Source organism: Gossypium arboreum, chromosome 12 (assembly GCF_025698485.1).
Source record: "Gossypium arboreum isolate Shixiya-1 chromosome 12, ASM2569848v2, whole genome shotgun sequence".
In the NCBI taxonomy this organism is placed as follows: domain Eukaryota; kingdom Viridiplantae; phylum Streptophyta; class Magnoliopsida; order Malvales; family Malvaceae; genus Gossypium; species Gossypium arboreum.
The window spans coordinates 93,413,286-93,485,374 of record NC_069081.1 but is presented as its reverse complement, the minus strand read 5'-3'; the positions used below and the strand labels follow the sequence as shown (position 1 = coordinate 93,485,374).

Below are 72,089 nucleotides of genomic sequence, written 5' to 3'. Positions count from 1 at the left end.
AACTAAGAAATAAAAGTATCGCTCTCGTGAAAGTATTATGGCAAAAGCACGGAGTAGAAGAGGCTACATGGGAGCCCGAGGAAATTATGAGAAATCAATACCCACACCTGTTTACCGGTAAGATTTTTGGTGACGAAAACCCCTAAAGGGGGGAGAGTTGTGATATCCCGAATTAGGGCCTAAACGGAATAGTGGTTTCGAAACCACAATTTTGAAGTAGAAAAATTTATTCCAATTAATTTTTATAATTTATTGAGTGATTAGATGCCTGTGTTAGAATATCGATAGAAAATTTCATGAATTGCATGTCTAATTTGCCTATTAGGACTTAATTGCAAAATTTGATAAATATGAGTTTTAGATGTAAAAGAATTTAATTGAAGAGCATAATTGAAGTAGAGGTCCTTAAATGGTAATTATACCATTAGGTTTTCACGGACAAAAATGGACATACATAGGTAGAAATAACCAAAGTTTTTAATGAAGGGTATTTTAGTCATTTGGTAATTAAAAGATTAAAAAAAGGAAAAAGATGGAAAAATATGTCCATCTTCTTCATTAGGACGAAATTTCAAGGGTTCTCCAAAGCTAGGGTTTGTTTCAAGCTTCCGAGCTCCATAACCAAGAAAGACGTGGAATCGACCTTGATCGGGGAAAGGAAAAGATTGTGGACTAAATTGCAAATTTTTTTTATTTTGTATCGAGTTTTGTCAAGCCAGCTCAGATATTGGGAACGGTCGGAAGATCGCTCACACTATCCGTGGACCATTTTGGTATAGTGGCTTGTATACCTTGAGTATGGCATGTACAGTATGATAATCATTTTGTGTATGTAATCTTATGATATGGCTATTGAGTGATAAGGAAATGCTTAGTTATGATTAGCCATTGGAATGGCTAATCAAAATTCATGTATGGTGTTATGCATGCTTAATGTGCTATCTAAATCATGGAATTTCATAAAAATGTGAAATTTGCTATAAAATAGTATCATACAGCAGCAATGACGTGAGTTTCAAAAATCACTAAAAATAGTAGAAATAGAATTAGATGGTGAATAAAATATGAAGTTGAATCTTATTAAGTCTATTTTCATATGGAAGAAATAAAACAGGTAAATGAGTTGTATTTTATGAGATATTTGGTTTTTGGTGGAACAGGGTCAGAGCGATTTTTGAATCCCCTGTTCTGAGTTTAGAAATTCACTAAAAATTGTACAAAAATAATTAGGAGTCATAATTTATATGTATAGATTCCTTATTGTGTCTACTTTTAATAGAAATAAACGACATAGTTATTTGAATTTTGTACAAAGAGAAAAGTGATTCGTAGTAAACAGAGGTCAGAGCAGTCGAACACTGAAATAGGGGAAACTTTAACTAATAAACTGTACTAATTTGCCAGACCAAAAATTCTGTAAAAAAATTAGTAAATAGATATATGAGTCTAGTTTCAGGGAAAATCTACGGATTCAAGATTGTTTGAAAGCTGCTTTAGATAGACAGAAATCCTATGCGGATTTGAAAAGAAAAGAAATCAAGTTTCAAGTCGGTGATAAGGTGTTTTTAAAAGTGTCTCCATGGAAAACAATTCTTAGATTTGGTCGGAAAGGCAAATTGAGTCCGCGTTTTATCGGACCATATGAGATAATTGAAAGAGTTGGATTGGTAGCATATCAGTTAGCATTACTACCTGAATTAGAGAAGATTCATGATGTGTTCCACGTATCTATGTTACGTCGGTATCGTTCGGATCCTTCACATGTAATTTCACCGACGAAAATTGAGCTACAACCGGATATGACTTACAATGAAGAGCCGATTAATATTTTAGCTCGGGAAGTCAAGCAACTAAGAAATAAAAGTATCGCTCTCGTGAAAGTATTATGGCAAAAGCACGGAGTAGAAGAGGCTACATGGGAGCCCAAGGAAATTATGAGAAATTAATACCCACACCTGTTTACCGGTAAGATTTTTGGTGACGAAAATCCCTAAAGGGGAGAGAGTTGTGATATCCCGAATTAGGGCCTAAACGGAATAGTGGTTTTGAAACCACAATTTTAAAGTAGAAAAATTTATTCCAATTAATTTTTATAATTTATTGAGTGATTAGATGCATGTGTTAGAATATCGATAGAAAATTTCATGAATTGCATGTCTAATTTGCCTATTAGGACTTAATTGCAAAAATTGATAAATATGAGTTTTAGATGTAAAAGAATTTAATTGAAGAGCATAATTGAAGTAGAGGTCCTTAAATGGTAATTATACCATTACGTTTTCATGGACAAAAATGGACATACATAGGTAGAAATAACCAAAGTTTTTAATGAAGGGTATTTTAGTCATTTGGTAATTAAAAGATTAAAAAAAGGAAAAAGATGGCAAAATATGTCCATCTTCTTCATTAGGACGAAATTTCAAGGGTTCTCCATAGCTAGGGTTTGTTTCAAGCTTCCAAGCTCCATAACCAAGAAAGACGTGGAATCGACCTTGATCGGGGAAAGAAAAAGATTGTGGACTAAATTGCAAAATTTCTTTATTTTGGATCGAGTTTTGTCAAGCCAGCTCAGAAATCGGGAACGGTTGGAGGATCGCTCACACTATCCGTGGACCATTTTGGTATAGTGACTTGTATACCTTGAGTATGGCATGTACAGCATGATAATCATTTTGTGTATGTAATCTTATGATATGGCTATTGAGTGATAAGGAAATGTTTAGTTATGATTAGCCATTGGAATGGCTAATAAAAATTCATGTATGGTGTTATGCATGCTTAATGTGCTATCTAAATCATGGAATTTCATAAAAATGTGAAATTTGCTATATAATAGTATCATACAGCAGCAATGACGTGAGTTTGAAAAATCACTAAAAATAATAGAGACCAAATTAGATGGTGAATAAAATATGAACTTGAATCTTATTAAGTCTATTTTCATATGGAAGAAATAAAACAGGTAAATGAGTTGTATTTTATGAGATATTTGGCTTTTGGTGTAACAGGGTCAGAGTGATTTCTGAATCCCCTATTTTGAGTTTAGAAATTCACTAAAAATTGTACAAAAATAATTAGGAGTCATAATTTATATGTATAGATTCCTTATTGTGTCTGCTTTTAATAGAAATAAACGGAATAGTCATATGAATTCTGTAAAAAGAGAAAAGTGATTCAAAGTAAATAGAGGTCAGAGTAGTCGAACACTGAAACAGGGGAAACTTTAACTAAAAAACTATACTAATTGGTCAGACTAAAAATTCTGTTAAAAAATTAGTAAATATATATGTGAGTCTAGTTTTAGGGAAAATTTACAGATTTGAATTTTGAGTTTTGTAACTCGAGATATGAAATTTTTTGCGACTGTGATGCAGATGGACAGTTTATTACGAAAGGTAAAATAAATTGTTTAAAATTGTTTAAGTGATAATTTAAGTCCGTTAACGCCTCGTGCTCGACTCCGACGACGGTCTCGGGTAAGGGGGTATTACATGACGCCTATTGGGCTAGTCCAAGCATGACTATTGGATTCGACTTCTTGCTCTTCCCAAGCTCGATCCACATAGCTTGCTAATGCATCTTGAAATTTCTTAGCTCGTGACCGAGTTATAGGCCCTCATGGCAGCTCAATGGATTCGGTAGTGACTTCCCGAGCTAAGGTCGCATCAGGCTACTTGCTCCCCAAGAGTTTTGAATAGTGATGACTGTCTAAATAAACCCTAATCAAGATTTTTTATATCTATCGTTGTAATAAGGGTTTTTAGTGTGATTTGTTGCGACTTTTTTTGTTGTTGTCAAGGAATTTGTACCGAGCTCTTGTTTTTTATTCCTCTTTGAAAGTGTTTTGATTAAAAAAAAATTTAGTGTAACATCATCACACTTTCACGAAATTTAAATTTAAAGATAAAATTAAAAAAAATATCAAACACCATACTAATATCAACCAAAAAAATTTTACAGACCAAGATAAAGTTACCAAATTTAGATATAAGTCTTGCTTTTATCCCTAAATGTTATTTGATTGATGATTTCAAATGTTTCATGTGATAATCAACTTTTTTTGTGATTGTTTTCTCTAATGTTATAAATAATAAACTCCAAGGCAAACCCATCAAATCAATCCAATTAAATAGCGGGAAACAGAATAAAATAAAATAAAACTTCTAGAAGAAAATATTAAAATTGAAAAAGAAACATGACATATAAATATAATAATTTAAAGAATAGATTTGTTCCAAATGCAGACAAAACTGGCGGTGTCTATTGTCAATATCCCAAGTTGTGATTTTCCGGTATTTCAGTATAAGCCGTAATAAATGTGAACACGGTTTCATACATTATAAGAAGCTAGAAATGTGTATATATATATATATCTCCATCGTCAAATGCATCATGCATCATTTACACAATATTATAACATATCATTGAATGGAGAAAACTAGAAAAAGAAATTGACTTTTGCAGGGTTGCAGGAAGGTTTATGATAATTCCTTAAAATTCTTAAAATTTTAAAATTTAATCTCTATACTTTTTATTTTAAGGAATTTAAGTTTAGTTTAATATTGTTGTTCTAATTGAAAAGTACTTTTAAAAAACTTGATTGGAGAAAGTATTTTTGAAAAATGTTGTGAAAAATATAGTTTTTAATTTAAGGTAAAGTTAAAATATTTATTTTATACATGATATTAGAAATTAAAAATAAATTAAATTAGGTAATATTTGATTTAATAAAATAATACCTAAAATATAAATTAATGCAAAATATAAATTAATGTAAAATTTTAAATATCTTTTAAATAGTTAATATATATAAGGGTATTTTATAATTTATACTTTAAAATGTAAAAATTAAAAGTATCTAAACTCCGGTAGAGTAATACTTTTTACCACACTTTCAACCTTAAAAGCCAAGTGTTTGGCATTACTTTTGAGGTGAAAAGGCATTTCTTCACCCTCAAACTCTTTATTTTTAAAATTTTAAAATTTAGATCTAATTGCTAATACTATTAAATTTATTAGTGTGACATATTAAAATAAAAAAATACTCAGATAATTATGTACCTAAAATAAATAATATTGTAAATCACTTGAATTTAACAAAATAATTTATACATTGGTTGGATCTAAGTTTTGAAATCTGAAAAGTGAAGAGACTAAATAACTAGAAATAAAAGTATAGAAACCAAATTTTCAATTTTCAAAGAGTAGAAGGACTTATGACAAATTTAACCAATTGAAAATTATTGAAGACCTTTTTGCAAGACAGAATGTACTTGTTGTTCAAGCAAAGCGCCATGAAATAAGCAATATAAGTAAGCAATACATGTTTCTAAACAACCCAAATTCACTCTTTGAGAGTTTCATTTCAAGTTTTCAACTACCCTTTATTGAATCTTCGGTATGTGAAATGCTTCTCATTGACTCAATTTTTTTCATTTTTGGTGATTTTGTTGGGATTTGGGTAATGCTTAAATCATAGCTTTATCAATGGCGTGTTCTTCGATCTTCACTACTTACTGTTCAAATAATGGTGAAGCTTTGTTTTAAAAAATTTTGATTCATTTTTTTTTAAAAAACGAGGTTGTTGTGTTACATCAAACATTCTCGATTTGTCTTTTTTTTTTTTTTTTGCAGCTTCGATATAAATTTTCAAGTTGTTTTGCTTGAGGAGCTTCAATAATGGCTACTGAGAATGGCTCAAATGGTGACACCAACTTACATGAAGCCAGCACATCAAAAAAGCAAGAACAGCTTAATGGAGAAAATAAAGACACAGAAACCAACAAAAAGAATGAAAAAACCAACTCTATTCCATTTTACAAGCTGTTTGCATTCGCCGATCGGACAGATATCGTGTTAATGATCATCGGCACGATCGGCGCGATTGGGAACGGTTTATGTATGCCACTTATGACTACCATACTTGGAGATCTTATTGATGCTTTTGGACAAAACCAGAGTAACGACCGAGTAGTTCATGTTGTCTCAAGGGTTGCTTTAAGATTTGTCTACCTCGCTGCCGGGGCCGGAACGGCGGCTTGTCTTCGTAAATAATCTCTCCTTTATATGTCCCAGTTATGTCTCAATTTATCCGTAGACTAATAAAGCTGGGATTTGTTGTTGTTTTTTTTGCAGAGGTGAGTTGCTGGATGGTTACAGGTGAAAGACAAGCTGCAAGAATAAGAGGTTTGTACTTAAAAACCATATTGAGACAAGATATAGCTTTCTTTGATGTGGAAACAACTACGGGAGAGGTCGTTGGACGTATGTCCGGTGACACGGTTCTCATACAGGACGCGATGGGCGAAAAGGTATATATCGAAATCGACTAAAATTTTGGTTGAAATCATTGAAATAATATTAACTAATTTGGTTTTTGCAGGTTGGGAAGTTTTTACAGTTGGTGTCTACATTCTTAGGAGGTTTTGTTATAGCATTTGTTAGAGGTTGGCTCCTTGCTCTTGTCATGATGTCAGCTATACCTCTACTTGTAACAGCTGGTGGAGCAATGGCTCTTATTATATCAAAGATGGTGTCTCGAGGACAAGCAGCGTATGCTAAAGCCGGCACCGTCGTTGAAGAGACAATTGGTTCTATCAGAACTGTATGTTCTAACACAACATAGTTGTTGTTCTTGTTGGAAATATGTGACTGATTATTTGATATGGTTCCAGGTTGCATCGTTTACTGGTGAGCAGCAGGCTATAAGTAAATACAGCAAGCTTCTTGTTACTGCGTATAAATCAGGTGTTCATGAAGGGACTGCTGCTGGACTTGGTCTCGGTGTAGCTATGATGATCTTATTCTGCAGTTATGGTATGGCTGTATGGTTTGGTGGGAGGTTGATTTTGAACAATGGATACACCGGAGGTCAAGTCATTAATGTGATTGTCGCGGTATTGATTGGTTCCTTGTAAGTTAAATTCCGAATCTCAACATAATTATGACGCATGCTTCATAGTTCATTGGCTGAAACTGAACTCTTTGTGGTTATGGATATGTTTAAGGTCCCTGGGGCAATCATCACCATGCATGAGTGCATTTGCTGCTGGTCAAGCTGCGGCGTTTAAGATGTTCGAGACTATCAATAGGAAACCGGAGATTGACCCGTACAATATGAGTGGGAAAGTTTTGGAGGACATTAATGGCGATGTAGAACTGAGGGATGTTTATTTCAGTTATCCTGCTAGAACAGAAGAGCAAATTTTCAGTGGATTCTCTCTTTCTATTCCATGTGGTACAACAGTTGCTTTGGTTGGACAAAGTGGAAGTGGGAAATCAACTGTAATTAGTCTTATAGAAAGGTTTTACGATCCACAAGCCGGTGAAGTACTTATCGATGGTATTAATCTTAAAGAGTTTCAACTTAGATGGATTAGGGGAAAGATTGGCCTTGTTAGCCAAGAACCTGTGTTGTTTACAGCAAGTATAAAGGATAATATTGCATATGGAAAAGAAGGTGCAACCGTAGAAGAGATACGAGCTGCTGCTGAACTTGCAAATGCTGCTAACTTCATTGATAAACTACCTCAGGTTCTAATCCTTTGTCTGAAAAACTTGTTTTATATCACATATGTTATAAAAGATATGAAAGGTTTGAACTTTGAACTTAATATGTAGGGGCTAGACACCATGGTTGGAGAGCATGGAACCCAACTTTCTGGTGGACAAAAGCAAAGAGTAGCAATAGCAAGAGCAATTCTAAAGGACCCTCGGATATTGCTTTTAGACGAAGCAACAAGTGCATTAGATGCTGAATCCGAAAGAGTGGTGCAAGAAGCATTGGACCGCATAATGGGCAATAGGACTACAATCATCGTTGCTCATCGTTTGAGTACCGTGAGAAATGCAGATACAATTGCCGTAATTCATCGAGGAAAGATGGTTGAAAAAGGGTCACATTCAGAACTACTCAAGGATCCGGAGGGAGCGTACTCACAGCTTATTCGATTACAAGAAGTAAATAAAGAGTCGGAACAAGTAACAGATGTATCAGAAGTTAACCCGGAATCATTTAGACAATCAAGCTTGAGAAGATCAATGAAGCGATCAATCAGTAGGGGATCATCTATCGGAAGTAGCAGCCGCCATTCTTTATCTATAGCCTTTGGTGTGCCTACTGGAATAGAAGTCAATGAACCTGCAGTAGTAAAAACCGAAGACTCTACTGAACAGTCATCAAAGTATCCAGAAGTTCCCATCCGTCGGCTAGCTTACCTCAACAAGCCAGAGATTCCCGTGCTCCTACTTGGAACTATAGCTGCGACTATCAATGGTTGCATACTTCCGATTTATGGTTTACTGATTTCCCGTGTGATTGAAACATTCTATAAACCACCTCATGAGTTAAGACAGGATACAAGATTCTGGGCACTGATATACGTGGCCCTTGGCTCGGCAGCATTATTGGCATGCCCATCACGAACGTACTTCTTTTCGGTTGCTGGATGTAAACTAATCCAACGAATCCGATTAATGTGTTTTTCAAAAGTGGTTCACATGGAAGTTGGTTGGTTTGATGAACCAGATAATTCAAGTGGTTCAATTGGTGCAAGGCTCTCGGCGGATGCAGCCACAATACGTGCCTTGGTTGGTGATGCACTAGCTCAAATGGTCTCAAACCTTGCATCAGCCATTGCCGGTTTAGTCATTGCTTTTGTTGCTAGTTGGCAATTAGCATTTATAATCATAGGACTAATCCCTTTGTTAGGGGTCAATGGATATGTTCAAATAAGAGCCATGAAGGGATTTAGCGCCGACGCAAAGGTATGCTCGAAACTATCTAAAAACCCGATACGTTTTTTAAGCATATACTTCATTTAGATGTAAATATATTTGCAGATGATGTATGAGGAGGCAAGCCAAGTTGCTAGTGATGCAGTCGGGAGTATACGAACGGTTGCTTCATTTTCTGCCGAGGAAAAAGTAATGGAACTCTATAGAAAGAAATGTGAAGGTCCATTGAAAGCAGGGATAAGGCAAGGGTTGATTAGTGGAGGCGGATTTGGACTTTCGTTCTTCTTGCTCTTTAATGTTTACGCCACCAGTTTCTACTCTGGATCTCGACTTGTTGAGAGTGGCGATGCCACATTCTCAGATGTTTTTCAAGTGAGTCATTTTAAGACCTCATATATTCACAATGTATGTCCCTTTGATACTGAGACCACTACCGAATTTCGCAGGTTTTCTTTGCTTTGACAATGGCAACTGTTGGCATTTCTCAATCAAGCACCCTTGCTCCTGACTCCAGCAAAGCCAGGTCCGCTGCTGCTTCAATATTCGCAATTATCGACCGTAAGTCTAAGATAGACCCGAGTGACGAGTCCGGGACAACATTAGAAAACGTGAAGGGTGATATCGAACTTTCTCATGTCAGTTTCAAGTATCCATTAAGACCAGACATTCAAATTTTCCAAGACTTGAGTTTATCTATCCCAGCTGGCAAGGTAACAAAACAATCCTTTTGCAACTTTATAGACACTAAACTATATATGTCTGTGTGTGTGCATGTTAATGTCAACTTTTATTTTTCAGACTGTTGCATTGGTAGGAGAAAGCGGGAGTGGGAAATCCACTGTGATATCATTATTACAGAGATTTTACGATCCCAATTCGGGATGTATCACTATCGATGGAGTCGAAATCCAAACACTCCAATTGAAATGGTTGAGGCAACAAATGGGGCTTGTTAGCCAAGAACCCATTTTGTTTAACGAAACAATCCGTGCTAACATCGCATACGGAAAGGGAGGAAATGCAACCGAGGCTGAAATCTTAGCTGCATCAGAGTTAGCCAATGCTCACAAGTTCATAAGTTCATTACAACAGGTTAGAACTTGATAATAAAATCCGGGTTCAATTCGCTCATACAATCACTTTATAATCAATTATCATACAGGGTTACGATACGTTAGTAGGCGAACGAGGTGTCCAATTATCAGGTGGACAAAAGCAAAGGGTAGCCATTGCACGAGCCATAGTTAAAAGTCCGAAGATACTTCTCCTAGACGAAGCAACAAGCGCGTTGGATGCCGAATCGGAGAGGGTGGTCCAGGATGCATTAGATAAAATCATGGTGGACCGCACGACGGTGGTAGTTGCTCATCGGTTGTCGACTATTAAAAACGCAGATATGATTGCAGTGGTTAAAAATGGTGTCATTGTAGAGAAAGGAAAACATGATACTTTGATAAATATGAAAGATGGTTTCTATGCTTCTTTGGTTGCACTTCATATGAGTGCTTCTACTTCATAAACTGCTGCTTAAATTGTTTGTTTTTGATGTAATCATAAAATTATTGTAAAGTAATCAGCATTTTTCTTGTTCTAATGTATTTTATAATTTTACAATAAGTTTATGGTTAAAAGTTGCTTGATAAATCCCTGTATTATAGGTAGGTTCCAGTAATTGAACCCGAGTTAATCTTACTTCTAGTGTTTCAAAGTGGCATTACAAGTCAATTTTTTCAAAAGCAAAATTACAGCCTATAAAAAAGTGAGCATGAAGCAGCAGACAACACGATTTCATTGCTGTCGTGAAAGCAGGCAATGGAGTAAAGGTGTAGTGGAAAAAGCGTCATGGCTGATGGCAGAAATGAAATCCATTGATCCCACGTTCTAGAGGAAAACGATGGCATTTAATTATTTAAATGGATATAACTTGGATTGAATTGCGGCATGAGACAGCTAAATTAATTTATTTGTAAAAGCTGTCACACTGTGCACGACCCATTTGCCTTTTTCAACGTCAACCTTTCAATAAGTTTGAGAATCCACGCCTTTTTTTTTTATTATTAAAAATATATGTATATATTTCATAAAATAAAGTGGCATCTTCTAGTAAGGGAATTTTGACTTTAACGCCATTAAATACTTCAAATCTTCAAATTGTTTGGATTAATTTTGTTATTTTCCTTCAAGAGTTTAGACACATGTTGTAAGCCCCCTTTTGAAAGGATGGCCTCAACCATTCGTTCAAACTACCTCGTTTTTTAGTTACACTTTTTTTTTTTTTTTTACGTGTGAACGCACCTCAAATCTAATTTTATTAGAAAATAATAATAACCTCCTACTATTTAATACCATTACATTCGAAACTTACTTACATTATGTTAGTATGTCCTTTATTCATTGTAACGGTCTATCACGTCATACTATAGGATAGGAGGATTCTTCCGTAAATACTTTATTTAAAATTAAAGAATAATATTTAATGACAAAATAATTAAATTATCGATATCTTTTGTCATATTTAAGACATAAAGGTAAAATAATCATTTACCCTTTTTCATCAATTGTTTATTTGACACATGGTATACTTATGTGTCCTAAATAATTATTACTTTTATTTATTTGTGGTATCACAATTAAGCCTTTTTCTTATAAAATAGTAAAATTATACTTTAACCCGTATACTTTTAACCACTTTTCAATATAATCTATATCTCAAATTTTCAAATTCAACTATCAATCATATTTATGTCACATTCATAAAAAAGTTCTTAAATATTTGTCCCTTTTTCTAAAATGATAACTTTGCATTTTTAGTCTGCTTTTCACGAATTTTTAATTTAACCTTTACTAAAATTTTACTATTCTACCTTTTTCCCAATATCAAATTTTGACTTTACTATAATTGTTTAATTGATAAATTTTAATTTTTGAAAAAATTTACTATTTATCTTTCAAAATACTTTTACTAATGACATTCAAATTTTTGAAGTGTTACAATTATATATATAACTAGAATTATCATCAAATCAATTTTCTCTATTTTATTTCAATTTTTCGTTATTTTAATTATACTTTTTCGTTCTTCACTTTTTTAGTATTATTTTCATTACTGCTTAACCCCTTTTTATATAGTATAACTCATAAGATGACTCAGCAAGCAGGAATACAAGCCCAAACCCCGAAAAAAGTGGTTTATTTCGTTTAATTTTGACTCGAGTTTTTTTTTTAATTTGAGTTGAATGGATTCAAATTGTCCATCTTTTATACTTAGATCAAATTTGAACTATTTAATTTAAAATTTAAATTTTTTATTAAAATTTTTTTATCTCTCAGCCCTAATTATTGTATAAAATACTGGCCCATATATCTATCTTTAAAATTTAAAATATTAACACTTCTTGAAACAATGGTTGAGACTCTGTTTTTTTTTTTTCTCTATCGGTACTTTTAAGGTCCAAATTGATACACTTATGGGCCGAAAAAAGAACAAGAAAATAAATGCGTTGCTATCGTCAAACGGCAGCGTTTTATGCCTTTGAGCAGAAAACAAAATATGTAAACTAGCCGTTAGATTATGAGAGAGTCCATTTTGTGAATACGAAATCTAGGGGCCAATAAATTGACACGTAGGAAACGGAAACGACGTCGTTCAAATTAAGAACACGTCATGTCAACCAATCAAAAGAAGCGATCGACCCAGCAGGGGAAGAAGGCAAATTATTATTTTAGTTCTTAATATGTTAATTTAGTCCTATATGCTTTTATAATGTAAAAAATTCATTATCTGCATTCTAGAATAGTTAATCATATTATTATTTGGATTTTGGACTGAATGATAGTTGTTTAAATCGGATAGGTAGGAATATTAATATGGAGAGTGATTTTACACCTATTATAATTTTAATAAATTTTTAATTAGATTAATTTTATTGACTAGATCGATGAATCGATGACATAATTAATTCGACTACTAATTTAATTTAAAATTAATATTTTTATAAAATTAAAAAAATTAAGTAAATAATAAATACTCAAATATGTAATTCTGTATCATAGAAAATAAAATAATTATAAATTAAATATTTATTTAAAAGTAATTATATCAAATTTGATTATAGACATTAAATCTCAAAAGGAGGTATAGGGTTAAAACCCCAACACATAGAGGAACAAAGATGAGTGATTAAAAAGAATAAAAGATTATTATGATTTCCAAGTCTATGATGATTCAAACAAAAAGATTCTCCTTTCTTTCTCATTTTCCTCTCATATCAGGTATGAAATCTCCTTAATTTTTTTTTTATTTTCCTAAAAACCCTAGATTTAATTCCAGTGTTGTTCTTTTTTTTTTTTTTTTTAATTTTAGATTTTCGATTTTGGAAGAAAGGTATTGTATTGAAGTTTGAATTGAGGTGTAAGATAGAGAGCTGAGTGATCAAAGCTCCATCATTTGGAAGGTGAATTTTATGGGTGGGGGATTCTTGAATCTTGATTGAATTCTTGCAAATTACTTTTTTTTTTTTTGGTTCCCTTCGAAATCCAATCTTGGCTGTTGTTTGTTTATGGGGGTTTTATGGTTTTCTTTTGGTGAACACCGCATCGAAGCTTTTCGCAAAAGCTTGAATTTGGCAGGGCGTTACTTGTTTTTAGTCCCTTTGTTTCACTGTTCTTGATATTCAATTAAGAGAAAGCTTTTCAATTGCAATGGCTACTCCGCCACAAGCATCTCCCGGAGAACCTAATACTGATAAAAAGAGTCCAATGACTCCTGCTCCTCCCATAATTTCACCTGGTGCACCTAGATTCACTCCTCCAAATTTACAACAAGATCAGATCGCTTCCCCTTCGATAAAGAATCCGATTATGCTATCACCGGAAAATGGGGTTAAAACCGGAAGCCCTGTTCCCCATCTGAGTACTCCTCCTGGCCCTCCTGTATTTACATCGCCTGTCCAGCCTGCTGCCGTGCCTTTCCGAACCTCTCCTGCGACCCCCCAGCCGGTGGCTTTCTCATCAGGTTCGTCTTTGCCTACATCTTCACCTCCCCATTTTCCAAATGGGTCAGCTGAGCTTCAACAGCAACCTCCCGGTGCTACGGAGGAATCAATGCCTGCAGGAGAGTCACCATGCGTTTTATTCTCAGCTCATAAGGTATCTTATTGTTCTCAGTTTCCTGTGCTTTTGGTACCTAAGTCTCAATGTTCTTTTTTCAGATTTTGTGATTCGTACATATTATTAAAATTTACAGTCTGTTTTTCTTGCAATTATGTGCATTATTTGTATTTATAATTTACTTGTCCTCTACTATCTATTTTGTATATTAGTTGTTGAAACACAAGAAGCTAGCAAATGTACCTAGTTTAGGCTTCGGAGTATTGGTTTCTCCTGGGAGGGAAACTTCAACGGGTCCTCAAGTGATACACCGTGATCCTCATCGATGCCATAATTGTGGAGCTTATTCAAATCTTTATTCCAACATACTAATTGGCTCAGGCCAATGGCAATGTGTAATATGCCGGAATCTAAATGGAAGTGAAGGTGAATATATAGCTTCAAGCAAGGAAGAGCTCCGTAATTTTCCTGAGCTGTCATCACCTTTGGTTGATTTTATTCAAACAGGGAATAAGAGGCCAAGTTTTGTACCTGTTACTGATTCCAGAACTTCCGCACCGGTTGTTCTTGTTATTGATGAATGTTTAGATGACGCACACCTTCAGCATTTACAGAGCTCCTTGCATGCTTTTGTTGATTCAGTACCACCGACAACCAGAATAGGAATCATTTTGTATGGTAGCACAGTATCAGTGTATGACTTTACGGAGGAATCCATAGCGTCTGCTGATGTGATTTCAGGTGGCACTTCACCAACACAGGAGACCTTGAAAGGATTGATTTATGGAACTGGCATATACTTGTCGCCAATGCATGCTTCAAAACAGGTTGCACACCTAATATTCTCTTCATTGAGGCCATACAAGTTGAATGTTCCAGAAGTGTCACGAGATAGATGCTTGGGTACTGCTGTTGAGGTCGCTATGGCAATTATTCAAGGACCATCTGTAGATATGTCTCGAGGTGTAGTTAAAAGGCCAGGTGGCAATAGCAGGATCATTGTTTGTGCTGGCGGACCAAATACTTATGGTCCTGGGTTTGTCCCTCATTCTTATACTCACCCTAATTATCCTCATAGAGAAAAGACAGCAATCAAATGGATGGAGCAACTTGGTCGTGAGGCTCATCAACATAACATAGTGGTTGACATTCTCTGTGCTGGGACTTGCCCTGTAAGGGTTCCTGTGCTGCAGCCACTTGCAAATGCTTCAGGAGGTGTGTTGGTTCTTCATGATGACTTTGGTGAAGCCTTTGGTGTAAACTTACAAAGGGCATCTGCCAGAGCTGCCGGTTCCCATGGTTTGTTGGAGATACGTTGTTCTGATGATATTCTTGTTACTCAGGTTGTGGGTCCTGGTGAAGAGGCAAATATAGACATCCATGAAACCTTTAAAAATGATATGGCTGTCTCTATTCAAATGCTGAGTGTTGAAGAAACACAGTGCTTCTCAATATCGATGCAGAATAAACATGACATCAAGAGTGATTTCGTATTTTTCCAGTTTGCTATTCAATACTCAAATGTTTATCAAGCTGATATAGCTAGAGTGATTACTATCAGATTGCCAACTGTGGATAGTGTTTTGGCCTATCTTCAGAGTGTTCAAGATGAGGTGGCTGCAGTCATAATTGCCAAGAGGACTCTGCTGCAAGCAAAAAGTTATTCTGATGCAATTGATATGCAGACAACAATAGATGAGAGAGTTAAAGATATTGCTTCAAAATTTGGGTCTCAAGTGCCAAAGTCAAAGCTTTATCGGTTCCCAAAAGAAATATCTTTACTACCAGAGCTTCTATTCCATCTTAGGAGGGGCCCACTGTTGGGAAGTATAGTTGGTCATGAAGATGAGAGGTCTGTACTGCGGAATTTGTTTTTGAATGCATCCTTTGATCTTTCCCTTCGCATGATTGCCCCTCGTTGTCTGATGCACCGGGAAGGAGGCACTTTCGAAGAATTGCCTGCTTATGATCTTGCCATGCAGTCTGATACAGCTGTTGTTCTAGACCATGGTACAGATGTCTTCATTTGGTTGGTATGTAAATCTACCCACCTTTTAGCTTTCTTATGCTCTATATCTGCTATATTCGATTTCTAGCTACTTTTGCTTCTATATTGTCATCTCTGATTTATGGAGTCTGCATGCACAGTCTGTCCCATACAGGGTCCATTTTTGCTATGTGATCGAATAGACATCTGTAAACATATTTAGTTTGAAGGGAAGGGTTTGAATTGTGAAGTTATTTATGCTTTGCTAAATTCACAAGGTAAATAAGGTCGCAGATATGTCATCCGTCTACCATGTTTATATCATTGATTCTCTATGTGTTTTACATGGTATGTTTATATCTGGAGACAGATTGGCCAGGTTACTTTGTATAGAATCATCTTTAAAAGCTAGGTTTATTAAACATCTTCCTTTCAACTGTTGGCTTCAGGGTGCCGAACTTGCAGCTGATGAAGGAAGAAGTGCAGCAGCTTTGGCAGCTTGTAGAACATTGGCTGAAGAGCTCTCGGAGTTACGATTTCCAGCCCCTCGGATCCTGGCATTCAAGGTTTTTTTTCCTTGATTGATCCCAACATTCTATTAGCTTTGCATTGTTGTGTCTTTATTTTGTTAGCCATTGACAGAAAAGAACCTAATGATCCTATTTCATTTCAGGAGGGCAGCTCTCAGGCTCGATATTTTGTTTCTCGGCTCATACCAGCACACAAGGATCCTCCTTACGAGCAGGTAAGAGAAAAAAAAAACAAGGACCTTGTGCATTTTTGGAAACATTTCGGTATTAACCATCCATGATACTATTGCAGGAGGCAAGATTTCCTCAACTTCGAACCCTGACAATTGAACAACGGACGAAACTGAAAAGCAGTTTTATACATTTTGATGATCCGAGCTTCTGCGAATGGATTCGGGGTTTAAAAGCAGTGCCCCCGGAACCAATCTAAGAGATGTTTTTAGGTATTTTTGCAGTTAAAATCCCTCCAAAAAAGGAGTCCCCGGAGAGTTGCATCCAATCATCATTTATTCGGTACCATTCTGCTCTTTCTTTTTGTTCTTCTCCCTGTTGAAGGAATGTAATCTAACTCATTCATCTTTTCCTTTTTTCTAATCAATTTTTTTCCTTTTCTAGTTTTTTTTTTTTTTTTTAATACAAGATTTCCCTTTTTGTTAAAGAAACTTGAAAGGATTAGCTATACTTGATAGTAATTGTTACAAGTTTCAGAATTGTTCTTTCATTTTTTTAGCTGAAAATGATTTGTTAGAGCAGTGCATGGTGTCATTTTTATATCAAATTATTATGCCATTTTTGTATGTTTTTGTTATGTGAAGAGTCCAATTTATAACGCCATTATTTTTTAAGTCTCTTCCAATGGTATCCCTGTGGTTGCTGCAGCATTTTCTTTTTTGAAGTTTAAGAAGTTTTTGTTATTGTTGTTATATTAAAACTTCAAATATTTTATATTTAATATAAATTTTAATATTTTATAATTTCATCTTGGGTTAATAAATTTTAGTTTACAATAAAACAAAAGTAGGTGATCAATTTACTGTGCTAATTTCATCTCAGGGCTCCATGAAGTAGTAACTAATAGCTTTTTGGTTAGTAAATTTTCGTTAGTCATTAAATTATTCAAATGTTTATATTTAAGTAAAAGTGGCAGCATTCTATTGGATGCTTGAAAAGACAGATTATATGGGCATGTATGATCTATTTTATTATACTTTGATTACTCAATTTAAAAAAAAGTTATAAACCATTAAATCATACAAATTTAAAAGTAGGAGTGTTTTATTGGATGCTTGAAAAGTCAGATCATCTCGCATGATCTATCTCATTATATACTTTGTCACATTTAAGCTCTACTTTATCTTATGACATATATTGTATAAGGTATTTTTCGTGGGTGATTATGCACGCTCACATAGTCAACATTTTAGGTACCTTTTTAAACACTCAATTCGCTACAGAATAGGGAGATAAAATCTCTACCTAGAATAATACTAGACCTCTTACATGAATTTTGTCCGATGAAATTGGCCTTCTTCAAAAGAAAATTAAAAAATTCAAAGATAAAATAGATTATAACATAATGAAGAACTCAACTAAAAACAAAACATAAAAAAGAAAATATTTCTATTTTTATATCGGAGTTGGGTCCTATTTGATTATGAGAACATTGTTATGAACAATATTGCCACTACTTTTTGTCCCGACATTTAAATATATAAAATAAAAATTAATAGGGCTAATTACCAAACACCTCAATTTATTGTCTAAATTCTATATTGGCTTCCAAATCTCAAGATATTCTAATTGAATTATCAAAGTATTAGTATTATATGAAGATCCTTTATTCAACTTAATTATCAATATAGGCATTAAATAAATTAAATTATAAATTTACATGTATTTATCGCATGTATTTATTGCATGAATAATTTGGATATGATGTGTTAAAAATTTATAAACATGTCTTGTCTAAGTTGTAAGCGCATCAATATGTTCAACATTAGATTTGAGCAAGCGGTATGCATGCTAACTCATTGCGAAGAACTTAATTTATATTATATTAATATTTTGAGGATTCAATTAGATTATTTTTGAAGTTTAACACTAATTTAAAATTTAGGCCATAGTTTGAGGAGGCCGAGTGAAATTAACCCAAGAAATAAATAATAGAAACAGATTAGGCCATTAGGGATTTAGGAGCCGCTGACCCGTAATCCGCGGCTGTATCCCGAGTTACTGAGCTGGTCCGAGTCGTCAACGAGTGATGACGACTTTAATTTACCCTCTAAGGGCCAGTTCTTCATTGCTTTTTCAAAAGCACTTCTAGCTTCAAAAGCACTTCTGGAAGAAAAACTCTGAAGAACAAGTTGCTTTTGGCTGAAATTTTAGCTTTTAGATATTTTCAAAAGCACTTCAAAAGGAGAAGCTAAAATTTTAGCTTTTCCTCTCCCAAAAGCACTTTTAGTGATTAATTACTTTTCACCCTCCAATAATATAGTACTTTCCGTTTTTTTCTTGATACTTAATTATAAATATGTTAAAATCATTAATTAAAAATAAAAAATATTTTTAAAAATATTAATTACAAATATTTAATAATTATATTTAAATATTTAAAATATAGTTTATATATTTTAATTAAATTTTATAAATAATTAATATTTATTGCTTAAAATATTTAAAATTTATATTTTATATATTAAAATATTAACAAGAAATTATAATAAATTTTTATATTCTTACTAAAATATAATAATATTAACTAATTTAAATATTATTTAAATGTATATTTATTATTTGATAATAACATGCCTAAAATAGTACATTTTATTTCTCAAAAGTACTTTTTGACAACAATGCTAAACTCAAAAGCAATGAATAACTAACGGGTTCCCCATTTCCCAGTGAGTCAAACTCGAAACCCAGGGTTTTACCCTCTAATTTATCAGCATCTTTCTCCCCCGCCGCCCATCCTTTTTTATTTCCCTCTGTTTATCTTCTCATTTCTTCACTGTGTATAGAGAATAAGCTAAAAAGCAAATCAAACCATCTTCCACCATTCTTTGGTAAGACTTCACGTTTTCCCCCTTTTCTTTCCATTTTCATTTTGCTTTTTTTCCCAGTTTTTCTTTTTAATTTCGATTTCCACTTCCAGCTTTATAAAATTTGGCTTGTCCTTTTAATTCTTGAGCAATTTTAATTTTTTCAACGATTTTATGGTTACCCATTTGAGTTTTGACATGAATGCTTTGTACCCTTTCTTTAAAATGTCAAGGAACATTGCCTTTTGGACACTCCAGGAAAAGTAACTTCTAAATCTCTGATCTGAAAGTCGGTCAACGCAGTAAAAGTAATGAATAATTGCTTATTCACTAATCTAGACACTTATTCTCCAATGAATAAGATCTTTTCCACATGCTTGAGACTGTAGCAATGTGTAATTGCTAGGGTAGTGGATTTATTTTGCCTTGATGGGGATACACTGTTTCTAATTCTTCTACTTTTATGTTTTTATGTGTGTTTTTACTTGAAGTTGAACATATGGCTGGAGGGGAGCAGAAAAAGGGTGGAGGGGAGCAGAAAAAGGCTGGCGGTGGTACGTTTTCTTTTTGGGGCTTGTTTTGGTTAGATTTTTATTATTAATGAATGCATAAAGGTGTGGTGGTTTCTATGTTTGTGAATACTTTGTTGTTGTAGGAGGGAAAAAGAAGGAAGTGAAGAAGGAAACTGGTTTGGGTCTCTCCTTTACCAAGGATGAGAATTTTGGTGAATGGTACTCTGAGGTATGTTTTGTAGCAATTATGCAATGATTTAGGGCTTGTTATACTAAATTGGGATCTTAATATCTTATTATATACTCATTTTGGCTTTTTTTAGGTTGTTGTCAATGGTGAAATGATTGAGTACTATGACATTTCTGGATGTTATATTCTTAGGCCATGGGCAATGTCAATTTGGGAGAACATGCAAGTGAGTCGTATGATCTTTCTATATTGCATTTTATCTAGTAAATAAGTAGAAGTTTTCATTGGTTATGGTTGCTAATCCTCTATCTTCCTTTCTTTTGTGGTTAACTTATCCATCATGTGAAACTGTAGACGTTCTTCGATGCGGAAATCAAGAAAATGAAAGTCAAGAATTGTTATTTCCCTCTTTTTGTATCTCCGGGTGTTTTGCAAAAGGAGAAGGATCACATAGAGGGTTTTGCTCCCGAGGTGAGAATTAAGTTCTTTTTTGGCATGATGACATTGTGATTGTGGAATATGCCTCGGCTTGAAGTTTCTACTTTTCTTTAATCAGTTTTTTTGAAGTCATTCGAAACTAATTTTTAGGATCCTGATTTAATCAGGTTGCTTGGGTGACAAAATCTGGTGAGTCTGATTTGGAGGTGCCAATTGCTCTACGCCCAACTAGTGAGACAGTTATGTATCCCTACTATTCTAAGTGGATAAGAGGACACCGTGACTTGCCTTTGAAGCTTAATCAGTGGTGCAATGTTGTTCGATGGGAGTTTAGCAATCCCACACCATTTATCAGGTAGTTTGTGTTAAACTCCGTTGTCTACTTTAGCTCTTCCATTTTGATTGTACTTCCTTTCCCCCTGCCCATTCCACCTGATGGATTATCCCATATATGTAATGAGATGCTAGTTTTCAGATAATTTTCTAATATTGGGTCAATTTTCTTAGCATTAATTATTAATGTTCACAGATGTATAGATTAATTACTCTATTCTTTCAATGGCAAGCTAGAATTTTTATTTAAAATATTTGAGAATGGATTTTGCACTGCTAACTTGATGCTTGATTGTAGGAGTCGTGAATTTCTATGGCAGGAAGGGCATACTGCCTTCGCAACCAAGGAGGAGGCAGACACTGAGGTAGCAGTCTTAAAATTTTTACTTTTGAGAAGTATTTAAACTTAGAGAGGTAAAGTTTGTGCATTGTGCTGTTGGAGTCCGATGGGCTTGTTGTGATCAGCCATGCAAGGTTTCCATTTACTTTGACCCTCCCAATTCCATCGGGAAGAGAGAAGATAAATAAAGGGGGAAAATGAATGGAAATATTGCATGGCTGATCCTTTGTTCTTCCACATTTACCAACAACTGGCTTTTGGTTTAAAAAAGCATTATTGCCTCAGAATTCCTGAATTAAGTATTTAAGTAAGCATTTCAGAAAGTTCACATGAGATGTTATTTTATAATTGTCAATAATGTTAATATATTTTTGCTGTTTGTTTTTGCAATGTGTAAATAATCAAATGTTTATAGTTCATTGCTCTTACAAGTTGCACTTTTATTGCCTTTTGAAGTATCATTGAAGAATGTGCCTGTGCCTTAGAACCTTTTGTGTGTGTCCAAGTATGGATTGTTTTGGTGAATATATTATGGAAGGACTGATGTGCTAAAAGTTACATGCCGAGTTATATGTATTTTATTGTTGAATTTACTTTGTGCTTGTAGATTGTAGACTTTAGCTCCAGAATCTAACATGCAATATATTCTCATTTTCACATCATTTTTGGTATATTGTGCTGTTAACAGACCTGGAAAAACAGGGACTTATTAACCAACAGTGGTAAGCATATCTGCTAGATCACTTTAAATCTATCTAAATTTTTGTTATACATCAGGTTCTTCAAATATTGGAGCTATACCGACGTATATATGAAGAATTCTTGGCAATTCCTGTTACGAAAGGCAGGAAGAGTGAACTGGAGAAGTTTGCTGGTGGACTTTACACAACCAGCGTTGAGGTATAGTATAAGCATGCATGTAATAACAATTTGGACTAGTTATAATCAATTATAAATTGTCTGCTTGATCAATGTGCTTTAACCTAAAGTGAAGAGCTTCTGACCTGATCATATCATGATAGGCATTTATTCCAAACACTGGGCGTGGTATTCAAGGTGCAACCTCCCATTGTTTGGGCCAAAACTTCGCAAAAATGTTTGAGATAAACTTTGAAAATGAAAAGGGGGAAAAGTCTATGGTCTGGCAGAATTCCTGGGCATATAGCACTCGAACGGTAAAACACTTTTCCCTTTACTTTGAGTGGTCTTAGCATTTATTAATTCAAGTTCCTTGTGATACCAACCTGCCATGTATATTTTGTTGTTTTAGGTGATCACACAGACTTGCTAGTCGAAAGAATCCCTAACCACTCATTATTCTCTTTAATTCTTCCCTCCTTATTCTTGCTATTCTGCTTATTTGTTATCCTGCTGTTTTTCTTTTTCCTTTTTTTTTTTTTTTTTCAGATTGGGGTAATGGTGATGGTTCACGGGGATAACAAAGGCTTAGTGCTGCCTCCAAAAGTAGCAGCTTTGCAAGTTATTGTGATTCCTGTGCCTTACAAAGATGCAGATACTCAAGGGATATTTGATGCCTGTGCTGCCACTGTGGCAATCCTCTCTGATGCTGGTATTCGTGCTGAAGCTGATCTTAGAGAGAACTACTCACCTGGTTGGAAGTACTCAAACTGGGAAATGAAAGGTGTTCCTCTAAGGATTGAAATAGGACCTCGAGACTTGGCAAATAATCAGGTGAATCCCCACCCCTTTTTCTCATTGCTGCTTTCCTTCTATTCTTTTGTGTATTATTTTCCTATTATTAAACCAAAATGTGTTTTATTTGACAGGTGCGTGCAGTTCGCCGTGACAATGGAGAAAAGACTGATATCTCTAGAGTCTTTTTGGTTGAACAAGTAAAAGGAATGTTGGAAAAGATTCAACAGAACCTATTTGATGTGGCAAAACAAAAAAGAGATGCCTGCATTGAAGTTGTAAAAACTTGGGATGAGTTTATAAAAGCTCTCGGGCAAAAGAAACTGATCTTAGCTCCTTGGTGTGACGAGGAGGTTTGACTTGAATTTGCAGAATCCTTATTATTTGCAGGGATCATGACGTTTTGGCATTTAGTCGGTGTTGTTTGAATGCTTATGTTTTATCCTTTATCTCAGAATTGCATCATTAATATGAAGTATTTTGTTAGGCACCAACATGAGTTGGGTCATATTTAAATCTCTCCAGGCATATGTTACTAATGTTCTTAAATGACGTTTTATGTTTTGTATATATAGGAGGTGGAGAAAGATGTTAAAGCTCGAACAAAGGGTGAGATGGGAGCAGCTAAGTCTCTATGTACCCCATTTGAACAGCCTGAACTTCCAGAAGGTACTTGATTCCATCTAAGCAGGCATTTCTTTTAAATACAATAGGGTACTTTTCCTCTCTTATAATTCTAGTTGTGATCTTTTGTTTTTCTATGAACTGTTAAACTGCCTAAAAATCTAGTCTGTGAACAAACTGTGAAAATTATTGGAATTAGAGAAATACGAGAGGATGAATGAAGGATTAAGTAAAAGCCAGAGAAGCTGGTAAGCTTGATTCGGGCAAGCCTCATATATGTGAGGAATCAAAGCTTCCTCTAGTTGCTATTGTTGTGAACAATACAGTCTTTTCTCATTGAGTGAACTCTGTGAATTCCACCTTGCATTAGCAAGGAGACTCGTGTGGATGCAGTTCGATTACTTGAAACTTTTCATCTACAAAAGAAAAGAATGGGGGAACAGGGAAATAGGATATTATTTGTCTTGTATAATTCTTTATTCATCCAAAGAAAATATTATGCAGGTACTAAATGCTTTGCTTCTGGGAAGCCTGCAACAAAGTGGACCTATTGGGGCAGAAGTTACTAGGTTTATTCACTTTTTACAACCATCTCCTTTTCATGGTTCTTTGCCTGATGTCAACGGTTCTGGTCATTGGGGCCATTGTAAACAGGGAAATTTTCAATTTAAAATTGTTATATGAAACTGATGAGAAGATTCAGTTTTTAATCATGTTAACACTTCTGTGGTTTTTCTTTTTCCTTTTTGGCAGAATTTTGCTTTGCTATAATAGATATACTGTGTTTTATCTGATATTTATTACAATTTGCATACTTAGAATATATGGTCATTGTACTTGGAAAATCTTGAATGTCATGTTCTGGTTGATATGGTAATGGCTTGGATCCTTTTTTCTTATTGCTGTCATATCTTCTTCTGGCTTTTGCAAGTACCGTATTATAGGGTGGCAGAGTCAAATATAGCCCTTGATGTTACTCTTGATTATAAAAGTGAGTAATATAGTTTTCTTGATGTTACTCTTGATTATAAAAGTGAGTAATATAGTTTTCTTTCTTACATTTATTTTTAAAGCAAAGCTAATAGTTAGAACTATAAAGAAATGTAACACTAAGAGAATGTTGATTTATTGTGCTTTTGTAGTGACATAGAAAAAGTGAGCAAATTAGAATTTTGATTTTTTTTTCATTTTAGTTTAAAACATTTTTATTTTTGTCTCGAAGAAATTTATTTATTTTATGGTTTTTATTTGAGAAAATTTTTGTAATTATATTGAATTTTTACTAAATTCAGAGGATGGGATGATCCTCTTTCGGTTAAGAAGAATGGCAAAGTAACTTGAATTTAACTGGTTTTGAATTTGATCCAATCCCGTTCGAAAAATAAACAGGTGGTCCTGATCCAGACAACAACAAAAAAATCATCTCGTTTAACTTACAAATTTATTTTATTTTTCAAATTTAAATTCTAAATTTCAATACTATTTTACTGCTCTTCATAAAAAAAGTTCCATTTTATTAGAAAAATAAATAAATTAATTTTTCTGTTAAAATTTTATTTATTTTTACTGGTAAAAATTTATCCTTATATTTTATGGCAAATTTAATAGTGGATGGATCAATTTTAATATTATAAATTGATTAATAGAAAGGGTTTGATTTGTTTCTAACAGCAGAAATTATTAATATAAACAAAAAGATTTAGATTACTTTTTGTCCTTCCGAAATAAAAAATATAATAACTTATTTGGCCTTTAACTTTACAAAAAATCATTTTAGTCCCTCATGTAATTTTTCATCTATTTTGACACTCAAAATAGATGGAAAAGTTAACAAAACACATGGATATCAAATAAGCAATCAATTAACTTTTTTAATTAAAAAATAAAAAATTGTAAAAAAATATTTTTAAAAATAATAGTCATTAAAAAGTATAAAAATATTTTTAATTTTTAAAATTTAATTAATTGCTAACATGGATTCGCATGTGATGGTCAACAAAGCTAACATAGGTTAGCTTTTTCATCCATTTTGACAAATAATGCAAGTTCAATAGTTAAAAAATACAAAAGCAAACTAAATAAGAGGCTAAAATAATTTTTTTTTCTTTTTTGTAAAATTAGAGGGCCAAATAAGTGGTTATGCCAAATAAAAATAATAATAAGCGAATATGGCGGTAGATTTATCTAAATATGCTGATTTTTTTTTTTGAGAAACTATGCTGATTTTCTAAAAATTTACTAATCTAAGTTGTTTTTGAAAGAGAAAGGAAAATGCGTCCTACAATGCGCCTTTTCACTGCCACATCAGTAAAACGCGCCCTGTAGGACGCATTTTTCTTTTAACAGTAACTTTTCCAATGACTCCAACAAACTATAAAATTTCCTATATAAACCCCTCCAAACTCTATTCTTTTCAACCAAATACTCAACACTCATTCTTCCATCCTATTTTTTCAATCTTCAAGTTTCAATTTCCAATTTTCTATCCTCAATTATTTTAACTATTTTTCTGAGTTTTATTCTCTTCGATTTTATTTTATTTGTTATAATTTTTAAATGACAAATAAGTTTTTTCGTTTGTATGACAAGTATATCTTCGGTGTTCAATTACAAATTGTAAGAAAATATTATTAAATTATTTAATTTTAAATAGTTAATTATACCATCCACGGTCGGTCTCATGAAACGTTCTTTGTCTGTCTCATGACACGTTTTTTTTATTGCAAAATTTTTTCCATTTGGTTCTTCTTTTGTTTTGATTTTTTATCTTCTTTTCGATTGGATTTTATCTAGTCTCTAGTTTTTCCTTTGGAGTGTTTTTGGTATGAAAGAGGATCTAGCAAATCTGAGATTGTTGGATGAGGAAGAAGAGGCGTTCCAGGAGGAAGCAGCGCTTGTGGATCAAAGCTATCAATTCTGTTTGGTGGGATGATGTCTCACGGATAGTGTGGTCCATTTTCCGTCGTTATGCAATACTATGGTTGATTTGTGGCATCCAATTGGAGGAATATGTATTACGGATCTAGGAGATAAAATGTATCTTTTTCAGTTTTTCCATAAAGTTGATGTGTAGTGGCTACTTACTGGTTCTCCTTGGTTCTTCAACAACCACTTGCTGATCCTGTAAACAATCCAAAAAAGAGAAAATCCATCAAATATAATTTTAAACTTTACTGAATTCTGGGTTCAAATCCATGACTTACCTCCAGGTTTGATGACAGAAACAATGGCCAAACAGTTTGGAGATTTTTTAGAAAAATTTCTAGAATATGACACATCAATCCCGACCATGGGTTTGAAGAAATTTATGCGTATTTGTGTTCGTTCGGATGTTTCTTCCCCATTGAAACGAAAGAAAAAAAATCCAAATTGATAAAGAAATTACTGTTTATGCTCGTTTTCAATATGAAAAATTGAGTTTGTTTTGTTTCATTTGTGGCAAGTTGGGGCATGGTGAAAGTTATTGTCCACTTCGACTTTGAATAGAACCAAACAAGATTGTTTTTGGTTTAGACATATCGTTGAGTGCTACGAAGCAACGGCGAAATATGGTGGTGAGTAGGTGGCTCCGACAAGCTGATGGTTCACAGTGGAGCAACGAGAGTTTGGAAGGCAACAATCAAAGTAATAAATGAGGGAATGATTTGGGGCGTAATTTAATTAGGGAATCATGGAATCAATTTTCAAATCCCAAATTTATCTATTTGAAATCAAATCAACAGATTGTTTTTAAAGAGACCAACAATTGGCGTAATCTGGACAGTGGCGTTTTAATTAATGATGATTTTGGAAAGGGGCCACAGATCGAGGAGAAAAATGTCCCTTTAGATAATTTGGAAGGGAAAAAATGACAGAAGGTTGTGGAAGGACTATCGATGAATGAAGGGAACAAGATGGATGAAGGACTTCTTGACTTAAAGGCTACCTCTGGGGAACAGAGCAGCCAAATGCAATGAAAATTCTTAACTGGAATGTTCGTGGTTTGGGGAGATCACGAAATGTTAAAAGGCTCAAAAACAAATTGAGAGTCATTAATCCCCGAATTTTGTTTCTTATAGAAATAAAATTAAGTGCTAAAAAGATGGAAGCGGTGAGATTGAAGTGTGGTTTTGAAAATGGGATTGATATTGGGGCCTTGGGCTCGAAAAAGGACTATTTTTGGGTTGGAAAGGAAATTCTTTGATCCAACTAAAGAGTTTTTCTTCCTCCCATATTGATGTCGAGGTGCACAATGACGAGGTTGATGCGGTTTGGCATTTGACGAATTTTTATGAGAACCCGGTTGAATGAAATAGGAGAGAGTCTTGGGATTTACTTCGACGATTGGGGCAGAACCAAATGACTCATTGGCTTGTGATGGGGGATTTTAATGAAATTACGAGTTCTTTGGAAAAGAATGGTGGAAGGCTTCAAGCTGAACGTAATATGCAAGAATTTAGAACAACATTGGAAAATTGTGGACTTAATGATCTAGGGTATATTGGTAGATGGTTTACATGGGAACGAGGCCGATTTTTATCAACCAACATCAGGGAGAGACTGGATCGGGATGTTGCCTCGTTGAGTTGGATTAATATTTGTTCCAATTATCAATTAGAACATCTATCCCATTCTTTCTCAGACCATTGTCCGATTTTAATGGATACTATAGGAAAGCATAAATAAATTCCATGGTATGGCTGAAATTCTTTTCGTTTTGAGGCAAATTAGATTCTAGAAAATTCTTTTGATGAGGAGATTAAAAGAAGCTAGGTGAATATTGCTGGAAGTGTTCTAGATAAGCTTGAGAAATTGGGACAACAGCTTTAGAGTTAGAGTCGGCACAATATTAGAAAGCAAAAAATAAACAGGTGGATTTTGAAAATAGGCTAAACTGCCTTTATAACCGGGATCCAACTGATGAGATTCTTGCTGAGATCACAGATATTCAATTGGGCCTCAACTTAGAAGCTGACCAAGAAGAAATTTTTTGAGAACAACAGGTTCGAGTCAATTGGCTGAAGAATGGAGATAGAAACACGAGTTATTTTCATCAAGTAGCTGTTCAACGTTAAGTACGTGGTTGAATCAAAGAATTAGAGGGGGGAAAATGGTGAAAAGGTTTCCACGACGGAGGAGATGCTTAAACTTGCTTCGAAGTTTTTTGGTGACTTATTTTCAGCTTCTGAGATGGGCTTTGATGATCGTCTTTTCGGGTTAGTGGAGAAAAGAGTCACTACTAAGATGAATGCTCTTTTAATTAAACAATTCACAAAAGAGGATATCACTTATGCTGTAAAGAGGATGGCGTCTTTAAAAGCTCCTAGCATTGATGGTTTTCCAGCAATTTTCTTCCAAAGGTACTGGCATCTTATTGGTTCTGAAATTTCTATCTATTGCTTATCTGTTCTTAATGGGCATTATAAAATGGAAGCTATTAATAAAACCCGAATAGTCTTAATTTCTAAAGTAGATAAACCAAAGAACCTTTCTCATTTTAGACCTATAAGTCTTTGCAATGTTGTTTATAAAATTATTACAAAAGATCTGGTACATCTAATGAGCGCTATTTTAGGAATTTGCATTAATGAAACTCAAGGAGATTTTCTCCCCGGAAGGCATATTTCAGATAATGTATTTATTGCTTATGAGGTCTTTCACTCGATGAAAATGAAGAAGAAAGGGAAGAAGGGAAATTTTACGCTTAAACTCGATATGATTAAGGCGTATGATCGAGTGGAATAGGATTTCTTGGCAAGAATGATGACTCATTTACGTTTTCATACAGATTCAATTGTTCTTATAATGAGATGTATTTGTTTGGTTTCCTATTCTGTAAGCCTTAATGGGTCGAATAGTGAGTGGTTCTCACCTTCAAGAGGATTAAGACAAGGCGACCCTCTTAGCTCTTACCTCTTTCCTATTTGTGCAGAGGGCTTTTCAACCTTTATTTATGAGGCTAAGCAGAATGGACTGATGAGGGGTGCTTCGGTTGGAAGGGAAAGATTAAATCACTTGTTTTTTACAGACGGCTGTATACTTTTTGGAAATGCGTCCATTAAGGGGGTTCAAGTGGTTCAAAATATTATAAAGGAATATGAGATGCTTTCTGGTCAGAAGGTGAATTTTGACAAATCTCTGATTTATTTTGAGGCTAATGTGGGAGCAGATGTTAAAGACAGAATTATTAATGTTTTGGGTGTTAGGCTAGCATCAACTCTAGAGCAATACTTAGGGCTGCTATGATGGTTGGACGGAAGAAGAACTGGGCTTTTGCCAATTTTATTGATCATTTCAGAAAACGTATTGTAAGCTAGAGTCTTCGCTACTTATCAATGGGGGGAAAGAGGTATTTGTTAAGTCAGTATTACCGGCTATTCCAGTTTATGTGATGCAATGTTTTGCTTTGCCAAAAACTTTATGTTGTAAACTTAAAGGTATCATGAACAAGTTCTGGTGGTCTAATAATAAACCGTTTAAAGGTCTTCATTGGACTAGTTGAGATGCTTTGAGTTGTCCGAAAAGCGATGGTGGACTGGGGTTTAAAAATTTATTCTTGTTTAATAAAGCCTTATTAGCAAAACAAATTTGGCGTGTTTTATCCCAGCCCAACGATTTATTAGCTAAAGTTCTTAAGGCCCGTTATTTTCCTCATTCAGATATTCTATCAGCAAGGATAGGATCTTACCCGTTATTTACCTGGAGGAACATTTGCAGTGCTAGAGATCTGATTGCAGATAGGCTTTTATGACGAGTTGGCAATGGGGTTAGCATTAATATTTGGAATGAACCTTGGCTCCTTGGAATCGAAAAATAATAGAATATCAGGATATAATGTTAGACCAAATCGGACGACAGTGGACCATTAATTGATGTTGAAACCAGTACATGGAATAATGAGTTGATTCATAACATTTTTGATGCTGTGCATGTTGAGCGTATTTTGTCCATTCCGTTGTCTGGAGCTCGATCAAAGGATACGTTGGTCTGGAAGTATGAGGGGTCGAGGGAATATTTAGTAAAAATTGGATATAGGGTCTTAATTATAGAACATCTTCTATACACAAATTACATCAATCCTAATAATGTGGGTTACAAGGATTTTTACAGGTCATTATGGGCTATGCATGTACCAACAAAAATCAAAATTCATGTATGGTGATTGTTTAACAACTTTCTGCCTAATTTCTGTAATCTGATCAAGGGACCTTGCGGGTTAGAGTTGATTGTCCTCTTTGCAGGGCAGCACCAGAGAATACTGACCACCTCTTGTGGTCCTATGATATGTTACAGAGTGTTTGAGCATCTTTTCAAATTAGAATCGCCCCTGTTGATACCACTTTGAGCTGTAAAAATCACTTTGTTAATACTTTCTGTTTAGCAGATGATCATAATAAACAATATATTACAATCTCCTTATGGGCTCTGTGGTACAGAAGAAATAAGTTGATTAATGAGGGATTAATTTTTCTTTGCAGGAAGTGTTAGGGTTCATTCGAGGCTATGGTCAAGAACTTAATTTATGCAAAGAGAAAATGGAAGTGTCTTGTGATTCCCTATCAAATGAAGTTTGGAGGCCCCCAAAGTTAGGTTTTATCAAATTAAATTTTGACGCAACTTTTCAAAGTAACTCTAAAACTTCATCAACTGTAGTCCTAGCTAGAGATTCTGAAGGAAAAGTAGTAGGGGTAGAAACTTATCTGTTTACGGATGTTGTTGACGCGTTCGTGGTGGAAGCAATGGCATGTGAAAGGACTTTATTTTTTGCATCTCGAATGGGCTTTCTATGTCTTGTGGTTAAATGTGACTCTATGACGGTTATCAAAAAACTTAAGGCAAAGAAAAAAGACAAATCAGTTCTTAGATCCATTATTAGTCATATTCAGATGTTGGAAAAATACTTTAAAGAAGTGCAGTACCTGTTCGTTCCCTATCGGAATAATGGAGCGGCCCATACTCTGGCTATGAAAGGTAGGAGAATACAGTTTTCTGGTCTTTGGGTCAATGGTGTTCCTAACTCGGTATTAAAGATAGTAGAAAATGATTAGGCGCTTTGGTCACAAAGGCATCATTTTTCGCTGTAGAATGCTTTGATTTTGGAGATGTTTCTTTTGTTTCTCCATGGTTGGTCTCAAAGTGTTGATTTTCTCTGTTCTATCATCTAAAATTTTCGTCTTTTACAAGAAGAGAGAAGTTTTTTCGACTGGTATTTTGTGCTTATCTTCTAGCTTTGGCTACAAGTGGGTTTTGGTTTTCTTGCATTGATGGTTTTTCTTTTTCTATGGGCGGTGTCATTACTGCCTTGTTTCTTTGTTTTCTAGCCATTTGATTTCTTTTTTACTTTTGTCTTTTCATGTTTATTCTGCTTGTTCCAGCTGTAATCCTTTATTGTTCCCACTTTGAGCCGAGTGCCTAATAAATACTAGTATTTTCAACAAAAAAAATAGTTAATTATTATGCTATTTAGATTATTAATTTTTTATATTTATATACTCAGCCCGAAGATCATATTTTGGAGATGTACATAAACAATTTAAGGGAAAGTGCACCGGATGTCATTTATGGACACTTGTGAGATGCATGATTTTTATACGTGGCTCGCATGCTTGGGGGGACTGAATTGGATCCCCCACTTATCAGTGCTTTAGTCAAAAGATGAGACCAGAGACACACATTTTATCTTTTTTGCGGTAAGTGTACAATCACGCTCGAGGAATTTAATTTACAACTCGGTGTATCGGTTGATGGGGAAGTTGTTGCAAGGCCAGCTATTAGTGTCAATTGGAGTGCAACATGCAAGTGACTACTAGGAAAGGTGTCGAACAAGTTTAGGGGTAGCTGGATCGAGATGAGATGGTTGGAGGACAACTTACAAACTATCGAGGCTTCTGCGAGTGATGTTGAAAAAGAATAATTTTCATGTGCATTCATCTTGAGGTTAATCAGGGGTTTACTAATGCCAGATAAATCTTACAATCTGATACATTTAAGGTGGCTACTACTACTAGCCGACTTGAAAAAAACGAGACAACTTAGTTGGGGATCACTGGTGCTAGCGACATTATACCGAGAAATGTGTCAAGCAACGATACTCGAAAAAGTTAAATTTGGCAGTTGCATGCTTCTTCTTCAATCGTGTGTATAGTATTAACTACTATTTTTATGCCCCCGAGTAGAACTCCCCTACGAATTCCTACTTGTAGTATGGTAAAATTCATTTGATAATATCATTACCATTTTTATTTTTTATTGTTGTAATTTTAAAATAACATATGATTTGAATAGATGGAGTAACCTTGTGAGACACAGTGATATACCGATCGAGCTTAAGGATATCTGACTAGTTTTAGATCAACAAACCAAAGAGGATGTTAGTTTATTAATTTCAAAGTTTTCGATTTTTTATTCCAGCATTTGAAATTAAATATTAGGCACATGCTAAAATTTATAGATTTGTACTTTAGTTTATATAGATGTCATATACAGATTTGAGGCTTCAAGCATGCGTCCCGATCAAATTATTGGCCAATCGCAGTATCTGGCATATGAAAGTGCCATTGATCATTTTTTTAATGATTGAAATGCACGAATCTGATCGAGTGATGCGGTAGTTCAGGTGTATGCAATGTATTCGGCTGCCATCCGAAGATCTCGATGATCTACATAAAATCAACATGTGGGGGAGACTTGAGGAAGATTAGCTAACATTAAGTATCAAGATTTGGCAGCGCAGGTACGATTACTTGCCAACGCGTGAACCATTTCTCATACGGGAGTTGGTGACATCTCCAGATTACATGGATTGGTTTAGGCATAATTGCAAGCCGTATCTATTGTTGACTTTAGAAAGGAGTAGGCAATATCGCCGTAAGAGGTCAAAACGAGGGTCCATCAATCCTAGGTTGGGAAAAGATGCTGCAGGGGGGTCAACATCTGCCCAAAGGACTCGATTGTCTTGCAATCTCCCAATCAGTATGGTTAATTTAATTTTGGTTCTATCCCTTTTTTCTTTTTTACACAAGAATTACAACACAAACATACCCACCCACCAACCCACCCCCATACACTCATTCCCCGCATCAACACATTTAGCTCCGGTTTATTTTACATAAGCACCACAACGTGCACAACTATTTCCTGCATCAACACATTGAACATCGGTTTATTTTATACAAGCATCACAACACACACAATCATTCCCTACATCAACACCTTCTATAGGGATATATTTTGTACGACCACCACCCACCGTATCATATTACATGTCGATCCCTCCAACAACACTGATGCATCTGGTATCGCTGACAATTCTCATCATTTATTCGCAATTGGCCCATGTGACACCATATAATCATCCAACGATAGTCTCGAAAACACTCCTAACATCATTATTCTACCGAGGTGGGTCATCCTCGCAACTGCCAACTCAAAATAGGGGAATGTACAATGGGCGGCTAGGAAAACGGTCCCAGTCAATGACAAATGAAGGAAATGATTGTGGCAATCAACCCTAATGTACAGGTGTCATTATTTATGATTGTAACAGTCCGGTTTAGACCCTAGTCAGAATAGTGGTTTCAGGACCACAAATTCAAGTTAGAAAAATACTTTAATATTATTTTCTATTTTTATTATATGTGAGTTAGTATGTGTAAAAATTCCGTACGAAAATTTGATCGTTTGTGTGCTTAATTTGATAAAAGAACCTAATTGCGTAAAATGTAAAAGTTGCCTGATGTTTGTTAAAATGCCTATTTGATGTGTCTCCTTAAATGTGAGGTCCTTATGTTGTAAATGGACCATTGAATTCATGAAATGGCATGGATGGACATTAGTTAGTGGAATTATAATAAAAATAATAAGGTTAATTTAGTAAATGGCTTATTATGTTAATTAAATTAAACAAAACATGAAATTAGTTCATTTTATGCTCATCCTTACCGAAAGACACAAAGAAAAAGAAAGAAAAACACAAGCTAGGGTTCAGCCATTGATTTTTTTTATTAAGGTATGTATTTTGATCCGTTTTTGATAATTTATATGTTTTTGTGATTGTTGCTTAGTGTTCTATTAAGCCCATGTTTCAATTTCTGATTTTGTTGATGATTTTGAGTTATTCCATTGATGAAATTATGAGTTTTGTGAAGTTAGTTGATAGAAAATGAAAGATATGTGTTGGGTTAGTATATTTTGTCTTTGAATTTTCGATGAATTTGAGTAATTTGGGCTAAATTGTGAAAATGAGATTTTGAGGGACTAAAATGTGAAATAAATGAAAATGTGGACTTATATGAACACCATGTATATTCGGCTAAGCAAGTGTGTATGGAAATTTGGTGTATTTTGTGATTTTATGAATTAGGGACTAAAATTTTAAAATGTGAAAATGTGAGGGTTAATTTGTAAAATGCCCTAAATATGTGTTTTTGGATTGATTTGAATGAATGTGAGTTTGAATAAGTTAAATTTGAATTGATGTAGATCAAGAACCAAAGAAAACAGAATTAAATCAGAGAAAAACGAAAGTCGTTGAATAGTCGCTCGTTTCTATTCATTTCTGTACGAGGTAACTCGATATAAAAATAAATGTGTTTGAATCAATTTATTTATGCTTATATGCTATTGAAATGAATTGAATGGCTTGGATGATGAATATGTGTAATTGTGAAAGCATCGATAGTGTTTCGACGTCCGAAAAGCCCTGTACGAACCATAGGAATAGTTAGGATACATATGTTATGACATAGGATCCAATATGTTTTTTCTGTAAGACCACATTTGGGACGTTGGCATCGACTTATGATTTACATGTAAGACCCTGTCTGGGACAGTGACATCGATATTTGATTACATGTAAGACCATGTCTGGGACGTTAGCATTGTACGAGCTTTTCGAGCTATCCGAGTATCCTTATTAATTCTGAATAGTTCAACGAGCATTTCGAGAAATGAATGGCTATGTGAATGTGTATCCGATTCAGGTACATATGAATTGTATAAGTAATTTGGCAATGAAAGGTGAGTATAAATATGATCCTTTGATATATGATCTTTATAGAAAACTAAAGTACTTGCTAGCATATGGTTATAAACATTTGAGCTACATGAGACTTAAACATGTATGTTTATTTTGCCATAATTTACATGAATGAATTATATTATGTGCTAAGTTTATTTGTATATGGCTTACTAAGCTTTTGAAAGCTTACTTTATGTGTGTTTTCAATTGTTTTATAGATATCGTAGCTATCGGGAGCTCAGGGATCGTCGAGGATCATCACCACACTATTAAAATCTATTTTGGTACATTTTGAAAGTGTAAATATTGGAGTATGGCATGTATAGGCTAGAAGTACTTTGATTATGTTTTGTGATGTATATATTTAGCCATGTGATATGGCTTGGTTTTGGTTATGATTATGGTTTGATTTTGGTATATGAAATGTGATGCAATATGATCAATATGATGTGTTTATGAATAGCCAAGAAATTTGGTAAGTTTGGTAAGTTTTTGGTATATGCTTAATTGTGAAATTGGTAAGAATATGGTATAAGATTTAATGAGTATATTAAGGTTATAAACCATATGTTTTGGTTTGATTATGGCTCATGTTATGGTATGTTTTGGTATGGATGTTAAGCATGGAATTTGTTGATAATGAAATGGCATGAATGGTGTATGTTTTGGTTGTGAAATGGTTGAGAATTTGGTATAAAATGATGTGGTTTTGATGCTTGTAGGGAGGATCTTTAATGGGTGGAAAATTGACCTTGTAAATGGCCTATTTTTGCTCACACAGGCAGGGACACAGGCGTGTGGCATGTGTCTCAACCGTGTTGATCAATGGCTATTTCAAAATTAGCCTGGGCAGACTCCACGGTCGCACACACAATTGTGTGCTAGGCCGTGTGGCCAAGTCAATTTCGAGCACGGGCTAGACACAAGGGCGTGTGACTGGCCGTGTGACCCAAGTCAGTAGCCTCCTTAATTTCCACACGGCCTGGCATACGGGCGTGTCTTGTGGCTGTGTAGACAAGTCAGTATGTATGACCTTGTTTTGCCACGGCCTAGACACACGGGCGTGTCTAATGTCGCGTAAGGCACACGGCCTGTTCACACGGGCGTCTGACCTGTATAACTTTTAAAAAATACTTAAGTTTCGAAAAAATTTTGTATGCATTCGGTTTAGTCCCGACCCTTTTCTAAGACATGTTTAAGGTCTCGTTGACTTATGCAAGGGACTTTGTATTGATGTATGACTATGATGTTATGATGATTGTGAAATGAATGCTAAATGTTTTGATATGTCCGGTAATGCCTCTTAACCCTAGTCCAGCGACGGATACGGGTTAGGGGATTACAATGATACTTTTTCATTTAAGTTTTTCTTTATCCATTTGTTAAGTATAATATTTTCAAAAAGCAAAGAATTGCTCAGAAGGTTCGAAAAAATATTAAAACTTTAACTTGCATATTGTAATAGATCTTACTTCAATAATTAGTATTAATTTACACTTTATAGAAAATTTAATGAATAAACGAATAAGTTAGTGTTTTCACTGTATGAGTTACCATATAATCATTAGCTCTGATCTTCGATGCTCCCGGGTTATGTGGACACACTAAAGCCATTGAGTTCGCGATTTCTACATTTTCCCTAATCAAGTTTATCTCGAAAATCTCGAGTTACAGAGGCTTAGAAGCAATCAAATTGGCTTGGTTAAAATGTCCAGAGAGAAAACGTTCCTTGTAGAGGCGTTTTCATCTAACATGGCAGTGAAAACACTTCTTGCAGGACGCGTTTTTCAGCCATATGTTTGATATGTTAGTGGAAAACGCGTCTTAAAGGAAGCGTTACGCGCTCCCTGTAGGGAGCATTTTCTCTTTGGCCATTTCAACTAGCCCAACTTGATTGCTTCTGAGTCCTTGCAACTCGAGATTCCCGGGATAATTTTTTCCCTTTATATACCCAATTCCATCCCTTATATAAATGCTCATTCTTCATCCTTTACTCACCTACATCTCAGTCTCCTCTAAATTATTTTTTCTTTTTTCTTGTGTGTTGAAATTTTTGGGTTTAAAGATTTATTACTCTCTCGCTTTGAGGGAGACATGATCATAGTTTTAAGTTGTATTTAAGTTTACAGTGATATCATAGAGCTCGGCAAACTACAAATTTTACTTTTCGTATGAGTATGGCGCCATCACTTAAGAAACTAGGATCGTTTTGCAATTCGAGGTCCAAGTTGACGATGACGATGATTATATCATCTCGGATTGAACTGTAACTAAGGCTTTAGTTTACAAAAGTTATGCTATCAAAGGATGGAGCATAATTGGAGTACTACTTGACGGTGGTTATGCGGGTACGACGACCAGTTTCTCCTCGTTAGAGGAAAGTGCTTTATAAAATCCACACAAAAGTGCGAGGAAGAAAAATATAGGGGCCTTCCAGCATAATCAAGTAATTCGAGTTGTCCATGTCCACCAAAGACAGTGACTTTGTTAGTGAAACATGTTACGCTCCAATTATGTCACATGTTATAATAACAGGTTTAACGCCTTTGATGGATATGGATAAAACGAAATACTTGATTATACTAAAAGGCCATTGCGTTTTGTTCCTCGTATGTCTGTTTAAGTTTTATAAAGCATCCTCCTTTGATGAGGAAAAACTTGTTGTCGTGCACGCAGAACCACTATCAACTAGGGCCGCATTTATGCTCTATCGTTTGACAACATTATCTTTGTAAACTTAAAGCCCTAGTTACACTTCAACACCAAACCATATAATCATCGTCAATTGGGATCTTAAGTTGCAATGATTAGGTTTCCTAAGTGATACTCCATACTTACATGGCAGATAAAATTGATAGGTTACTCAGTTCCATGACATTAATGTAAAATCAAACATTACTTAAAAAAACAGTTTAGATAAATAATCTTTTTAAAAATCAGCTTAATTTCTCAAATGTTTTTTTTTTCCAGCATACTTACATAAATCAGCCCGAATATGGCAGTCCGAAACTGTCACTGTTGCTGTTGGGGCTGGTGGGGGTGGCACGCAAACGCCACATGTTAACCATAAGTTTCAATAACTAGATTTTCTCCCTCACTCCTCCACCTTATCCCCTCCAACCCTTTCTCTCTTTCATCATCGGTTAACGACTTAAACGATACGTAAAGCCATAAGCATCCCCTCTTCCCCAGCTCTCCTCGAAAATGGCCACAGCAGCACCCATATTCGACTCCACCTTGGTAAACCACCATCACTCTCTTTCTGTTTCACCATTTACTTCAAATTTCATCTTCAACTACAGAAACAAAACCTACCCTTCAATTCCCCATGTGGGTTCTTCGTTCTTGAGTGGGAAGTCCCTTAGAGTGGTCCAAATTGGAGCCAAAACACCCAGATTGGGAACTAGGAGGAAGAAAAGAGTGGGTGTTACAGCTTCATTAGGGGGTCTTTTAGGTGGAATTTTTAAAGGGAATGATACAGGAGAGTCCACTAGGCAGCAATATGCTGCGACTGTTACGACTATTAATAAGTTGGAACCCACCATGGCTGCATTGTCTGATACTGAGCTGAAGGAAAAGACTTTTGCTTTGAAGGAACGTGCCTCTCAAGGCGAATCTTTGGATTCTCTTTTGCCTGTAAGTTTAAATCATTTCTATGGTATAGATTTGGGATGCTAATAGTTTGTTAAATTAAAGAGAAGGAGCTTAAGGTATCTTATTACCCCAACATGTTCTATTACAACATGACATCCAACTTTGTACTTGTGTTTTTGTTTGTTGCAGGAGGCGTTTGCTGTTGTAAGAGAAGCCTCCAAGAGGGTCCTTGGACTTCGTCCTTTTGATGTCCAACTAATAGGTAAAGTCTCATGTTCATATCTATCTCCTTGTCGAAATTGATATTTGATGCTTATTGCTGGTTGCTACAAAAAAGAACTTTAGTTGCACAGTGATCTGTAGTAATCTAGAGCTGAAAATGCTACTAGGACTGCTTTTAGGATCAGCCCAATGTTTCTTTGTCATTGATCAGTGGCCACTTCAATGTGTGAATTATAGTCTTGAGTTTTTCACTACCTGGTTATGGAAATTTTTTGTGAATGCTTGTAATAGAAGTTCCTTGAGGTACCTGAACTTTGGTCCTGTAGGTGGCATGGTTCTTCATAAGGGAGAAATAGCTGAAATGAGGACTGGAGAAGGGAAAACACTTGTTGCTATTTTACCAGCTTATTTGAATGCATTAAGTGGAAAAGGAGTTCATGTGGTTACTGTCAACGATTATCTGGCTAGACGAGATTGCGAGTGGGTTGGTCAAGTTCCTCGCTTTCTAGGGTTGAAGGTTGGCCTAATTCAACGTAGGTCTTGTTCTTTACTTGTTTGAATGTATATTTAACTTCACAATACATTTTACTAAAGCAGTTGTCATAAGCTCGAGATTAGGTCAATCAGACCTCATCAATTCGAGCTGCATGCTGATTTATAACTTTTATAATCATTATAGCTAACTACTTATTATTTCTTTTTTACCAGAGAATATGACAAGTGAACAGAGAAGGGAAAACTACTTGTGTGATATTACTTATGTCACCAATAGTGAGCTAGGTTTTGACTACTTGAGAGATAATCTTGCCACGGAAAGTAATTCTTGCCTTACATGCTGGCTTTGTTTTTTGTTGCTTTGATTCAATCAAGACATTATAGCATTTCTGCTTAACTGACTGAACTTTTTATTGTAAGCAGAGTGTTGAGGAGCTTGTTTTGAGGGATTTCAATTATTGTATCATAGATGAGGTTGATTCTATCCTTATTGATGAAGCAAGAACGCCACTCATCATATCTGGAACTGCTGAAAAACCTAGTGATGCATATTACAAAGCAGCAAAAATCGCTGCTGCCTTTGAGCGAGATGTACATTATACCGTGAGGCTGCTTAACTCTATTGTCTTTCTTTTTCTTCTAAAAATTAACACAATCTAGTTACTAGAGTTGTAAGTTTTACCAGGCGGTCTCCTTAATTTGGTTGTTACATCAAAAAAGGCTGCTAGAATAGTACTTAGAATATTGAGTTGGGGCCTCCTTGAATAATTCTTGTGAATATATAGGTACGATGATGATATTATTTTGGTGCATTTAAACATGAATAAAAGTTAACCTATTAAGAGTCACTGTCAACGTAGATCCAAGTACATGAAAGAACAGAACTTTTAAAAGTCTGCTTAAATAAGAAGGCTGTTTATGCAGGTGGATGAGAAGCAGAAAACTGTTCTACTTTCAGAACAGGGTTATGAAGATGCTGAAGAAATTTTGGATGTAAAAGATTTGTATGATCCACGGGAACAATGGGCATCATATCTTTTGAATGCTATTAAAGCGAAGGAATTGTTTCTTAAAGATGTAAATTATATTATCCGGGGCAAGGAGGTGCTTATCGTAGATGAGTTTACTGGTCGAGTTATGCAGGTAAATTATGGTTAACTGATGATATCACTTACAAGCGAATAAAAATTTTTAGGTAAGATATGAGATTAATTAGGACAAATAGTTATATATAATATTACTAATGTTTCCATCAGGGCAGAAGATGGAGTGATGGACTTCACCAAGCAGTTGAAGCGAAAGAGGGTTTACCTATTCAAAATGAAACTATAACTCTAGCATCAATCAGTTACCAGAACTTTTTTCTCCAGGTTGGAGATTTTCTTCTCTTGAGTAGTTTGGTGAAACTCTTTTTGGAAATTTATATTAATTCAACTTCCCAATGCCTTTACATTTGCTATACAGTTTCCTAAACTTTGTGGAATGACTGGCACTGCAGCAACTGAAAGCACAGAATTTGAGAGCATATACAAGCTTAAAGTTACTATTGTCCCCACAAATAAGCCCATGATAAGAAAGGTTAGTTCTAGCTTGCCGTCCATGATCATATATTTTTTATTTGTACTGCAAGTTATGATTTGCAGATGGTGAGAACTGAGATTATTGTCATTTTGATCCTAATCTCAGAAATCTGTTGCTTTATATTTAAGATGTTATCCTAATCCCTTTGCTCTTTAATGTCTTCTCAGGATGAGTCTGATGTAGTGTTCCGGGCAACTAATGGAAAATGGAGGGCAGTTGTTGTAGAAATTTCTAGAATGAACAAGACAGGCCGTCCAGTGCTTGTTGGCACAACAAGTGTTGAGCAAAGTGACTCATTGTCGGAGCAACTGCAGCAAGCTGGGATCCCCCATGAGGTAAGCCCTTTTTTAAGTTATGGATTTAATGTTAGAAACGAAGAATTATGGCTGAAATGTGCTTATTTAAGTCTTCTTTGTATAAAGATGTATAGCTTCGTCTTGTGCTTTGAGGAAAAGAAACTCAAGCACAACGATGCCACTAAATGTATTTGTGTGAGATATTAATAAATTATTTGTTAAAGGTTCTCAATGCAAAACCGGAGAATGTGGAGAGAGAAGCAGAGATTGTAGCACAGAGTGGTCGTCTAGGGGCAGTGACTATTGCTACCAATATGGCTGGCCGTGGAACAGACATCATCCTAGGTGGCAATGCAGAATTTATGGCCAGGCTGAAGCTTCGTGAGATGCTAATGCCAAGGTTAATATTTGATATTCACTAATTTAGTTTTACTTGCAATAGTTTGTAAGTTATCGCAGCCTCATAGTGGCTACTTGCATCATGGGAACTGGTCTACATTGACATTTAAAGTGTGTAAATGTTGCAGAGTTGTCAAACCAGCTGGAGGAGTCTTTGTATCCGTGAAGAAACCTCCTCCAATGAAGACATGGAAGGTTTTATGCTCATTTGCAATATGAAAATATTTTGGTATTGGTAGATGAATTTAATTTAGATTAGGGTTGCTATTCCAGGTGAATGGGAAGTTATTTCCATGCAAGCTATCTGACAAGAACACCAAGTTAGCCGAGGAAGCTGTAGAGTTGTCTGTCAACACTTGGGGCAAGAAATCTTTAAGTGAACTTGAAGCTGAGGAGCTGCTGTCTTATTCTTGTGAAAAGGTGTACTACATACAGCAAGAGTTTACTTTGCATATTGTCCGACATATTCACTTTTAACCCCCTTGTACCTGTTAAGAATCATTGAATCCATTGATATACTACCAAATAGTATCTGTCAGATACGCTATAAAACAATAGTCATTGTAGTTTTGTATTTACAGGGACCTGCTCAAGATGAAGTTATAGCCAAGCTACGAAGTGCTTTTTTAGAAATTGTAAAGGAATATAAGGCCTACACTGAGGAAGAGAGGAAACAGGTTGTGGCAGCTGGTGGGCTTCATGTGGTGGGGACAGAACGTCATGAGTCACGACGAATAGACAATCAGGTTAATTCGAAATACATTTATAAAATTTTTATTTGTTGTTTCAAAAAGAAACAGAAGAATCCTGATTAATTCAGAATACATGAAATATGCTTCTGTAGTGTCTGTTCTATTCAATTTTAGATTGCATTTCATGTCCATGCAGCTTCGTGGAAGGAGTGGCAGGCAAGGGGATCCCGGAAGTTCTCGCTTTTTTCTAAGTCTTGAAGATAATATCTTCCGTATTTTCGGAGGGGATAGAATTCAGGTTTGCTCTGTGGTTGCATTTTTCCAATTTTCAGTTTGCTAATCGATGTGCTTGTTAAAACTTTTTCTGGCAAATACTTGAAGGGTTTGATGAGAGCTTTCAGAGTTGAAGACCTACCGATTGAATCCAAGATGTTGACTAAAGCACTCGATGAAGCTCAGCGGAAAGTGGAAAACTACTTTTTCGACATTCGTAAACAGTTGTTCGAATATGATGAGGTCTTAAACAGTCAAAGAGACCGTGTCTATACAGAGAGAAGACGAGCCCTCATGTCAGACAATCTCCAATCTCTTATTATTGAATATGCTGAATTGACAATGGATGACATCTTAGAGGTGAAGATTTATGACCTTTTTGGCTAACACTCTCATTTATGTCTATCCAGGTTCTAATCAGTCTTCGGGTATTTATTTATTTTTATTTTTATGATAAATAGGCAAATATTGGTTCAGATGCTCCAAAAGAAAGCTGGGATCTTGAAAAGCTCATTGCAAAAGTTCAACAGTAAGAATCGACTTTATTCTCTATGTTTGATTTTCGAAAAGGGGCAAATACTCGACGGGATTGTCACTGGAATTCTGTCTAATTGCAACTATCTTTCTATCCTACATCATTTTTTGAGTTTCGGAACTAGTATTCACTCTCATGCACTTCGAAATACAATACTTGCCCCGAAGGATTTAGGATCCTGTTCATCATACTTGTATACCGGTTCTTCCTCATGCTTTATGCAGAAACATACTAACCTTTCTATACATACCGCAATAATTTCAGGTACTGCTACTTTTTAAATGATTTGACCCCAGATTTGTTGAGGAGCGAGTGTTCAAGTTATGAGGAGTTACAGGATTACCTTCGCCGTCGTGGTCGAGAAGCATATTTGCAGAAAAGGGTCAGTATATCAACCATATTAAACAAATCTAAGCCTTATTTATTGCTTTAACTTTTTTTTTTTTTGATTTATTTTGTGCCTAAACAAAGATTCAAGCATATTTTCCCACATAATTTTGAATTTAGGATATGGTGGAGAAGCAAGCAGAAGGGTTAATGAAAGAAGCTGAAAGATTCTTAATCTTAAGCAATATCGACCGTCTGTGGAAAGAACATTTACAAGCCCTTAAGTTTGTACAACAAGCTGTAGGCTTACGCGGATATGCTCAACGCGATCCACTAATTGAATATAAGCTCGAAGGGTACAACCTTTTCTTGGATATGATGGCACAGATACGACGAAACGTAATATATTCGATATATCAGGTATGAACAAAACTTGTTATATGGTTTATCCACCATCGCATAAGCATCTCAAGCTTACTCGGTTTTTTTTCTGGTCACAGTTCAAACCGGTGATGGTAAAGAAAGATGAGGATGATAGGTCAGACAAAGTAGGTACCAATGGTAGAAGCGATAATAAAAAATCCGACCCGGTTGGTGCAGTAGAGTCATCTTCATCAACTGCCAGTGCCTAGTGTTCTCATTGTATTATTTTCTTAGAGGGAAAGTGAGAGATTATCGTAAGTGCTGTTTTGTTGCAGTCCTATATAATTGAGTAAAGATTAGATTTGTATAGATTTTTCAATTTTCAAAAGGGAAAGAAACATGTCCAGTTTATTGAACCTTGGAAAATTACATAAAAATCCGACAATTTTTGCTACAGATTGATTATGTAATATTTCAGAGAAGTTTGTACAGTATAATAATTGATGTCTTCATATACCAACTTTTAAATGATGCTTGTTAAATCTATTAATTGTATTTTTAGTAATATGCTGAGATGGTATTATATGTGATAATATACTTATCGCATTAGGTTTTGGAAATAACAGGACTTACTGGATTTAAGGGTTAATGTTTGGTCAAAACTGAAATTTTAAAATGTATAAGGATTAAAATGTCATTTACCCACGAGGCATGGTTATAATTGTTACTTTAATTTTAAGCCTTTATTAAAATGAAAAGATTCTATAAAATAAATAATTTAATTTAAGTATTTTTAATATAATACTTTTAGTTTTGACTTTTGAAATTTTATTATTTAATCTCGGGGTTGATAAACAAAATTCATGACTTTACACTAATCTAATAACAAAATTGAAGTTAAAATTTATAGCCATTTTAGATTAAAATAGTTTCAGGTCTAGTTCATTTCAATATCAGATTTCATATTTAAATTAAATTTTTAACTGTTTATCATCAATGTAAGGATATAAAAGTAATTAGCCTTCGAGTACCTTTTTCTTTTTCCGTCATCAACTACTTTAAGGAAACATCAATATTTCATTCAGTTTATGTGGACTGACAAATGTATTGATAGTAAGATTATTAAAAAGCACATGAAAAGGGTCATGGGTAGATTAAACGATTTGTGAAGGTCTCTTCCACATAGGGACAAAAAAATACCTATGCTTTTGCACCCCATTATTATATTATATAGGTAAATTATGCAAATATCATTTAACTGTTAAAAACTTTTATATTAGGCAACTAAACTAAAAATTTTATAATTTAAGTATTTACATTATATAATTTAGTTATTTTGATTACTCCCATTAAAATTACAAACGGTAAGTGACATGACAGTTAAAAAATTATAAAATAAAAATTTAATCCCCAACTTCTACATATCATATTAATTCAGTCATAATTTTAAAAATCAACCCTCAAAGTTTACAAATAATCTCAATTTGATCTTAATTCTAAAAATTCAAAGAAATTTATAAAAATACATAAATAATTTCAAAAAGTATAATAATAAATTAAAAAATAAATTAATATTAATATTAAATAAATATAATTATATTAATATAAAATAAAAATCCTCTATAACACCTAATACTCGACCTGACCGGGTTTGAGTTACAAGATGCTACAACTACTAACGGAGTAAATTCAAACCATTATGCAACATTCAATCATTCAAACATGAAAGTCTATAGCATTCACGAACATAATAGGTTACACAATCGTTTTTGGGTCACACACGAGTTTAGGAAAGTTTTTTTGTTAACCCGAGCTTGAATGAGGTCCAAATTGTATGGTTTTAAAAATTTAGGGTCGACGTCGCGACCTCACAATGTCATGATGTTGCCAACTTATTAAGTCATGTTGCGACTTCAAACATATCAACGTTGTGACGTCACTCATTGTCGGCACCATGTTGCAACGTTGGACATATGTGGTCGTGACGAGGTCTCTATTTTTTACAAAAACACCATTTTGGTTCCATTACAAGATGTGCAATACTACCTAATTGATTTATACCACCTTATACCATTAAAACCAATTCAAACCCATACCACTTCATGCCAAACAAATCACCTAACAAATTCCAATCAAAACCAACTCAAACATGAGTTCATCCTATTCAAAATCAATTCATTTCAATACATTCGTTCAAATGCCAAATCTACCTATGCCAAAACATATTAAAACATACCATTCAGCTTCCACAACTAACCTATCCATTTCATTTTGTACACCATGAATTTATATAACCTTATTTTGAACCAAAACAAACATACTTCCAAGCATCACTTTTTCAAATATGTAGATTCCAATGATTCATTAACTTAGCTACCTTTTCTACCCCATTTTTATAACATTCCACATACCAAAACATAAAAGCATAAATCATCACTTATTCTAGTATAAAACATGACTAATACCATACATTTACCAAGTCACAAAGGCAACATATTACACAAGATGGGTTTTGTTACATTTGCTAAGTAGTAAAGACTTTCAAATGCTAAAGTGCACACTAAGACCCTTATATACATGCCACAACCTTAAACTTAAAATAATCGTATAACTACCAATTTGGTGATAGTGGGAGCCTTGAGATGATTCGGCTTGGCAAGTTCCATAAGAGAAAGAAAACAATGAGGGTAAGTGTATAAAATGCTTAGTAAGTTCATATGTAAAATACTATGCTTACCTTACTTTTACCTAAATATTTAAAGCTATCTTAGTTTGACATAACTTTGAGTAGAACATGGCACTCAAAGCATCAACAAGGTGAGCATTAATTTATAACCAAGATCATTAAATGCTACAAGTAACTTAACCTACCAATTCATGTTACTTTCATATAACATATCACAATGGTACATTCAATCAACAATCATAAGATTATAACAAGTATACATGATTCAACTCAGTCACCTTTGCTATTAACAATCATAAAAATATATCATTTTAAATTCAATCCATTCAATAACTTTTCACTTTGGATATCAAGTTCATTTCATCACGTTTCAAAATTTCAATTCCATTTATATTGTTTCGCCCAATGAACCTTAGTAAAGACTCTGATACACAGATAACTACACCACACTAATTGCTCGTCTAAGCTGAGTATATTTATATGGTTACCTGTTTGGGCTAAACCAATATCACGAAACATTAGGTGTAACATCCGTGGTATGCCTTGGAGCTGGGTACAATGATATATAGGGTTAGGAAATAGTAGGGAATTTTCGAAATAGATAAAATAGAAATTTTGAATGTCAACTTAGAAAATAGTTAGAGTCGATAAGAAATTAGGAAATGCTTATTAGATGAGGAAACTTGATTTAGGACATTGACTAAATTGTAGGAAAGTAGAAATTGATGAGGCAAAAGTGAGAAAATCAAAAGTTTAAAATGATTACATGGAATTGGTGGAAAAGGAGGAAGGACTAGGGGTGAAATTTTACTAAAATAAAGTATGATCCACTTATGATATTATGGAAAAAGGTAAACGACAAAATAGTAATTAGTTAAATTAGATAATTATGGAAACATAATGATTAAAAGATGAAATTGTGTTGGAATGAGATTGGTGGATTAATTTTTAAATTAATAAAAATTGATTGATTATTAAATTAAGAGATATTTTAATGGAATTGTGTAGAAAATTGAAGAGAAAAAATGAAAAGCCATTCATCTTTCCATTCCCACGCCACCACCATTTCTTTTTCCATCTTTTGGACTTTTGTTTTTATTACATTTACGTCCTTCCACTATTTTTGAACCTTTCTAAGCTTATTTCTTCAAATTTCTTTCTTGTTTCCTTAGCAAAATCAATAGAGGAGTTTTCTAGCTACCTTAATTTCATGAGAAGAGTCTTCATAGATGTATTGAAGGAGAAAGAAAGTAAGAATTAGGTTGTGATTTCAAGTGACTAAGGTAAGAGATGATGAAATCTTCATGATATATATGTTTATTTCAATAAAATAGCATAAAAAGTTATTTGATTGTGATTTTTAACATGAATATATTATATGTTTTCATATGGAATTGAAGAAAAAGAAAAGAAGGGCAAGGATCAAATTGAAAAAAGAAAGGAAAAAAGGCGATCAAGGAGTAAAAAGAAAGGAAACCTTATTATCCAAACTTTGGTTGTAAGTAGTTCAAGAATTTTACCTTGTTTAGTTTTAATTTTGCTAAAAATTATGCTATTTAGATGTTTTAATTACTATTATTATATGAATTTATGAGATAATTTTTATTAAAATCTATGTAAATTATGTAAATTCTATTTTGTGACTTGAAAAAATGAAGTAAATCATACTATTGGTGAAAAAGGGACAAAATTGAAAAGAAAGCAAAATATGCCATAATGATTTGAGATGTTGAAAAGGGGGTTTATATGAAAAATATTAAAGTTATGATGTTATGAATATTAATTGTGTGATAAAATCTATAAGTTTGGCATATATATATATGATCGAGGACTAAATGGTGAAAAGTGACAAATTACAGTGCATCTTCTGAAACGTATAAAATGCTGCAATTTGTTGGAAGTAAAACTCATGTAGATGAGATGTGAACTATTATGATATAGGTGACATGCCATTAAGGATATTTAGTGCGCCCTCTATTCTGTTAGCACTTCGATGCCCTTTATTCCGATTGCACTACGGTGTCCTCTGTTCTGACATTGTACTTCGGTGCACCTCTGTTCTGTTAATGCACTTTGGTGCAACTCTGCATTTGTTTCCATAAATCCTAAATGTTTTATTTAGTCTACAGTGTGCTTCTAAATGAAATATGGTTTAAACGAACAAACATGTAACATGGTAAGTTATGGTAAGTGTTTCAAAGGAAAAGATTGAGTTAATGATAGTGATGAGCAAAACTTAATATATATGATGTAATGTGTAGTAGTTTATATAACTAATATTTTTTTTAATTTTTTTGATGTACTTACTAAACCTTCATTGGCTTAATGCGTAGGTTGAAGATAAATTTGGAAAGCTGCAACTGAGGTTGTGGTCGGCTCATCTCATCACATCGCCAAGCTTGGAAAAGAGTGTGACACTAAATTTTGGTTTAGTTTAGCATGTACATAGGCTAAACAGTGTGAGAATGGGTATAAAAGACTAAAATGCAAACTTTATAATTTCTGATATCTTAAACAGAAAATCAATATATTTGTGGTGTATGATAATAAGTGAGTGATATGAATGATTTATATGCTTAAATTGTAAATTGATTTGGTTGCATTTGAAAGTTGTATGCAGTGACTTAGAGGTAAAATTTATAAAATTGGCAAAGAAAACTTAAAATTTCAAATAGGGATACAATTCTTGAAAGTTAAATGGGCCAACTGTACGGCTGTGTGGTAGACACGGGCTATGATATGACTGTGTGAATACTGGAAGCAAATGTTTTTGGAACCACATGATTCCTGAGATCCATGTAGCCTGAGGACACAACTGCATGCCCTGTTTTTCATAATAATCCTTATTTAAGTTTAAAATACTGTTTCAAATGCAAGGATGTTTTAAAAAAAAAAAAGAGAGAAAAAAATGTATCGAACTCATCTCTTGGCAATTAATTAAAAACATTCAACAAGTGATAATTTTACTTTGAACAAAAAGAAAAAGTTTTTTATTTTGAAAATTAATGTAGCATTCATTTTTGTTGAACACCACATACGTTTATCCATCATGAATCTTTTCTTAATCAACCATGAGTTCTTGAATGTTACTGGTAGAAGCTTCTGTATCAATAGGACTGTTGGATCTGGTGCCTTGAGTGTAGTATATTCATTTGTAAATTTGTAATTTTTTTGAACAAATTGATTAATAAAACAAATCCATTGATTACATTAATATTCTTGGTATAATTGCTCTCATATAAGTTTTGCACGCAAATCAAAATAGAAGCAAATGTTACTCATCGGTTGTCTAATATTTAATTGATACTAAGCGATATTACGAGGTTGGATAGTAATACGAAAAGACAACTTATACTACTAGACGAACCTAAATATGTCCTTAGTCTAATAGAAAATGAGCAAATCGATTGAAAGGCTAATATGTCGTCTATCAAGTCCAATTGGGGAGATGCCTTGTCTTGGGTATCGAAGCGAATAACTCCTAAAAGATAGAAACGTAGATGTGACTGACTGGATTGATAGTACATCAGATTGGACCCAAAAAGAATAGATCCTAAATTCGTTTACGGGTTTTGTCGAAACCATTTTTTTGAAATCGACTTTTGTTTGAAAAAACGAAAAATAGGAACCAATCTTTTTTTATGAGGTGTGATCTGATCACCTGCCCCCCTCACATGCATCACATTTCTCTTGTTGCCTTTTCTTGGACCATATTCGCTCGGCCATGTTGTCTTCCACTTTATTAAAAAAATCATTTTCTATGACAAGCTTTCTATTTAGCAACCGAATGTGAATCAACACCCTTTTCTATAATGAAAATGCAATGTAATCACAGTCAAAGCAAAACGAAACAAGTCAGTATACTTCATACAAAGCTAGAATTTAAAGCAAGCAAGAAATAATAAATAGACTACCTATTTGTGTAACACCCCTTACCCGTACCCGAGTTTGGGATAAGGTACGGGGCATTACCGTAAACAAACATGACATTTCCGAAAAATCATAGGCTATAAAATTTCGTTTCAAATTAAAACCAATCAAACATATTCATAGTGTCCCTATTATGGGCCCGCGAGACCCAAAACATGCATTAAGAATGGTTCAGGACTAAACTTAGAGCTTAAGAAAATCTTAGGAAAATTTCTAGGTTTAAGCCTCACATGCCCGTGTGGAGGCAATGCACACGCCCGTGTGCTTGGGACACGCTCGTGTCCCTTACCCGTGTGGAATTAATTAAATTTATTTTCCATTTCGACCTACAAGAGTTTTCACACAACAGAGCACACACCCGTGCCCCTGGCCCATGTCCTTCACACAGCCTAGACACGTCCGTGTCGACGCTCGTGTCCAAAAACTTGAGCATTCTGTTTATGACGTCATCATGCATTTAGGGGCATACGGCCAAGACACACGCCCGTGTGCTAGGCCGTGTCCTCCAAGTGGTTGAGACACACGACTGTGTCTCTGCTCATGTGTTTACTACCATGCATACTGACCTAAAAATTTTAGGTGCAAGGGACACATGGCCGTACCACACTCCCATGGAACTGACTGTGTGTCACACGTAGCCTAAACACACGCCCGTGTGTTTACCCGTATGGATCTTTTTGGAGGCTACAATCCAAGCCAATGGTCACCTCAACATCCACACACATCTGTGAACTTCTATGGCATTTAACAGGGCCTAAATATGCCCAATGACTACCTTCAATGGTCTATTGCATGTTAACCTCATCTCATTGGTTTTACACATGCTAGATCATCCTCTTTGTATTAAGGATTACCATATCATCAAACACATTTAGACTTGGCTCATTTTATAACTCATTACCAATTATGACCTAGCCATCTCCAAGTGATTTGGCCACATTCCACATGTCCATTCATGATATACCACATTTAACCATCTCATGAACATTTAAACACCAACATGCACAATTAGTAAGTTACAACCTACATCAAAATGAGCCATGTCTTATGGCCATATACAAAATGAATAAGTATATCATTCAAGCCCTTTCATTGGCTAACCAATGACACATATAACAAAATAACCGAAAGCCTATACATGCCATTTTAACAAAGTAAAGGTATCTATATACCAAAGCAAGATAAGCTGATAGTGTTGACAGTACTCCAATCGTCTTCCAATCTTCACGAGTCCATGAGCTCCGTAAAACAGGGAAAGGGAAGGAGGTAAGCATTAACATGCTTAGTAAGTTCAAATAATAGGAAGGTAAACTTGCCGGTTATTTTGCGTACAACCATAAAAGATATTCACGCCAAACATACATAGTATAAATTCCATATCACATACACTCAATCATCAAGTTAGTTTCCTCTCAAGCAATATAGCATTAATCTTAGTGAGCTCATCAATTCAAACATTTCTATTCTCGTGTCTTATTATAGTCCCATTGAATTTCTTGGAAATCTCGATGGTTATCCCGTTTTTCTTCAAGTCATGCTAGTGACCATTTTAAATATACACTCCCGTGAACCTCACTCTTACGGTGGGATTACAAATCCAGGTTAAACCCCTCATAACATAAATTCAATGAGTATTGTCGGGATTACCATTTCAGGCTAAATCCCTTACAACGAAAATTACTCCAGTATGCTCAGATCTGAAATGCCAGTCCAGGCTAATTTCAGTTCTTAATCGTATTACTCTTCCGGGCTAAATTCACAATGCACATATATTCATCGGGAGTTTCGATCACTTAAGGAACACCCGTTCGGGCTAGATCCTTACTATATTGAGATCATCGGATTACCTGTCTAGGCTAAATCCCTTTCTGCAATTAATGCAGGATCTCATGTCATGTAAACAAGACTTTACCCAGTGAATCTCCCTTTTTCATTCAACCGGGACAATTGTCATATTTTTCATTTTACACTACCGCATTTCATAGATTATCATGCAATCAATATCGCATTTCATGGATTATCATGCAATCAATATCTAGATTAACATACATTTAAGAATATGCATTTTCAAGTATATTTAAATTTTACTTTGAGTTACACGAACTTACCTAGTAATTGCTTCGGTTTCGTATTTTGGTTATTCCGAAACCTTTCGTTTTCCACGATCGACCTCTGGAATTAGTTCTTTGGGGTCTATGTCAGTAAAAATAAATTATTAATACCTCATACTATTCATTTCGGACCTAGATTTTCCCCCGAAAAAAATGACCATTTTGCTCCCAACATTTCACATTTTTACAAATTAGTCCCTAGGCTCGTATAATGGAATGCATGAAATTCCTTGGTTACCCATGCCTAGCCGAATGTATCCTAAACTCATACCAGCCCATATTTTCCTCTATTTCACATTTCTACGACATATTTTATACTTTTTACAAAATGGTCCTTTAAGCCATTTCCATGAAAACCTACTTAGTAAAAGTTGTTTACCATCCTTTAAACTCTCATATTCCTCCATAAATCATCAAAACACAAGCATCTCGTGCGTGGGTAAATTTCCAAACATGAACCCTAACTTGAGATATGGGTAGAAATGGATAGAGCATGTTACGAGGATCTTAAAATTAAAAAAGAACATTAAAAACGGGGATAGGGAGCATTTACTATTGAGCTTGAAATGTTGAAAACCCTAGCTTATGGAGCTCTAGGAATTTAGGCAGCTATGGGAAAGAAGATGGCTGATTTTGGCTTTCTTTTTCCCTTTTTTGTTAAGTTTATTACCAAATGACCAAAATTCCCCTCCTTACAAAACTTCCAAATTTTTCTATACATGTCCATTTTTGTCCAAAAACTTAAAAATTAGGAAAAATTCTATTTAAGACCTTCTAATTTATAATTCAAAGCAATTTCATGCAAATTTCTTCTAGAACCCAAGTTTTGCAATTTTTTCAAATTGGTCCCTAATTTTCAATTGGACACCTTATACTTAGAATTTCTTCATGAAACTTTAACACATGCTTATTTTCATATCCTAGAACTTATAATAATCATAAAAAATATTTTAAAGTTAGATTTGTGGTCCCGAAACCACTATTTCGACTAGGCCCTATTTCAGAATGTTACAATTCAGGTGACCACTTGGGGTTTGGTGTGGTTCTACCTAGGTTAGGCTCTTAGGGCTCATTATATAGGTTCAGTTCTAAAGTAAGGGTACTTGAACCGGCTGATTCCTCGATCCTCACCCATTATAGGCTCATACGGACCAAGTTCGGTTTAGGGGAATACATTTCCTTATGGCTATACGAAGATGAAAATATCACAAAGGCATAGGTACAGATGTATCCTAAAAGTGATCCGCTATCCTATACAGAGGTGAAGACCTCACGAAGGAATAGTTTCTCTCTCCCACTTAAAAAGGTATAACTGACCAGTTATGTAATACAATATGCGAAAATACATCCAAAGACTCGAACCAATAAAGCAAATATATCAAAATGATACAGACCATAAAAAAAAATGCAACGAAAGGATCGTAAGTTTAAACCAAATTATTAATTTTCAACAAAAATACAAGAAATCATCAACTCGTGGCTTGACTCTCTTATTTTAATCCCCAGTGGAGTTGCCAAGTTGTCGAAATCATTTTTTAGAAATCGACTTTTATTTTAAAAAAAACAAAAAATGGGAGTTGCCACCAATATTTTTTCATGGGGTGTGATCGGATCACCTCGTAATTCGATTATTTTAATAAAATGTTTAATTTATTAAAACAATGTTTTTCGGTCTACAAAAATCCAGCAAATGGGTTCGGGAGTCGGTTACGCAAGAAGAAGGATTAGCACCCTCGTTACGTCCAAAACTGGTACCTAATTGATTACTTGATGTTTTTGGTGTCAAAAATTGAAATTTTGAAAAGAATTTAAAACGCGATCCAACTTTACATAATGTTATTTTTAATTAAAACGCATGTAAATGAGCCTTTTATCTCAAGGTAACAAAAGGTCACATCTCGTAAATTAGGACACGATATCTTGAATCCTCGAAAATAAGCTTGCTTTTTATTTTATTATTTAATTAAATCTCATGTATTTTATTTTTAAAAGGATATTTTGTCATTTAGGTTCAATGAGAAAATCGAAACCCTGTAAATTAGGGCACGACTTCTCGAATCTCCAAATACGAAACATTACCTATTTTTAAAAAATTCTTTTTATGCATTAGGCGAAAATCAACTTAACACTTAAAATGGTATATATTTTGTAACGTCCCCTAACCCTATACCGTCACCGAAATAGGGTTACGAGACATTACCAGTTAGTACAGTCCAATTCCGGTCATTAATTAAAATAAATATTCACACAATTTCATTTACTTTTTTATGTTCATGTCAAAACTGTCTTCTTGAGTAATAGTCATTAAAATATTTATATCTAGAGTTACGAAACTCCAAATAAAGTTCCGTTAATTTTTCTTAAAACTAGACTCATATACCTTTCTACCATAAAATTTTTAGAATTTTTGGTTTATCCAATTAGTACAGTTTATTCCTCAAAGTTACCCCTGATCTGCTGTTTGACAGTTTCGACCTTTCTTTACTAAAATTTAATTATCTCATAGCACAGGACTTGGATGATGTTCCAGTTTATTTCTCTTGAAAATAGACTCATTAAAGATTCTAAGCATATAAATTATAGCCTGTAATTATTTTTATACAATTTTTAATGATTTTCCCAATTCAGAATAGGGAATTCCAAAATCAATCTGACTTTGTCTCACAAAAATTCAAATTCATACCAAATTAGTCAAATCCTATTTTATACCATAGCCAAATCTAAATTTATTTATTTCATCCTTACATTTACAATTTCAAAATGACATACACATAAGACATCCTAGGTACATGCCATTACCAATAATTAACACACTTTACCTTAATGAATTCGGGATCGGACTGGGATGCTGATTCAACGTACTATCTTTACGTAACCTGCGCACGGAAACAAACCGTACGCTGAGTATGGTATACTCAGTGGTATTTCTATAATCCGAACACTTGATAATAACAATTAAACTTAAAATCACAATGATAAATATAACCATTCATTTATTTATTTTATAGATAAGTTTCATTTACTTACCATAAAAATTCTATACAAGCCATATAACAAACACAACAACATATTTGCTCAATTCTTTTCATTTGCTTACTGTATAAATTCTTTCAATATATTCACAATTCACTTGTATTCACACTTTACTTTTTAACAATATACCATTTTAATTCATTCTAACATCAATCATCATCCATTTGGACTTCACTCATTTCATGAACCTTTTGGTTCATGTTTTCAATCTCATATCTCAATTTCAATTCTCAATTCAATTTCTCATTTCATTCCAATAGTTCAATCAATCAAATTCACTCGATTTATCTTTTCACTTATTTACCCTATTAACAAACCCGGACTTTGACGGATACAGATTCCAACCCAAACACACCAAGACGGCACATTGTGCCTAAAACGGTACATAGTACACGATCAAGATATCGACACATAAAGTGCCTAAAACGACACACAAGGTGCACGATACGACACACGAGGTGCTCGAAATACGACACATAAAGTGCCCGATAGATAAAGCCGGTAAATCCGTACACTTCCAGATCCTATGGCATGCCAATTATATCCGACTCACCCGACTAGTTAATAGGGTATTTCATTCACTTTCTCAATTTAATAATTCTTTCATCAATATACCATTCGATAATCACATATATTCACCCATTTTCACAATTCATACAATTTCATTCAATTCAACAATATATTTCAATTATTCACATTAATTCATAATTCAATACAATTTAATTCACTTTTCAATATCAAATATTCAAATATCACAATCTCATATATTCATATCAATTTCCTCATATTTCCAATCAATATATTTTTCAATATAATATTCATTCAATATTCAAATTTCTACATAAATCATGTATATTATATAATTCAATCAATATAAATTCAATCAAAATAATTTCAATCAATATAAATTCAATAAATTCATCGCATACGAAAATCAATCCATTCCAATTGTAAAACATCATAATTCTAACACTAACAATTGTCATATGTATATAAATATAACAAATAATAACTAAGTGCAGATTATAGAAATACAAACCGTAATTTTCGAGCTAACTCCCGTTGACTTTGTCTTGTCCTTTCTTAGCCGAGGTTTCCCGAGACAACATTAGCTACGGGAATTAAAACAATTCATATTCGTTAATTCACTACTAATTTATATCTAATTAATACAATTTTTATTCAATTTCTACTTTAATTTCAATTTAATCTTAACTAGATTTACTTACTTTTTCTATCTCAATTCATACTTTATTTCTATTCAAATTTTGTCCAAACTCATACTTAACTATTAAATTTCCAGCATATTTTCATAATTTTGAATTTATTTCAATTTAATCCCTAAAACTCAAAACTTATAGCTTAGTTTACGATTCAATCCTTTATTCAATTCCAATCAAAATTTCTATCAAATAAACCCCAATTCCATCATTTTATTCAACATGAACCATACTTAGAAATCTAATGACTTTCAAAATTTCTACTTAAAACAAGTAGTATTTATCTCTAGGATTCCAAAAACTCAAAAATCATAAGAAAATGGGCTAAATTGACTTACCAAATTAACTTGGAACCTTTAAAACCTTATTTTTCCCTTTTCTTTTCTTCCTTTCTCCTTATCTGTTTAGTCCCCTGCTATTCTGTTTCTTTCCTCTTTTATTCTTTTGTTTGTTTTATATATATATATATATAATGACAATAATAACTATAATAAAAATCTATTTAATAACAAATATTTATTTAACACTTGTACCAATCATTTTTATACACTTGTTTTTCTTCTTTTTTTATATATATACATATATATTTAATAATTTAATGATATACATGATTCAAGAAAATCTTGATTTTCTTCCGCTCACCGCCTCATTTCATGGGTATGGCTTAATTGCCATTTTGATCCTTTTATTTTCTATTACTTTAAAACTAAACTTTCACATTATATTCAATTTAATCTTTTATCCAATTATCCTTAATTAAGCTAAATTTACTTAATTAAACTTTAATTAATCACTCACTTAACTTCATAAATATTTTTACTTTTTTTTTTATAATCTAATCCATTTTTCAGAAACGGTGACCCGAAAATACACTTTTCTAATAACCTTAAAGTTCGGGTCGTTACATTTCTCCCCCCCTTTAATAAATTTCGTCCTCGAAATTTTCCTAAGAGAGGTGGGAGTACAAGTACAAAGATTTCACTGTTTCTCTCGGTTCCCGTATTGTTTCCTCAATATTATGACATTACCGCTCAGGCTAGTATCTCAACCGGCTCTTTCTCATACGATAGATTGCGTCAAATCTCAATATCCTTTGTCGATATAACATGTAACAGATCTGATCTATATCATTTTCTAAGCTTCAAATCATGGAAAATTATCATAAACTTTCTGTAACTTCAGAAGCAAAACCAAGCAATAATTTACCGATCCGACTTTTCTACAACTTCACATGGCCCAACAGAATAAGAACTCAATTTCTTTTTCAACCTGATCTTCAAAAGTTTCTTTCAAACTGAATCTTTAAGAAATATCATATCACTAACAAAATACTCGATATCCTAACGTTTCAAGTCCACATATAATTCATGTCTGTCAAAACTGCTTTCAGTCTATCTCGAATTACTTCCACTTTTCTTCAATTTCACGAATCAAACAGATTCGCATATTCTTTTTCAAAATAGAGATAATTCCAACTTAGTTTCCATAAAATTCTATCCCATTTCCATTCGATGTCACCACCGGTTGTATAGATTCAAGATATCTGTACCTAATATAAACATTTATATACAAATTCAAACTATTGGTTTTCTTTTCCGATCTTCAATACATCATCTTAAATCATCAGACATCTTATTCTTCCGAATGCATAGACATAGTACTACTATAATTTCATGCAAATTCTCCTGTAAGTTCGAATCCTCTGTTCACTTTTATTTCTAAATAGCAAACAACCATCATATCCAATCCAAATGTTTAATCACTATATCTATTTAACCGATAACTCATTACCACATTTCGAACTTGCGACTGCTTGTAGGGAAGTAAGTTTAACCTTTATTTCAACTAGAATTGAGCGATCATCAGATAATGACAATCGAGTGTTCATAGCTCATAACACAAAGCAAAACTTTCAATTCTGAGTATTCATAACTCCATTTGCTTTTTTTTGGATAATATTCAATTATCAAATCATGATCCTTTAGTGCAAAGACAATAACTACCACTTCCGAATCATGTATCAAATAATTCTTCTCATATAATTCTAACTTTCCAAAACATAATTCATTAATTTTCTTTCTTGCATTAAAACACTGCTATCCCTGTAAATCACAAGTTTCTTCATCGGATTTCAGACTAAACCAGAACTAATGCTTTAGTTAACTGAGCTTTCAACTAATCAGAACCTTGCTAATGTCTATCAGATCATTCCAATTCCACATCTTTCTGTAATAACTGACTAGTTTTAGAAAACCTCTGATTTCAAATATATTTTTCACTATCATTTCAATTACAAAATCTATAGCACATTCAACTTCTTCAATCAACAGTAGTTCGGGCAACTCTTTCGGAAACACATCAAAATTGCCATTGATTTAAAATTTGACTCAGATACTTTAATATCCAATTCAGAAGCAAAGTAAATACCACAACCCTTTTCTAGCACACTTCTGTGTTGACATGTTCAATATCACAATAAACAATTAGTTCAATTTTCATCGTTCTAATCTTGCAGTACAATGCACTTTTGCTTACAATTCACCACCATATCATGTAGAATTAACCATTCCGTTCTTGAAATCACATCAAATAATAATAACATCAAATCAATCAGGAAACAGTACCCTAATATCATTATCAACAGTTCTTGTAATTTTATCAATCAATAAATACTGATTCGAAAAATTTGATACTTCAACCAATAATTCGTCGAACTGAACAGAAAACTCTTCAATAAATGCTAAATTCATGCAATCATACGAATAAATAAAACCAATATCAATTTAAAATAATCATATCAGTGCCGATAAAAGAAGAAGGTACCTATAATGACATCCGGTAGAGAAACATCTTCTTATATACAATTAACATATGCCCTGGCTGATATTCATTCTCCAGATTTTATAGTGAAATCCTTTATCACACTTCGACTACCACTCGCATTTCTAGGTTACAGAGTAATCTACCTCTAATAACTGTGGTATTCTGTCTTGAAATTTAAATAATATCTCTTTCAACTCTCTTCAATCAATCACTAAGATAATGATCAGAAGAATCATATCTAACTCATATTTCACTCTTTATTCTACATTCTTCGACTTTATGTTTTCATTTAAACCATCTTCAAACTACTTGTACATTATGGTTTCTATTGGAATATACCCTCTAATATACTTATTCAATCAAACAAATTCCCTTCATACTCAGTTACAATCATATGACCCTGTTTAAGCTTCAAAAATTTCTTTGCATTTCTAATCAGGAAATCTCTGACTAACATATATTTCTTTCAGAACTCATTTTAGAAAATTCCAAATAACCCTTTCTTAATCACAACATAATCAATTTTTCTACCACTGATAACCTAAATCTTTTAACAGAAATATCATACCCTTCTAACATTTAATCGGTGAACAGACCTCGGGGCACGAGCACGCTGGCAAAGGGGGGTGCAGCGCGAAGGGGCTAGGGTTTTGTTTTAGTTTTCTGAAAAAGCTTAATCTTGTGGGCTTTAGGGTTTGTGTTAGTGGGCCTGTAATTTTGTATTTGGACTTTTAATATTTTGGATTTGTTTTATTATTGGACCGGGCAAAAATGACCTATTACAGCTGCCCATTTTTGCTCATTGTAGTGTAACGGGAATAGAGCAAAGACGTAAAAAATGGCCAATTTTGTATGGGCTTGCCAAATCCTGACTTGTTTGGTACTTATCTTCTTCAAGTAGCCTCATTCCAACCCACTGCAACTTCAGGGTTATAGGAATTGTAATTTTAATCTACTCCACTGCAACTTCGGTGAGATATTCGTATCTTTAACTTATTTCGCTGCAACTTCAGGGAGAGAAGACTTGCTATGGTAGATTTAATCCGACCCACTGCAACCTCAGAGGTTAGGACTCGTTGCTTTAATCTGCTCCGCTGCAACTTCAGGGAGATAAAATTTGTAACTTATAGCTTTAATTTGTTCCATTGTAACTTCAAGGAAATAAGATTTGTAGCTTTAATCTGCTCCACTGCTTTTTCAGGGAGATAAGATTTGTAACTTGTAGCTTTAATCTGTTCAACTGCAACTTCAGGGAAATAAGATTCGCTATCTTCAATTTGCTCCACTGTAATTTCAGGGAGATAAGATTTGTAACTTGTAGCTTTAATCTGTTCCATTGCAACTTTAGGGAAATAAGATTCACTCTCTTCAATCTGCTCCACTGCAACTTCAGGGAGATAAGATTTTCTATCTTTAACCTACTCCGCTGCAACTTCAGGAAATAAGATTTGTCATGGTGACTCCAATCCGTCCTATTGCAACTTCAGGGGTTTAGGATTTGTAACTTGTAGCTTTAATCTATTCCACTGCAACTTTAAGGAAATAGGATTCACATCCTCAATCTGCTCCACTTCAACTTCAGGGAGATAAGATTTGTAACTTCAATCTACTTTACTGCAACTTCAATAAAATAAGATTTGTAACTTTAATATACTCTACTATAACTTCAGTGAGATAAGATTTATAGCTTTAATCTGCTCTACTACAACTTCAGAGAGATAAGATTTGCTATCTTCAATTTGCTCCACTGTAACTTCATGGAGATAAGATCTATAATTTCAATCTGCTCCACTATAACTTCAGGGAGATAAGTTTACAACTTTAATCTACTCTAATGTAACTTCGGAGAGATAAGATTTGCTATCTTCGATCTACTCCACTGCAACTTCAGGGAGATAAGGTTTATAGCTTTAATCTGCTCTACTACAACTTCAAAGATATAAGATTTGCTATCTTCAATCTGCTCCACTACAACTTCATAGAGATAATATTTGTGACTTTAATATGCTCCACTGTAACTTCAAGGAGATAAGATTTTCCATAATAACTTCAATCCGTCCCACTGCAACTTCATGGGTATGGGATTTGTAACTTCAATCTACTCCACTGCAACTTCAGGGAGATAAGATTTGTTATTTTTAACCTGCTTCACTGCAACTTCGGGGAGATAAGGTTTGCCATAATGATTTCAATCTATCCCACTGCAACTTCAGGGGTATAGGATTTGTGATTTTTTTGATCTGTTACACCATTTTCTCGGGAATATGACCTGTTGAATCCATGCCCATTTATGCCAAGTGATTAGGATGTCATGATCAGAATGAATCAATGCTCCTAGCTAGATGTGTATGAATGATATTTGCATGAATACAGAATGTTTATTTTTCGAGAATGATCTCCTTTTAATGCTTAGGTTGTCATCGCTCGTTGCTCATCGAGGTTCTATAACTGATGTGTTACCATACCTTCTTGTTCAGTTGGTATCTTTGACAGAAAATTCGAAGAAACAGTCACAATTTAGACCATTTTTTTTCAAATGTCTCCAGCCCTTAGATTTGGTTAGTCCTAACTAGTGATCCTGTTTTAGGTCCTTGTACTATTTAGAAGCCTATTAGTGCAATATGCAAAAAAAACTTTTGTTTGAATATTACTAGTCCATTAATTGTTATTTCAATAAAAAATGCTTGAAAAAGATTGTGGTAGACAAGGTTGAAATTTATTGGGAGCAGAGCTCGAAATGAATAGATTAATTAAAGATAACAAACACTACTAAAATATAAGATGAATGAGATGAAACTAGATGCCCCAGGTATTGTAGTACGAGCTTCTCCGCACTAACTTCTTGAAGACCCTTTTGAGCCTGATATGTGTTTAAGAGATCTAGAGTACTTTGTTGATGCCCCAAGATGTAAAGTTTCTCCTCTTTGTTATTTCTAAGGGAACAAAACTACCACATGCCCCATCCTTTGGTCAAAATTTGGGCCGCCCTGTTTTGGGTTTTCAACTCAAAACTCCTTTAGTCTTAAGACGCCTTTTTCGGGTTTTTGCTTTGGCCTCTCCTCTCCTCTTTTTTTTTTCTTTTTTCTTTTCTTCTATTTTTTTTATTTAGGTGAAATACCTCTTGATTGAATCTGAATTCACAGGATTGGGAAAATCTCTACCATCCATCTTGGTTAAAATCAATGCTCCTCCAAGAAAGACTTTCTTCATCACATAAAGTTTTTCCCAATTCGGCATCCATTTTTCTTTGAAGTCTTTTTGTATGGGTAGGATCTTTTTCAACACCAAGTCCCCCTCATGAAATTCTCTAAGGCGAACCTTTTTGTCATAAGCTCGCATCATTCGTTTTTGGTATATTTGACCATGGCGAATAGCTTTCAGCCTCTTCTTTTCAATCAAGTTCAACTGATCATATCAAGACTGGATCTATTCTGCTTCATCTAACTTCAGTTCTAAAAAAACTCAGAGAGAAGGAATCTCAACCTCAATAGGCAGAACCGCCTCCATTCCATAAACTAAAGAGAAAGGCGTTGCCCCGGTGGAGGTCCTGATAGATGTTCGATAAGCATAGAGGGCAAAAGGTAACTTTTCATACCAATCTTTATAAGTCTCAGTCATTTTCCCCACGATCTTCTTGATGTTTTTATTGGCTGTCTCCACTGTACCATTCATTTTTGGGCGATATGGTGACGAGTTATGGTGTTTGATCTTGAATTGACTATAAACCTTCGCTATCGTACTGTTGTTCAAGTTTAATGCATTGTCAAATATGATCCTTTCTGGCATTCTATACTGACATATGATCTCTTTCTTCAAGAATTTCTGACTTCCGACATTGTGACATTGGCGTAAGAAGTGGCCTTTACCCACTTGGTGAAGTAATCGATGACCACAAAGATAAATTGATTCCCATTAGAAGCTTTTGGCGATATCTGCCTAATTACATTCATGTCCCACATAGAGAAAGGCCATGGAGAAGTCATGACATGAAGAGGTGAAGGAGGCACATGAATTTTGTCTCCATAAATTTGACATTTATGACATCTCTTAGCTTAATTAATACAATCCCCTTCCATAGTAGACCAATAATACCTGAATCTCATAATTTTCCTGCCCATTGTAAAACCATTAGCATGTGTTTCGCAGACACCCTCATGGACTTCTTTCAAGATTTTTTTAGCCTCAACAGCGTCTATACATTTTAGAAGTACCTAATCTTTTCTTCTTTTATATAGGATCTCCCCATATAAGACATAGTCACTGCCAGCCTTCTCAACGTCCTCTTATCATTTTCGATTGCTTGGTCAAGGTACTCACGATTCTTCACATATCGTAGTATATCGTGGTACCAAAGGTGATCATCATATTCTTCTTCTTCGATATTGTAACAATGAGTCGGCACCTCATAAATACTTATCTGGATAGGTTTCACATATTCTTGTTTGTTTACGTTGATCATAGAAGCTAAAGTAGCCAGGGCGTTGGCCATCTGATTTTCATCTCGCGAAAGGTAGCTGAAGGTGATGTCATCAAACTCCTCAATTAATTTAAGAACCAGCTTTCGATAATTGATTAAATTGGGGTCTTTCGTATCCCATTTACCCTTGAATTGATAGATCACTAATCCAGAATCCCCATATATCTCTTGTACTTTGATCTTGCGTTCTATGGTTGTATGGATGCCCATGATGCATGCTTTATATTCTGCCATGTCGTTTGTGTAACCAAAATATAATTTACTAGTAAAGGGATAATGATCTCTGTTTGGGGATACCAGGACTGCCCCTATTCCTTTACCTATAGCGTTTGAGGCTCCGTCAAAGTTTAGCTTCCAAGAATAACCTTATTGAGCGTCTTTTTCAGTGGTCGCAACATACATTAGACCTTCATTTGAGAAATCAAAATTCAAAGGCTCGTAATCTTCTAGAGCTCTACTGACTTGAAAATTTGCTATTGCATTTCCTTTTACTGCTTTCTGGTTCACATAAACTATATCAAACTTGGAAAATAGAATTTACCATCGGGCCATCCTTCTATTCAGAGCAGTCGACTCCATCATTTATTTTAGAGGTCCAGTTTTGAGATGAGTCAAGTTATGTGGTACAGCATGTACTGTCTCAGTCTTTGGGTTGTCTAAATCAAGGTGCAACATAACTTCTCGATTGGTGAATATCTTGCCTCACATTCAGTGAATTTTTTACTGAGATAGTATATCACTCTTTCTGTTCTTTCTGACTCATCATGTTGGCCAAGCATGCATCCCATGAAATTTTCAAATACTGCCAAGTACAGTATCGGCGGCTTATTTGGGTTATGTGGCATCAGTACTGGGGAATTGGACAAGTAATGTTTGACCTTGTCGAAAGTCTTCTGGCATTCCTCATCCCAAACGTTTGGATTGTATTTTTTAAAAAGACGGAATATGGGGTCGCATTTCTCAGTTAGTTGTGAAATAAACCGGGCGATGTAATTTAACCTCCCTAAGAAACTTTAAACTTCTTTTTAAGTACACGGCGGAGACAACTCCTATATAGCCTTGACTTTATCTGGGTCGATCTCAATCCCCTTTTCACTGGCTACGAATCCTAGCAATTTCCCCGACCTAGCCCCGAAGGTACATTTTGCTGGGTTGAGTTTTAGTTAGAATTTTCTTAACATTAATAACAACTTCCTTAAGACTTGTACATGCTTCATTTCCGTTCTGGATTTTGCAATCATGTCGTCAACATAAACTTCAATTCTTTATGCATCATGTCATGAAACAAGGTTACCATGTCTCCTTGATACGTTGCTCCAGCATTTTTTAGTCCAAATGGCATCACCTTATAGCAAAATGTTCTCTACACGGTTACGAATATGGTATTCTCCATGTCCTCATGATACATCTTTATCTGATTGTATCCCAAGAAACCATCTATGAAGGAGAACAATGAGTAACCTGTTGTGTTGCCTACTAAGGTGTCGATATGAGGCAATGGGAAATTGTCTTTTGGGCTGGCTTTGTTCAAATCCCCATAGTCTATGCACATTCATACTTTCCCATCATTTTTAGGGACAGAGACGGTATTAGCTACCCATTCTGATTATTTAACCACTTGTAAGAAACCAACGTCAAGTTGCTTCTTGACCTCTTCTTTTATTTTCAACAAGACGTCAAGCCTCATCCTTCGGAGCTTCTGTTGAACTGGCTTACACTATTCCTTTATAGGGAGCGGTGTACCATGATATCAGTACTAGACCAGACATGTCTTGATACGGCCATACGAAGACTTTTTGTATTCTTGGAGTAACTCAATGAGGTCTTGCTTTGTCTCTGCAGTGATGCAAGTTTCAATCTTCACCTCTTTCTTTGCTTGTTCGTCTCATATGCTCACAATTTCCACTGACTCTTTGTGAAGTAGGATCTGCTTCTTCTTTTATTCTACCATCCTTAACAAATTAGGATATAGGTTACAATCTCGATCATCTTCAAAGTCTTGAAGCTCTTTTAGACATATATTGTGACAACCCGAATTAGGGCCTAATCGAAATAGTGGTTTCGTGACCACAAATTCGAGATAGAAATAATTGTTTTATAATTATTTTGGGGTTTATGATATGATTTCATGATTTCGTGAAAATTTCGTGATGAAATTCTATGCATTGAGTGCTTAAGTTGAGATTAGGGACTAAACCGAATAAATTGTAAAACTCGTGTTTTAGAAGTTTTTAGTATGAAATTGTTTTGGGATATTAACTAGGAGGTCTTAAATAGCAATTTGACCCATTCCTAAGTTATGGACAAAAGTTGGACATGGAGGGAATTTTTGGAAAGTTTAGTAGTAAGGGTATTTTGGTCATTTGTATATTAAATGAAATAAAATGGGAAAAATAACACAAAATTGGTCATCATCTTCACTAGTTGCTGCCGAAATTTACTCTCTTCCATAGCTAGGGTTTCTTCAACTTTCAAGCTTCATAATCAAGAAAGGCGTGGAATCGACCTCAAACGGGGGGAGGAGAAAGTTTTGGACTAAATTGCAAAATTCTCATATTTTGCACCGAGGTAAGTTTGTATGTAAATAATACATTAATTTCATTTACATTCTTATTTTCAGCCTATTATATATATATACTAGCTGATGTTGAAGTGTAAATCGACTATTGGAAGAATGGAAATAAGTAATAGAGAGAGAGATCCCGGTTGAACATTCGGAAAGATCGAATAAAATAGAGGGAGCATAGCTAGGTCACATGTATGGTGCTGAGTGCACATCATGTGTACAAGAAAGCTACGAGATACTATGTAGTAGCTAGGTCACATGTGTGATATGGGATGTATCCCATGTAGACAAGAGAGCTATGTAAGAGATAAATGTAGCTAGGTCGCATGCGTGATTCCAAGTGAAGGACACCATGTAGACAAGAGAGCTACGAGAAAAATCAGCTAGGTTGCATGAGTGGTACTAAGTGTTCACCATGTGTACAAGAGAGCCGAATTAAATGAAATATGATGGTGTAATGTGTCTTTGAAACCATCAAGTATCGAGGATTAATCCGAATTGTTCAACGAGATGGCTTTGCGGTGACATTGTAGTCATGGGCCAATACTTGTGATGTATGAAATGTGGTGAAAATGATTTGTGATATATATATATATATATATATATATATATATATAAAAGTTAAAATAAGGTTAGTACAAAGAATGTCTGAAAGAGTGAAATTAGCATTAAAATTGTTTTGGACAGTAGCAGTGACGTGATTTTTAAAAATCACCAAAAATAGAAGGAATTTAATTAGAGGTTGAATGAGATGTGAAATTAAAGCGTAATGAGTCTATTTTCGTATAAAAGAAACAGAGCAAGCAAAGGAATTCTATATTTTGAGATATTTATAATTGTGTGTGACTTGCTCAGAATGACTATGTGATCCCCTGTTCCAAATTTGAAAAATAATTAAAAATTGTAAAAAACAAATTAAGAAATATAGTTTATATTCCTAAATTACTTATTGAGTCTAGTTTTAAATGAAATAGGTTTCATGGTTATTTGAATTGTGTACTGAGATAAATTCAATTCGTAGTGAACAGAGGTCAGATTAGTTAAGCTGTGTAACAGGGGAAGCTTTAACTAATAAACTGTACTAATTGGCTGAACCAAAAATTCTAGAAAAAAAATTACTAAAAATTTTTATGAGTCTAGATTCAGGGAAATTTTATAGATTTGAATTTCGAGTTTCGTAACTCGAGTTATGATTTATTTAGTGATCATGATGCAGGAGGGACAGCTTGATCAAATCGGAGTAAATAGTAAAATTAAAAATATGATATAATTGAGTTATGTTGTAAACATATTAGATTCCTTATTTGTTATTTATATACTTACTTACTAAGCTATAAGCTTACTTTCTTTTCTCTCCTTTGTCTTATAGTGTCATCCAGCTAGCACAGGAGTTAGAGATCGTTGAAGATCCGCCCGTACTATCAATACTCTTGGTATTCGAACTCAACATTTTGAAATATGGCATGTATAGCAGACTTAGTTATTTTGTTACGTGGCATAATTGTCTAGGTTTAAAATACTAATTATAGTATCAAACTAATCATTTTGTACGAAGTCTTTGAAATTGGTTTGTATTGTTAATGGCATATGTTATAATGATTCATGATCAAATTGCACGCCATATTTTTGTTGGGTTTTATTTTATAGTATATACTATAATTTGTTAATACCTCGTACCCTGTTCCGGCGATGGATACGGGTAAAGGGTGTTACACATATCTTGCTCAAAAGGAGATTTTAAGTCAATAGCAGCGTCGCTTATATCATTGATATCTGGAGACCTGTTATAGGAACGAAGGAAGACCCAAAGAACAAATAAATTTAAGGATAATTATTTGTGTGGTATGAGTATGAATGAAATGAAGAATATTTGCTAGTGGGACACAAAGATGCATTATTTTTATTGAAATAAAAATAATGGACATGTGCCTTTTTCACAAAAGTATTCCTATTGCTCCTACGCTCAGAGCAATAGGCGCGTTCTAAATATTATTCTGAAATGGTCCTAAAAACTACAGGGATCTCCTCCACAGTTTAGTTGTCCAAAACACTTCCGGGGATGTAGGGACAAATTCTTGATAGGTTTTTTTTAGTTCCATCTCCAAACCCTTGATATTTTCAAAGAATTTCAACTCTTGATTATCCATCAGGCTTTGTACTAGAGTTCTGAACTCGACGTACTTTTGGATTTTATGAAATTTATTGCATGCAATGAAATGTAATGTTAATGAATAGAAAAGATGAATGCAAAAAGGTTTTGATTCTAGTTTAATTCCATTAGAACAACTTTACTAAAAAATAAGTTTCTTTACATAAAACGGATACATATATGGCCTCGCCTTTACACTTAAAACTTTAACTTTCCCAAGAAACAAAGCTAATTCTCGACCCTGATCCAACTCCAATTCAAATTTCAGACTTTGAACGGCTGGGAGCTGCAAGTGGTCAACCACTTCTCGTACTCAGACCAAAGTTTCACTCATAACGTAGTCCATATCTCTAACCTGCCCCCTTCACATGCTATCACATTTCTCTTGTTTCCTTTTCTTGGACCATATTCGCTCAGCCATGTTTTCTTCCACTTTATCAAAAAACTTATTTTCTACGACAAGTACTCTATTTAGCAACTGAATGTGAATCAACACCCTTTTCTATAATGAAAATGCAATGTAATCACAGTTAAAACAAAACGAAACAAGTCAGCATACTTCATACAAAGCTAAAATTTAAAGCAAGCAAGAAATAATAACCACTTGGGGTTTGGTGTGGTTCTACCTAGGGTAGGCTCTTAGGGCTCATTATATGCTATTCGGTTCTAAAGTAAGGGTACCTGAATCGACAGATTCCTCGAACCTCACCCATTAAGGCTCATACGGACCGAGTACAGCTCAGGGGAATTCATTTCCCTATGGCTATACGAAGATGAAAATATCCCGAAGACATAGGTACGAATGTATCCAAAAAGTGATTCCCTATCTTATACGGAGGTGAAGACCTCACGAAGGAATAGTTTATCTCTCCCACTTAAAAGGGTATAACTGACCAGTTATGTAATGCAATATGCGAAAATACATCCAAAGACTTGAACCAATAAAATAAATATATCAAAATGATGTAGACCATAAAAAATGAAATGCAACAAAAGGATCGTAAATTTAAACCAAATTATCAATTTTCAACAAAAAAACAAGAAATCATCAACTCATGGCTTGACTCTATTATTTTAATCTTCAGTGGAGTCACCAAGCTGTCAAAACTATTTTTTTGAAATCAACTTTTATTTTAAAAAAAAAAAAATGGGAGTCACCACCAGTCTTTTTTTATGAGGCGTGATCGAATCACCTCATAATTCAATCATTTTAATAAAAGGTTTGATTTATTAAAACGATGTTTTTCGGTCTACAAAAATCTAGAAAATGGGTTCAGGAGTTGGTTACGCAGGAAGAAGGATTAGCACCCTCGTTACGTCCAAAATTGGTACCAAATTGACTACTTGATGTTTTTGATGTCAAAAATTGAAAATTTGAAAATAATTTAAGACACGATCCAACTTTACATAATGTTATTTTTAATTAAAACAAATGTAAATGAGCTTTTTATCTCAAGGTAACAAATGTCACATTCCGTAAGTTAGGACCCGATATCTTGAATCCTCGAAAATAAGCTTGCTTTTTATTTTATTATTTAATTAAATCTCATGTATTTTATTTTTAAAAGGATATCCGGTCATTTAGGTTCAATGAGAAAATCGAAACCTCGTAAGTTAGGATACGATTTCTCGAATCTCCAAATATGAAACATTGCCTATTTTTAAAAATTTCTTTTTATGCATTGAGCGAAAATCAACGTAACACGTAAAATGGTATATATTTAGTTTATTCGAATATGGCATAAAGTGGGCAAATATGTTTAAATATAGTGTATGATATAATAATAATGAAGTAATGTGGAATAGCTATATGGGTAGGACACTAAAATGACAAATAATAAATAAAGGAGTCAATATAATTATAACAATTATAAGAATATTAATTCATGGCATTAATAATAAAATAAATAAAATAATAAAAATAAAAGAAACAGAAATGCTAGATGCCTCATGACGAATATAGATATAAATAACATTGCAAAAATAAGATGAAAATAAAAAATAACAACAATAATAAATGATCAAAAAAGTTAAAAATAAAAATGCTAACAAATTTATTTTTAAACATGTAAAAAACAAAATAAAATAAATAAGTAATAAATAAAGGAATAAATAAATAAATAAAATTTTGTAAAAGGTTGAAGCTAAATGAATAAAGGATTAAATTAAAATTTATGGCGAAATTTAAAGATTAAATTATGAAGAATCCCAAAATGAAAGATTAAATTAAAAATAAAATATAAAATACAGGGACTTAAAATGAAATTATCCCAACAAGCACACCCATGTCACATCTGACATCATTGTCAGTGACTAAAGGAAACTAAATTGAAAACGTGATGGAACTTAAGGTATTAAAAAAAAAAGCAAAATGTAAATGACTAGATTGAAATGTAACAAAAAGGTATAGGGACTCAACGAATAATTCCCCTAACCTCAACACACGTGTCTCTCCGCTAAAGGGTCAATAGTAAACCCATGAACTAAATTGCACAAGGACGAAATAAAAGGATAAAAATATAAAAAAATAAAAATGAAATAGGATAAGATTAAAAAGAACAGAAAAAGTAGAAGGACCAAAATAGAAATTATCCCCCCATGCGAAAACACGTGGATCCTAAGGGATATTTGGGTTGGATCTCGGGTCTGCTGAAAACGACGCCGTTTTGGGTGTCAGAAGCCAAGCCTAAAACGACGTTGTTTTGGGGGCTTATATAAGTAAAAAACCTTTTTAAAAAATTCATTTCCAACCTCCTAAAAAAAACTCTCTATTTTCTCTCAACCCGTCCCCTCTATCCGACCATGGGTGTCGTCTGGCGTCGCTGCACC

The 72,089-nt window shown here is 34.2% G+C and overlaps 4 protein-coding genes across 9 annotated transcripts; all 4 read left to right on the top strand.

Annotated features, from left to right (window-relative positions):
* Nucleotides 1-5,269: 5,269 nt before the first annotated feature.
* LOC108479182 (ABC transporter B family member 4-like) lies at nt 5,270-10,380 on the top strand. 3 transcript variants are annotated; one of them, XM_017781632.2, is made up of 11 exons: nt 5,270-5,398; nt 5,635-6,046; nt 6,136-6,311; nt 6,383-6,604; nt 6,675-6,913; nt 7,008-7,533; nt 7,621-8,766; nt 8,842-9,108; nt 9,183-9,446; nt 9,535-9,828; nt 9,899-10,380. In XM_017781632.2, the coding sequence occupies exons 2-11, from the start codon at nt 5,680-5,682 to the stop codon at nt 10,253-10,255; spliced, it is 3,858 nt and encodes a 1,285-aa protein (XP_017637121.1). In that variant the 5' UTR covers nt 5,270-5,398; nt 5,635-5,679; the 3' UTR covers nt 10,256-10,380. The 3 variants fall into 3 exon arrangements, with proteins under 3 accessions (XP_017637121.1, XP_052878990.1, XP_017637122.1); XM_053023030.1 differs by having other exon boundaries at nt 5,278-5,398; nt 5,581-6,046; XM_017781633.2 differs by having other exon boundaries at nt 5,278-5,530.
* Nucleotides 10,381-12,832: 2,452 nt separating this feature from the next.
* LOC108479184 (protein transport protein SEC23) lies at nt 12,833-17,243 on the top strand. Of its 2 annotated transcripts, XM_017781634.2 has the most exons (6): nt 12,833-13,008; nt 13,100-13,884; nt 14,058-15,878; nt 16,282-16,398; nt 16,506-16,577; nt 16,655-17,243. In XM_017781634.2, exons 2-6 carry the CDS (start codon nt 13,438-13,440, stop codon nt 16,790-16,792), a joined length of 2,595 nt encoding a protein of 864 aa, XP_017637123.1. In that variant the 5' UTR covers nt 12,833-13,008; nt 13,100-13,437; the 3' UTR covers nt 16,793-17,243. The 2 variants fall into 2 exon arrangements, with proteins under 2 accessions (XP_017637123.1, XP_052878989.1); XM_053023029.1 differs by having other exon boundaries at nt 12,833-13,884.
* Nucleotides 17,244-19,218: 1,975 nt separating this feature from the next.
* Nucleotides 19,219-24,335, top strand: LOC108479609 (proline--tRNA ligase, cytoplasmic). 3 transcript variants are annotated; one of them, XM_017782321.2, is made up of 14 exons: nt 19,227-19,424; nt 19,634-19,708; nt 19,892-19,954; nt 20,056-20,141; nt 20,236-20,328; nt 20,457-20,573; nt 20,708-20,895; nt 21,172-21,238; nt 21,991-22,113; nt 22,236-22,388; nt 22,621-22,905; nt 23,001-23,219; nt 23,442-23,535; nt 23,995-24,335. In XM_017782321.2, the coding sequence occupies exons 3-14, from the start codon at nt 19,900-19,902 to the stop codon at nt 24,057-24,059; spliced, it is 1,545 nt and encodes a 514-aa protein (XP_017637810.1). In that variant the 5' UTR covers nt 19,227-19,424; nt 19,634-19,708; nt 19,892-19,899; the 3' UTR covers nt 24,060-24,335. The 3 variants fall into 3 exon arrangements, with proteins under 3 accessions (XP_017637809.1, XP_017637810.1, XP_052878988.1); XM_017782320.2 differs by lacking the exon at nt 19,634-19,708 and having other exon boundaries at nt 19,219-19,424; XM_053023028.1 differs by lacking the exons at nt 19,634-19,708; nt 23,001-23,219 and having other exon boundaries at nt 19,228-19,424.
* Nucleotides 24,336-38,485: 14,150 nt separating this feature from the next.
* LOC108479761 (protein translocase subunit SecA, chloroplastic) lies at nt 38,486-44,793 on the top strand. Its single transcript, XM_017782535.2, has 19 exons — nt 38,486-39,124; nt 39,272-39,344; nt 39,631-39,837; nt 40,013-40,116; nt 40,223-40,402; nt 40,724-40,942; nt 41,056-41,169; nt 41,264-41,377; nt 41,548-41,715; nt 41,901-42,076; nt 42,204-42,270; nt 42,349-42,495; nt 42,657-42,821; nt 42,964-43,065; nt 43,149-43,400; nt 43,502-43,569; nt 43,840-43,957; nt 44,083-44,322; nt 44,403-44,793. The coding sequence occupies exons 1-19, from the start codon at nt 38,693-38,695 to the stop codon at nt 44,532-44,534; spliced, it is 3,078 nt and encodes a 1,025-aa protein (XP_017638024.1). The 5' UTR covers nt 38,486-38,692; the 3' UTR covers nt 44,535-44,793.
* Nucleotides 44,794-72,089: the final 27,296 nt, after the last annotated feature.

Excerpts from the sequence above, each read along its gene's own strand:
- LOC108479182 (XM_017781632.2), top strand. The coding sequence starts at position 5,680 with ATGGCTACTGAGAATGGCTCAAATGGTGACACCAACTTACATGAAGCC. Across the intron at positions 6,914-7,007 it reads GCGGTATTGATTGGTTCCTT|GTCCCTGGGGCAATCATCAC; the intron begins GTAAGTTAAATT and ends GATATGTTTAAG. Across the intron at positions 9,829-9,898 it reads TCATAAGTTCATTACAACAG|GGTTACGATACGTTAGTAGG; the intron begins GTTAGAACTTGA and ends ATTATCATACAG.
- LOC108479184 (XM_017781634.2), top strand. The coding sequence starts at position 13,438 with ATGGCTACTCCGCCACAAGCATCTCCCGGAGAACCTAATACTGATAAA. Across the intron at positions 13,885-14,057 it reads TTTTATTCTCAGCTCATAAG|TTGTTGAAACACAAGAAGCT; the intron begins GTATCTTATTGT and ends TTTGTATATTAG. Across the intron at positions 16,399-16,505 it reads CTCGGATCCTGGCATTCAAG|GAGGGCAGCTCTCAGGCTCG; the intron begins GTTTTTTTTCCT and ends ATTTCATTTCAG.
- LOC108479609 (XM_017782320.2), top strand. The coding sequence starts at position 19,900 with ATGGCTGGAGGGGAGCAGAAAAAGGGTGGAGGGGAGCAGAAAAAGGCT. Across the intron at positions 20,329-20,456 it reads CAATTTGGGAGAACATGCAA|ACGTTCTTCGATGCGGAAAT; the intron begins GTGAGTCGTATG and ends GTGAAACTGTAG. Across the intron at positions 21,239-21,990 it reads AGGAGGAGGCAGACACTGAG|GTTCTTCAAATATTGGAGCT; the intron begins GTAGCAGTCTTA and ends GTTATACATCAG.
- LOC108479761 (XM_017782535.2), top strand. The coding sequence starts at position 38,693 with ATGGCCACAGCAGCACCCATATTCGACTCCACCTTGGTAAACCACCAT. Across the intron at positions 39,345-39,630 it reads TTTTGATGTCCAACTAATAG|GTGGCATGGTTCTTCATAAG; the intron begins GTAAAGTCTCAT and ends TTGGTCCTGTAG. Across the intron at positions 42,271-42,348 it reads CTCCAATGAAGACATGGAAG|GTGAATGGGAAGTTATTTCC; the intron begins GTTTTATGCTCA and ends TTGCTATTCCAG.